The 65,385-nt window shown below is 49.4% G+C and overlaps 4 protein-coding genes across 8 annotated transcripts; 1 reads left to right on the top strand and 3 right to left on the bottom strand.

Annotated features, from left to right (window-relative positions):
- The first annotated feature begins 34,596 nt into the window (after positions 1-34,596).
- Positions 34,597-38,350, top strand: LAMTOR4 (late endosomal/lysosomal adaptor, MAPK and MTOR activator 4). 2 transcript variants are annotated; one of them, XM_075564970.1, is made up of 4 exons: positions 34,597-34,688; positions 35,232-35,312; positions 37,564-37,681; positions 37,980-38,350. In XM_075564970.1, exons 1-4 carry the CDS (start codon positions 34,686-34,688, stop codon positions 38,075-38,077), a joined length of 300 nt encoding a protein of 99 aa, XP_075421085.1. In that variant the 5' UTR covers positions 34,597-34,685; the 3' UTR covers positions 38,078-38,350. The 2 variants fall into 2 exon arrangements, with proteins under 2 accessions (XP_075421085.1, XP_075421084.1); XM_075564969.1 differs by lacking the exon at positions 34,597-34,688 and adding an exon at positions 34,879-35,035.
- Positions 38,351-38,541: 191 nt separating this feature from the next.
- On the bottom strand, positions 38,542-42,995 carry TRAPPC14 (trafficking protein particle complex subunit 14). The gene is made up of 11 exons (XM_075564968.1): positions 42,345-42,995; positions 42,008-42,103; positions 41,768-41,897; positions 41,518-41,604; positions 41,228-41,348; positions 40,995-41,142; positions 40,773-40,855; positions 40,501-40,664; positions 39,871-40,025; positions 39,297-39,490; positions 38,542-39,211 (listed from the first exon to the last, which is right to left on the bottom strand). The coding sequence occupies exons 1-11, from the start codon at positions 42,756-42,758 to the stop codon at positions 39,058-39,060; spliced, it is 1,746 nt and encodes a 581-aa protein (XP_075421083.1). The 5' UTR covers positions 42,759-42,995; the 3' UTR covers positions 38,542-39,057.
- A 4,778-nt stretch (positions 42,996-47,773) lies between these two features.
- GAL3ST4 (galactose-3-O-sulfotransferase 4) lies at positions 47,774-54,499 on the bottom strand. 4 transcript variants are annotated; one of them, XM_075564964.1, is made up of 5 exons: positions 54,365-54,499; positions 53,335-53,506; positions 52,843-53,152; positions 52,346-52,655; positions 47,774-49,454 (listed from the first exon to the last, which is right to left on the bottom strand). In XM_075564964.1, exons 3-5 carry the CDS (start codon positions 52,989-52,991, stop codon positions 48,423-48,425), a joined length of 1,491 nt encoding a protein of 496 aa, XP_075421079.1. In that variant the 5' UTR covers positions 52,992-53,152; positions 53,335-53,506; positions 54,365-54,499; the 3' UTR covers positions 47,774-48,422. The 4 variants fall into 4 exon arrangements, with proteins under 4 accessions (XP_075421079.1, XP_075421082.1, XP_075421080.1 ...); XM_075564967.1 differs by having other exon boundaries at positions 52,843-52,950; XM_075564965.1 differs by having other exon boundaries at positions 54,274-54,489.
- Positions 54,500-55,394: 895 nt separating this feature from the next.
- On the bottom strand, positions 55,395-61,776 carry GPC2 (glypican 2). The gene is made up of 10 exons (XM_075528535.1): positions 61,449-61,776; positions 60,631-60,789; positions 60,028-60,350; positions 59,195-59,275; positions 58,251-58,413; positions 57,697-57,827; positions 57,232-57,381; positions 57,009-57,148; positions 56,745-56,920; positions 55,395-55,902 (listed from the first exon to the last, which is right to left on the bottom strand). The coding sequence occupies exons 1-10, from the start codon at positions 61,612-61,614 to the stop codon at positions 55,655-55,657; spliced, it is 1,737 nt and encodes a 578-aa protein (XP_075384650.1). The 5' UTR covers positions 61,615-61,776; the 3' UTR covers positions 55,395-55,654.
- Between the last annotated feature and the right edge of the window lie 3,609 nt (positions 61,777-65,385).

The following is a 65,385-nucleotide window of genomic DNA, read 5'->3' as shown; positions in this document are numbered from 1 at the left end:
ATCATGTTCCTCTCCCTCATATGATCTTGTCTTTTTTTATCTCCCTGAAAAACCTCTTGTCCTGTACGCCTCATCTTTTCTTCCAGCACACTTCTGTGACCAATATAACCCATATATGTCCTTTCTCCGGTGCCCTTCATGTATATGACACACAAGTCTTCATCACACTGGATCTCCTGGATTCCAGACATCTTCTTTACCTCCATTCTGTAGCACAAGTCCAATTTCTCCTTGGTGATCAGGGTCAATCACACTACTCAGTACAGTGCCACCCTTTCCGGCCCTTTTGCTCCAAAGGCATGAGAAGCCCCAAGTGGCCAGGGGGCATTCTCAGCTGCCAGTTCAGTGGAATCCGTGCTGTGTTTCCAGGTGGGAGAGTTCCTTCTTTCAGAACCAGGACCTCCAGGCCTGAAACGCATAGGGTTGTTGGGGCGGGAAGCAAAAATGCTGCAAGTGGATCATTAGGAGTAATAGTGAGAGGTGCCACTTCTCCTTCCACCCCTTGGTTCCTGGACCCATGAATCCTGGCTATTGGAGACCCAGCACCCTATATAGACCTTCATTCCTAAGGGGGTCATCTTTAAGACAATTATACTAGGGGGTGTGACTTAAGACACATCCTTTGTTTCCTTGGGGGTATGGTTGGCAAAAGACAAGGCCCATCTCCACCAAAGTGATCCTGGTGTGTCTAAGAGCCATTTGACACACAGAGAAATCGTAGGACCCGTTGGAAGAGCATACCTTGGATCTCTGGGTGAAGTGGGGGAAGCCATGGAGACTAGATGCACCAGAGACTGTGGCATGGGGACTCAGAGGAACAGCACTGAGACTATGGGGTATCTTCTTCTCATCTGGCTCTCGACTATGAAACGGTGAGACAGAGCTACAGACAGCAAAATCCGTGTAATGTGTCCATAAGCCTTACTTCAGTGCAAGAAAAGACCTGAAGCCTTTTCAACGATTTAAAAGTTGTGTGTGCAGCATGTGAAGACAATTCTGATAAAAATATTTTGTGTGTGAATAGGGGTTGGCCCAATTGTTTCGAAGGTGGGGGCAGGGAGGCAATGGGAGACATGGCATTAAAGGATAAACCCCAAATCAAACCAAACCGACTACAACGAAGTTAATACCGACTCACGAGGACCCCGTAGGACAGAGGAGAAATGTCCCTTTGGAGTTCTAACATTGTAAGTACAGGAGCAGAGAGCTTCACGACCACAGAGTTGAGGCCAACTCATAGCAACCGTATAGGACAGGGTAAAAGTGCCCCTGTGAATTTTCAAGACCTTATTTCTTGTACGGGAGTAGAAAGCACCGTCTTTCTCCCGTGAAGCCGCTGGTAGTTTCAACTTGCTGCCTTTGTAGACTGACCACCAGGGCAAGTTCATCCCATGGGTCAGGAAGTCATAAACTCCTGTAAAACCTATTGTTTATGGCAGGTCATCTCCCAAGAAGTAAGGCTACCCAGGATAATGTGATGAGCTTATAGGAGTTTTGGAGGAATTAGAACACCTGTCAATCAAAGGCTTTGATGCCACAAAGAACAGGTGATGCTCTTGCTTGGGGGTTAACACGTCCAGGACTCTCCAGCTCAAACTTTGTGCTTCCTAAATCCCAGAGCACATCCCTGTATCTTCCCGTTATTGGGAGAGTCCATGCAAAGGCTTGGCTTACAGTTGCCATCTTTGAAGACTGGCTCGTGCAAAATTTTGTCCCTGCCACTGAGCGTTATTGTTTGTCCAAGAAAATTCCTCTTCAGAATCTCTTTGTGCTTAACAACACACCAGGATATCCAAGAACTTCAGAGAACCTTCAGTTCAATGTGAAGATTGTATTTTTCCCTCCAACACCTTTCCCTCCTTCAGCCAGTGGATCAGGGGGTAATGGCCTCCTTTAAGGTCTGTTATTTATTTAAAACCATATCATTGGCGCTTCATCCACATAGTTTCATACAATTCAATAGTTCAACCATACCAAGAACCATCATTACTAACATCAGTCTTAGGACAGTTTCTTCTTCCTGGCATTCACTGTCATTAGTGTAATGATTTTTACAATGATGGCATATGTGCACAGCAAAAGCTTCTCCAATCCCACAACTTCTGCATGTGTAATTCAATGCCATTGATTGTACTGCTCATGTTGTACAACAATTATTGATATCCTTTCCCAAATTATTCCATTGCCATCAACATAAACTAGATGCCCCCTAGGCAAAAACTCTTCTACTTTCACCCATGGTAACTATTGGCCAACTTTGGTTGCTTCTTTTTGTTCTTCTGGGTTTTTTTTGAGTCGTTTTCTTGATACAATATTCATATATCATGCCCTTCCATAGTTAAATTGATTTTTAAAAGAGTTGCACATACACCATCACTATCAGTTCTGTGCTCTCTCCCTCTTCCTACATTCATTGTTTGCTCCCCAGTTCCCCTCCCTTCCGCACCCCCATCCCTGATGCACCAGGGCATGGCACTAGGCACTGTCTCTGTGCGTCTACTCCTGTGCTTCAGAAAATGAAGCAGAAAGAAAATTAATATTACTAATAATATAAAGATACAAGTAAAAGTAAGGAGTAAAAAAGAAAAGGCCACCAATAATATTTTGAAAGTCAGAAAAGAAATTTCTATCATGGAGCAAGTGAGCAATATTTAAGCCTAGACCAAATTCAGATTGGGTCAAGAGAAAGGTCAACTAACCGAGTATCATAATATAGTGTGGTTCGATCCACCGTAAACAAACTTACAATAGTCCCTGTCTGCTAGTAGAGCTGTTCGAATCCCTGGCCTACGGCTAGAAGGGATCTGTCCGAGGTCTAACCTGACAAGATAATCTGCAGGTGGATCATGGGCTCCCACGGTCCTCCCTCCCCTTCTACAAATCAGCTGCTCACAATTTAACCTCTGATACTTTCCACTTCACATTTGGATTCTGGTAAGGTCATCTCTGGGTCACACCGGCTGGTTTGTTTCTTCAATATGGGCTTCGTAGAGGTCTACCTTAGATGGCTGTTTGTTTGACTGCAAGCCTTTAAAACCCCAGACACTATTCGAATTGATAGCTGGGCACCATCTGCTTTAATCTGCACACTTTGCTGTAGCACCCAAGGCCTATTATTTATGGCAGATGTGCCCACAAGAAGTCAGGGCTAGCCAAGATGATGTGGTGTGTTTTCACAAACTATGCAAAGGTAGAAAAGCATGCAAATGAGTTTCTTTTGATACGACAATGCACTCCAGTATTCTGTAGATTATTGAGATGATACCCAAGCGATCATCTCTACCTCCATCTGGTGGCGCTGTAGGACAAGGTTTAGGCTGCTAACCGCTCAAAACAAACCACCAGTCGCTCTACTGGAGAAAGCTGAGGCTGTCTGCTCCCAAGATTTGCAGTCTCAGAAACCCTGGATCAGGTCTGAGTCGCCTGGCTGTCAGTGGGCTTATCATGTCATTATAGAGGAAGCCATTACACCAGCGGTTCTCAACCTGGGGGTCGCGGCCCCTTTGGGGGGATCGACTGACCCTTTCGTAGGCATCACCCGATTCATGACAGTAGCAAAATGACAGTGATGAAGTAGCAACGAAAATAATTTTATGGTTGTGGGGGGTTACCACCACACGAGGAACTGCATGTATTAAAGGGTTGCGGCATGAGGAAGATTGAGAACCCCTGCATTACACCATCTGAAGTATATTATGTAAAATATCTAGTGCAGGGTCTCTAGTGCAAAGGACCCTGCCTTGATGAAGGGCCGGTGGAAGAGTTTGGATGACAAGTCGATACTCAAATTGATAGATAAGATAAAGTAGCACAACGAACCATGAAGTTGTGTGAAATAAACTGACCCTGTAGTTTGTTGTTGAATTCCACATTTCCAAGCAAGTGCTCAACAAACGCAAAGAGAGTAGATCTAGGGAAGCAGGAGCTCTGGGTGGCACAGTGGTTAGGCACTGGCCTGCAAACCGCAAGGTCTTCAGTTCAAAACCATCAGTTGCTCCTTGGAGAAAGAGAGGGCTTTCTAGCCCCGTAAAGAGTGACAGTCTCCAAAACTCACAGGGGCAGTTGTACCCTGTCCTATGGGATTGCTATGTGTCAGAAATTACCCAATGGGAGTGAGTGAGGGGGTGAGACAGTGAGAGAGAGTGAGAGAGTGAGAGAGTGTGAGAGTGAGTGAGTGAGTGTGAGAGGGAGTGAAGAAGATTAGATGTAGTGAAATGAACAGGGCTGGTAAAGACTCATTATGCAGAGAAAGTACGCCGCCCACTCACTTGGCTTTACCTCTGCATTAGCTCACCATTGCTCATGATGCCTAACTTGAGATTTTGCAAAACGGAAAACGTGAAGGGAGACAAGCGGAAATGAAAGGAAGAAAAACATAGAAGTACGTTGATTGCACCAATTGTTGAATTTGCTGCATGCAGCCACCATTATGCTATTGCACAAACGGAGGGTGGGGGAGCTAATGTATTCTATTGAATTATGTCAGAGAGCTAGAACAACACCCCTGACACCTACAGATCACGAGAAGCAGGCATAGGATGGTGGATCCTGCACTCTTAGTTCTCTCCTGTCGGGTTTCTCCTGTGGCAACTCCCAATAGTGCTGGGTAGGTTGCTCATGTTGCAGGTAGGGCAGGCGTGACTGAAAGAAGTAATGTTCTCTGCATTGAGAAAGCAGTTTTAAAGCGTAGGAAAGACAATGGTCACTCATAAGGCGGAAGGCTCTGAGTCAACATTGTAGTTTCTTTATATACGTACATGCTTTTAAGTTGCTCCGAGTACAGTATTTTAATGTAGATATTGTGCTGTATGCTAATCTCTGGTAACATTTCTCAGATTGAGGTCAAGGCTATCAAATGTTGAAGTCATTGCTATACTGTGTGCAGAATTTACAATTCTATTGTATTGTTCCTTTAGGTACTGCCAAATACAGAGGTGCTAGAGCAGGCTGCTCTGTCACATAAGCCATTTAACTGATCAACTTTATATGAAATAACATGTAATATCGTGATATCACATTCTAAAATGGAATACTTTATGTGTAGTAATAAAGCAACATACACCAAGTGCTTGTTAAGCTGCCTTTTACTACAGTTACGTAACAGGGCAGGGCATTTCGGGACTTGCAGAGCCTAGGCAAGAATCAGGGGTTCGCCTTTCTCCACCACCTGTGAGTGCGGTTGCCTTCTTGTTGAGAAATGTCTTCCCACAACACTCTCAGGATCAAGAGATGTCTGACCAAAACACAAAAGCAGAGCCGCCCCACTTCCTGATGGGGTCTAAGGAAAATTGCTTGTAAGATCAGTACAACTCCAAGTAGAGACACTGGAGAAGAACTAAGCTGAGACGATAAGGACTTGCACATGGGATACCATTTGCCTAGGCTGACGAGCATTCTGTCACACTGAGCTTAAAGCTCATCGCAACCTAATCATTTAAACCTGTACTGGCAACTATCTGGTTTCTTCCTTGATTTTTGTTTTTTGTGCTTCTGCATTGAGGTTGTCAATCAATAAGTACATGAAGCCTTTGGTTTGAAAAAGAAAAAGAACCAGGCGTTGGATATCCATCCATCAGGACCTGATTATCCACCACGGCAGAAGCTCTTAGAGACTACAAGAACCTCATTCCTCCATCTAACAAATATATTGAAGTACCTACTGCCTGTGCCAGGCATCGTCCAGGCACTGAGAATACAGCAGTGATCAAAGCAAAGTCCTTGTCCTCCTTGAGCTTATATTCCAGTGGAGGAAAACCCAATAATTAGAGAAAAGTCAGTATAGAATGATGTGGTCATGATGACAAATGATAGGTAGGAAAACAGAGCAGAATCATGAGGGATGAAGAATGTAGGGGCATCAAGGACAGCTAGAGGTCTGGATGACTCATCACAAATTGCCTCTCATGATCTATTGAAGAGGTCACATCCAGGTAACCTCTTGACTAACACCACCTGTATGATAATCAGGTGCATAAGCTGTGGATATGAGACCGACCATTCTGCTGGAATAAGGAACAATCCAGATGCAAGAATAAGGGCCAATTGAAAAACAGGCCAGGGACTGGGGTGAGCCAATGGGCTCCATCACCAACCTTCTAGAAAATTCTATGTAAAACTCCCTGGTTGTCATCCGTGTCCTCAAATCATAAGGTGGCCCATCTCATGAGGGAAAAGTTGCTTATTAAATCTTTGCCCCGCTTAAAAATAAGAAGAATGTAAGGTCATAGACATTCCCACAGACAAGACAACATCTGCACAGAGACTTGAAGGAAGCCATCCAGGTGCGACGTTGGTGAAGAACATCCTAGAAGACAGTATTTGCACAGGCTGTGAGGAACGTCAGAGGCTGGAGTGACGAGAAGGGAGTATCACGGGGCTCAGCATTATCGGCCACTTTCACTCAAAGTAAGACGGGGAGCCATCATAGAGTGTTGAGCAGAGCCGAGACTTGGTTACATTTATGTATAAAAGCTTTATTCTCTGTTCTGGAGCCGCCCAGGGAGCAGGGTGGCAGACAGTTTTGGGTGGGAGCCAGAGGTTTCTCTTACAGGAGAATTAGGGTAGATTGAAGGAGGAGGAGGGAGAACAGGCCCTTGATCAGGAGGTTTAAACACTATGCGTGACTCAAAAGCGGGAACCTTGACTAGGCTCGCCCACAGACGCTTCAGTTTGGGAGTTGGCATGTGCTGGGTTGATACTGGGGAGTGGCGAGTTGGACTGAGCTGCTTGGGTTGATAGGAGCAAGTCACAGGGTGTGGGGTTTGCTAGGAGCCAGGCGGGGATAGTAAGCTGGTTATCAGGCTGGGAAGCAGGAACTTTAATAGATGTGCGTATACGGCAAAGGTTTGGATTCAAGCTGATGTTGAAGCATCACTAACTGGCCAAACCTGTTATCAGAGAAATGTAGGCTAAAGAGAGGCTTTTTCAAGACAGGGGATATTCTACTTATATGAACGTGCTCATATAAAGGAAGCGATCAGGAAAAGGGAAGATGGGGAGACGATGCACGAGAGAGGACAGTTGGTGGAGTGAAAACCGTGAGGAATCGAGAGGAGATGGGCTCTAGGACACTAAGTCGTGAGCAAAATAAGAACATGGAAAGTCGGAGGGATGGAGGAGAGGCAGGATGTATACGAACAGGTAGAAGGTGTAGATGTGGTAATGGAAGTCATGCACATTCTATTCTGATTGCTTCTTTTGTTCAGCGATGCAAGAGCGGGTGGAGCTGATAATCAGGACATGGAAAGACTTGTTGGTGTGGAGGGGAGAGAAGTTACGAAACAGTGGTCTGGTAGAGAGAGAAGAAATGGTTTAGGCAAATGAGAGGAGCCGTGCTGGGAAGCACAAAGGGCCCATTGGAGAGAAAGGAGATCAGTTACACATGTGTCTAGTTTTCTTTAACCAGGCTTATATAGTGTGGATGCAGATGGAAAACTCGGCCAGCAACAGTGGTAGCCAACTATGACTAAACACTGGCAAGCTCTAGAACAGGAATTTATAGCTGATGTCTCCGTGCAGGAACCGGGGTCCCTGTGAATGAAGTTTCTGAAACAATAGAGAAGATGCCATCGAGACAGAAGGTGGGCCTCAACCAAACAAAAACAATTACTTTCCACATGATCGCCATGACAAAAGAAAGTTTCCCAACTCCCATCTGCTATAGGAAGAAATCAAGTACCATGGGGAGCCCAAAGCACAAACAAAATCTGTCTGGGAAGAAGTACACCCAGGATGCTTCTTAGAAGCAAGGATGGCAAGATTTCTTCTCAGGTACTTTGGACGTGTTTTCAGAAGAGCCCAGTTCCTAGAGAAGGACATGATGCTTGGTAAAATTGAGGGAAGAGGAAATAAGGACGACCCTCGACAAGAGGGGTGACACCGTAGCTGCAGCAGTGGGCTCCAGCGTTGTGCGGATGGTGCAGGACCAGGCGGTGCTTTGTTCAGTTGTGCAGAGTCGCTATGACTGAGAACCTGCCCAACAGCATCTAACAGCAACCACGAGAGAGGACCTACTGGAAGCTGTAAGAACCAAAAAAGAGACTTACTTCTGCCCTATAATCTGAGTGTGAAGGTAGCTGTACTTCACATATTTCCCATATGCAGAGGAAAATGCAGGAATTAAGACGGAATACTGTCAAATGCTCACTGACAAGCTTCCAGGGTCAACAACAGCCCAACTACCGGCAAGCTTCTCAAATGATCCTGTCTCTTGATTTAGAGCAGCGGTTCTCAACCTGTGGGTCGCGACCCCTTTGGAGGTCAAACTACCCTTTCACAGGGGTCGCCCAATTCATAACAGTAGCAAAATGACAGTGATGAAGCAGCAAGGAAAATAATTTTATGGTTGGGGGTTCCCCACCACATGAGGAACTGTCATAAAGGGTAGCGGCATTTGGAAGGCTGAGAATGGCTGGTTTACAGATTTCACTTGTCTGGGTTAAGCACTGGGCTGGTAACAGAAAGGTCAGTGGTTTGAACCCATCAGCCACTCCAAGGGAGAAACGTGAGGTAGCCTGAGTCCATAATGATGTCCAGCTCAGACAGCCCTGTGGAACAGTTCCACTGAGTCCTACAGCATCTCTATCAGTTGACGTTGACTCCATTGCAGTGGGGCTTTGTGCTTTGGTTTCCCCTCTAAGGACCCCTGGTGGTGTAGTGGAAACACAGTTTAAAATTCAAACATATCTACTTCATATTTCCTCTCCTGCTTCAATGACGAGACGAGGAATTTCAAAGAACCTGGAGTGGAAGGAGAGCAGGGTACATCTTAAAGACCTCCTCCTCCCCTTCCAAAGGCCTGATTCCTAAGCTGTTGGGCGGGGGGGGGGGGCGGGAATACGGAAAGGCTGAAGTGTATACCTAATGTACATATTTCTAAGTTAGTGGTGGAAGGTGTCTGTTTCCTTCTGGTTTGGTTTAGTTCCAAAGTCTATGGCTTCCGATTGATATGACCGTTTTATCGCTATTGGGGAGGAGGGGGCACGCGGTTATACAGAACTGCTCCAGCCTGGCTCCCTTAAGCCAAGAATGCTGGTCCATTTCTTCAGGCTGGGCATGCCACCGCTTAGCCCAGGGACTTCCTGAGAAGTCATTGGTTTCTACTACTCCTCTACCATACATAGTCCTCCACTTGGGGTTCTCTTTCCTACCTTCTCCAAGGGTCACAGAGAACGGACCTAAAAGAGACCCTTGTCGACAGAGTGCTCCAGAAGACCTCTTGTCTTTGTCGTCTCTAGCTCAAAGTTGAATTTGAGTCTCTGGTTTCACAAATGCCTTCAGACTCCAGATGATACATATGGAGCTCTCTGGAGTAACCCCACTCGAACTCAGCCCGCTTGGCAGGTTGGATGAGAAGCTGGTCCTCTCTCCTTGCAGGTACCCCCAGTTTCTGTGGGTGATTCCTGGGAGCTACTGCGCTTGCATCAGACAGTATTACCCAAGCCCCTCACCTAGGAGGAAAGAGAAGGAACCTCTTTCTAAACTCTTCCTTCCCCTCCAGGCTGATGAACACCACTTCCCCTTTCCCGTCTAGCCTACCTGCTCTGGGGGCTGGTAGATACTGGCCATAGAAGTTCTGCCACAGTTTTTTAATTGGAGAATGTTGTGTCTATCTTTATTAAAAATTTTAAAATAATAATTACATGAATAAGAAGGAGTACAAGGAAGAAGAAAATGTTCTAAAATTGAGTGTGGTAATGATTGTACAACTCTTCTTTGATATGATGGAATTGAATTGTATATATGGATGAAGTGCCAATAAAACTGTTATTTTTTAAAAAGAGATCTCTTCTGTCACTATGGAAATTCCGAGGGGATGCATGACCCCAAAAGTAAAAGGTAAAATACCCCCAAATTTCCCGATGAATGGTACAGCTAGTGCTTGTGTGGTGCTGGCTACATACCAGCCAATATTTAAGAAATTGGTAAATTCTCAAAACAACTCCATGAAACTCTCCCCAAGCTTGCCATTCGTGCGGCAAAAACCAAGTTCGAGTTATTCACAGATGATGTGATTGCCTAAAATTGCAACGTGCTATTTTTGTTGCTGCTGTTGGTCACCAAGTCGGTCTGACTCTGCCACCAAAGGTCAACAGAAGGAAACACTGCCCCGTCCTTCACCGTGGTCACCACAGTTGCTAGGCTCCGGCCCGGCTCGTGGTCGTAGCAACAGTGTCAATCCTACTTGCTCAGGGTCTGACCCTCTTTTGTACAAAGCGTGATCTCCTTCCCCAGAGACTGGTCCCTCCTAATAACATGCCTGAAGGATGTGAGACGCACTCTTGCCTTTCTCGAGTCAAAGGGACATTCTGACTGCACATCTTTCAAGATATATTGGTTCATTCTTCCTGAAGTTTCTGGTGTCGGCAATATTCTTCCCCAGCACGAGGATTCGAATGCATCAGTTCTTCTCCGGCCTTCCTTATTCATGGTCCGGCTTTTGGGTGGTGTGTTTTGTCAGTGTCTAGGCGATCACATTGCTTGATTGTGTTATTTAGTTCTGTGAATGTGTTGATTTTCTTTCCACCTGTTCTAATCCTTCATCAAAAGTGATGTACTAAAACCTTACTAGTGTTATAGAGTTATCAATTTCTCTTTTTAGTTTTTTAGAGTTTATGTCTTTGGGGGCTCTTTCATCACATGCATATAGGTTTATTATTGTTGTGTCCTCCTGTATGATTGGTCCTTCTATTGCTATGTACACTCCTTCCTTTTCTTAGGCAGGATTTTGCCTTAAAATGTATTTTATCAGAAATTAATATTGCTACTCCTGCTCTCTTTTAATTGCCATGTACCTGACATATTTTTTCCAGCCTTTGATTTTATTTTACTTTTGCGTCTATAGTGGGTCACTTGTAGACAGCACATTCATGGGTCCTGTTTTCCACCCATTCTGCAATTCGGTGTCTCTTAAGTGATGTCTTTCATTCAGTTCATTATCACAGGTATGAATTTATTGCTGTCATTTTGCTGAGTAAGTTTTCTGTGGTGATGCTGGTTTCTTTGTCTCGTGTAATTTTCTGTGCTGAGTTCATTTTGTTTATGGATCTTATAATTTCCTTCCTTGCTGCTGTTTTCCTTTTTACTAAATCTTTTTTCTTTTGTTTTAGTTTTGATGCCATCATTTATTAAATTTCTTTAGGCCACCGTGTAATTTAATATTTTCTTACCAAGTTTAAAACAGTCTCCTCTATCTTAAAATTGTCTTATTTCCTCTCTATTTGGAAATTCTGTACCTAAACCATTTACTTCCTTTTCTTGCCTTGTAGTTGTCCTTGTTTACAAATTACATCTCAAATTTATTTTGCTTTGGATACTTCTGGATTGGGTTCTAAGTGATGTTGTCATTGAATTGACCTCAGGCTGTTGTCTACCATGGTTGGTTCTCTGTCTAAAGAACATCGTTAGCATATCTGGCAAAGTTGTTCTGATTTTCACAAATTTCCTTCATTTCTGTTTATCGAGAAATGTCATAATTATGCCATCATCTTTGAGGGACAATTGGGCCGGGTCTATAATTTTTGAATAGCATTTCTTTTCCTTTCAGAGTTTTATATATGCCAGACCATTTTCTTCTTGCATGTGTGATTTCTGTTGAGTAATCAGAGTTTAGTATTACCGGCTCTCCTTTGCAGTTAAGCTTTTGGATTTTTTTCTGCTGATGCACTTTTAAGATTTTTTCATCTTTAGTTTTGGAAAGTTTGATTATGGGTATGTCTTGGTGATGTTCTTTAGTAGCTGTTTTATTTTTCCTGTTTGGTGTTTGTTAACCATCTTGAACGCTTATCTTCTCCTCTTTCATACTAGGGAAGTTTTCTTCCAATAATTTTCTCTGTGCCTCCAAAGGCGAAGGGTGGCATGCATGTGGCACTTGATCCACAAATACATGCTTCCAACCTCAGGCGACGCAGGGCTACACTGGGGGTGTAGCTGGTCATCAGGTGAGTGGGAAATAAGCAGAAGATCCTACTTTTCTGGTCAGCTGCCTCCCATGCAAACAATGATGCTGTTCCTTGGTGAACAGAGAGGATGATCAAGACAGTGTCTCAATGAGAACTCTGCTGGCCAAAACACACGGCCGTTCTGAGTGGGGCCATTTGACAACCTGCCATTCTGTTCCTTTCCCTGTTCACTCTTTTTGTTCAGTTTCCTCTTCTAGTTGGTGTTTGGGCCACTTCTTTATCCTCTCCTTTGAAGCTCGGGGTTCCAGGATTACCATTCGCCTCTGCTGCCTTTGGTTTCTCATGTCTTTGCTGTGGAGGGTCTGGGCAGCTTGCGTGCCTAGTCTGCCAGCTGGTCAGAAGTGCAGCTGTGAATCTGTATGGATGCCGACAGTCACATCTTTCTCCCTCAGATGTGGGACCTTCATGGGGTCAACAGATCTTTCGATTAGAAGCAAAGCACTTGAACTACTATGCCACCTGAGCCGCTCCAAAAACGAAAACTTTATGCAAAGTGACATTGAAGAAACATTCAACAAATCAAGAGACCTATCATGTTCCTAGACAGTAAGAGACGGTATTGTAAATATGTTAATTCTCTCTAAATTAACTAACAAATTTAATTAAAGTATAAGTAAAACTACAAAGGATATATTGTGAATTTGACAACACAACAAATAGGCTCAACTGGGAAAATAAATGTACAGTAATTGCCCCCAAATAGTTAAATAATAATGAGATGTTGAAGTGAGTTCTAAGAAGTTCAATGCTAATGAAGGAAAACTTGACCACAAGATGGAAGTATTGCACAATTAGCCACGTGTGGACAGTCTGATACACAAAGGGAGGGCATTCTCACCAGTAACATGCAAGGTTTCAACTTCTTCAGATGCTCCTCAATATTTACTGTAGTCTGTTTTTTTAATTATAGTCATTCTAGTGGACATGAAGTGATGTTGTGGTTTTTGATTTATAGTTTTCTAGTGACTAATGAACACCGCTTGGATCTGCCATGCTGTGGTGGCTTATGTGTTGCTGGAAGCTATGTTGCTGGTATTTCAAACACTAGCAGCGTCACCCAATGTGAACTACTTTCAGCAGAGCTCCCAGACCAAGAACAGACTGAGACTGGACCGAAAGCTAACATCATGATAAACGGGGAAAAGGCTGAAGTAGTCAAGGATCTCATCTTGCTTGAATCCATAGTTAATCTCATGGAAACAGCCGTCAAGAGATCAAATGATACATGGCATTGGGAAAATCTGCTGCAAAAGACCTCTTTAAAGTGTTAAGGAGCCACGATGCCTCTTTGAGGACTAAGACACTGAGTACTTCAAGCATTATTGAAGGAAAATGAAGTGTGAGGAGACCTCACACTTCCTGATCTCAGAGTTCACTGTAGAGCCAAGGTAACCAAACTGACTGCTACTGGCACAATTGCAGACACACAGACCAATGGGACACAATTGAAAGCCCAGAAGTAAATCTATTCAGCTACGGACACCTGATCTTCAACAAACGTCTGAAGCCCATTCAAGGAAGAAGAGCTAGTGTCTTTAACAAATGGTCATGGTGAAACTGGATATCCATTTGCAGAAAAATTAAGCAGGATCCATACTTCACACTACACACACAAAGTAAAACTGGATGACAGACCTCAATTTTCAACCCCAAACTATATATGTGCATATAAGCTTTACTGATTTTCCCAAGGCACCTGTGTTCATTGTAGCATTCTTCACAATAGAAAAATGATGGAAACAACATACGTGCCCATCGATGGATGAATGGATAAACAAAATATAATATATACATGCAATGAAACACTATGCGATGATGGGTGTCTTATAACTTGGGTGCATCTGGAAGGCATTATGCTAAGTTAAATAAGTCAAATAGTGTACAATCCCACTTTTATTAAAAAACAACAGTCAAGACTGGGTTTATACACAGAAAGATATCTTCTTTGAAAAAAAATAAAGAAATCTTCTTTGATGGTCATCAGGGATGGGAGGGCAAGAGAAGGAGAATCCCTGACTGGACAGCAGGTATGTGTTAACTTGGTGATACACAGTGTGCAGGCAGTCAGCACAATATGACCAAGTTAAAAGAGGTACACAAGAACAAAGGGCAGCTATTGTAATGCCTACCCAGGAAGATGCGCCTTAGAACAATCAGTTGTTGTTGTTAGTGGTGCTCTAGTTGGTTCCGACCCACAGTGACCCTGTGCACAACAGAAGGAAACACTGCCTAGTTCTACACCATTCTTACACTTCTTCCCAGGCCCAAGCCCATAGTTGCAGTCATGGTGTCAATGCATCTTGTTGAGGGCCTTCCCCTTTCTCTCTGCCCCTCTACTCTACGAAACATGAGGTCCTTCTCCAGGTCCTGGCCTCTGCTCACAACACGTACAAAGAACGCGAGATCAAGTCTCACCATCTTTGCTTCGAAGGAGCACTCTGGCCATACTTCTGCCAAGACAGATTTGGCAGTCCATGGTACTTTCAATATTCTTCTCCAGGACCACAATTCAAACTTATTGATTCTTCTTTTATCTTCCTTATTCGATGTCCAAATTTCTTTTTTTCCCCCAAATTTCTTATGTATATGAAGCAATTAAAAATATCCTGGCTTGGGTCAGGTGCACCTTAGTCCTCAAAGAACAATCAGTGACATGAGGGTATATGGGCAGCGTTTGTTCTGAAGCCAAGCGGAAAAGGCAGGGAAGGGCAGGGAAACTGGAGGGAAGAAACAGGGAAGGCAGGGTAGGAATGGAGTGTGTACTGACACATTGCAGGGACGGCAACCAAGGTCATAGGGGGAAGACAACAAAACTACAAATGTTTAAAAGGGAAACTAATTTGAAGTGTAAATTTTCACCTACAACACCATTTAACCTACAAAGAGAAATTATGCGCCCGATCTGATCCACCACACCGTGGCAAAACACTAAGGGGGTGCAACAGAATAGCAAGGGAACAGAACGGCGAGGTCCCCAGAGAATCTGAAGGTGGACTTTGGGGCCAGGCCATGGTGCCCCAACAGACTGGACTGGAAACACCCCTAAAGGCAAACATACAGTCCTTGAACTAACTGCAAGCTTTTCTTTCTTGTTTTGTTTTGTTTTGTTTGTTTTTGTCATTGGTCATTGTTGTTTTGTTGTATATTGTTGCTTGGTTTTGCTGTCTTGTTTTTGTGTATGTTGTTATCTCCACAGGTCTGTCTAAATAAGATAGGCTGGATGAACAACGGGACCGACAGTTCCGGAGGGGCATGGAAGGCAGGGAGGTTGAGGGAAAGGTAGTGGTGTTAACAAACCCAGGGACAAGGGAACAACAAGTGATCCAAATCGGTGGTGAGGAGGGTGTAGGAGGCCTGGTAGGGCGTGATCAAGGGTAATGTAACCAAGAGAAATTACTAAAACCCAAATGAAGACTGAGCATGATAGTGGGACAAGAGCAAAGTCAAAGGAAATAGAGGAAAGAGCTAGGAGGCAAAGGGCATTTATAGAGGTCTAAATAAAGGCATGTACCTATGCAAATATATTTATATATGAGGATGGGGAAATAGATCTATGTGCATATATTTATAGGTTTAGTATTAAGGTAGCAGAAGGATAGTGGGTCTCCATTCAAGCACTCCCTCAATGTAAGAACACTTTCTTCTATTAAATTAGCATTCCATGACGCTCACCTTCCCTACACGATAGCTGAAGACAAAGTGAGTGCATAAGCAAATGTGGTGAAGAAAGCTGATGGAGCCTGGCTAGCAAAAGATATAGCATCTGGGGTCTTAAAGACTTGAAGGTAAACAAGTGGCCATCTAGCTCAGAAGCAATAAAGTCCACATGGAAGAAGCACATCAGCCTGTGCAAACAGGTATCAGGCATCATCAGAACAAAAAATCTTATTATAGTGAATGAGGGGGGAGTACAGAGTGGAGACCCAAAGCCCATTTTTTGGCCACTGGACATCCCCTTACAGAAGGGTCTCAAGGAGGAGACGAGCGAGTCAGGGTGCGATGTGGCAATGATGAAACATACAACTTTCCTCTAGTTCCTAAATGCTTCCTCCTCCCCCACTATCATGATCCCAATTCTACCTTACAAATCTGGCCAGACCAGAGGATGTACACTGGTTCAGATAGGAACTGAAAACACAGGGAATCCAGGGTGGATGATCCCTTCAGGACCAGTGGTGAGAGTGGTGATACTGAGAGGGTAGAGGGAGGGTGGGTTGGGAAGGGGGAACCGATTACAGGGATCTACATGTGACCTCCTCCCTGGGGGGTGGACAACAGAAAAGTGGGTGAAGGAAGATGTCGGACAGCGCAAGATATGACAAAATAATAATTTATAAATTATCAAGGGTTCATGAGGGAGGGGGTAGTGGGGAGGGAGGGGAAAAATGAGGAACTGATGCCAGGGGCTTAGGTGGAAAGCAAATGTTTTGAGAATGATGAGGGCAATGAATGTACAAATGTGCTTTACACAATTGATGTATGTATGGATTGTGATAAGAATTGTATGAGCCCCTAATAAAACTATTATAAAAAAGAGAGAAATTAATCTAGTGGCCACTAAATATTCAAATCCATGCTCAAACATTCTTAGAACACATATCTGAATGCTTGTGTAAATTGAAAGTTACAGTATCTTGCCATTCCGAGATGCAAGGAACTAAAACAGGGATAATCAACATTGGCTGTGTGTCAGAATCACCTGGGGAGCCTCTGAAACCCACACCCCAACCCCAACCCCAAGGTCTTAGCCACACTCCTGACCAATTCATTCAGACTCCCTCACTGGAAGTGGGACTTGGCCATCATCAATTTTTAAAGTTTCTTCAGAAGATGCCATTGTGCAGGCCAGCTTGAGAACCACTCATCTGAAGAAGAAGAAGAATCGCTAATATTCATCCAGTTGAGAAGTGTTCCTTGCTGTCGAGTTCATTCAAACTCAGGGGACCCCATGTGTCCAGAGCAGAATGGCTCCAAGCTGAATGTATCAAGGCTGTAAACTTTGACTCTGGAGCTGATGCCAAGAGCTCAAGTAGAAAGAGAATGTTTGGAACGGTGCTTAATACAAGTGAATGATGAATTGTCAGAAGATCTGTAAGATCTGTAAGAGCCTCCCAGTAAAATGATTAATAATAATAATAATAAAAGAGCTTGACTCTTAACCGAAGGGAAAATATATGGCTCCCTGTTTCTGTAAAAAAATAAATTAGGACCTTGGAAACTCTATGAAGTGGTTCTACTCTGTTGGAGAGGGAAAGAACAGACTAGACAGCAGTGTTGAGGTTTATTTTGGATTGGGCCTTTTGGAAGTTGATTGCCCAGCCTGTCTTCCAAGGTGCCACACCTTTTAACTAATAGCCCAGTGCCATCAAGTGTGTTCGGATTCTTCGCGACCCTCTGTGCAGCGGCAGGAAACCGGCCTGGCCCTGTGCTACCCTCACTGCTGTTCGTGTGTTTGAGCCCATGGCTGCAGCTAGTGTCGGCTCATCGTGCCGAGGGCCTTCCTCTTTTTCATTGTCCCTCTACTCTACCAAGCACGATGCCTTTCTCCAGGGGATGGCCTCTTCTGATAACATGTCCAAAGTCACATTTATGGGGCTCTTATCATATCCTAGGCACTGGGCTAAGTGTGTTGTCAACTCACAGCAACCCTATGGAGTGATGTAACATTATTCTCGTTACACATGTGGAAACAGAGATACAGAAAGATTGAAAGGTTTGACTAGGCTACCCAGAAAATAAGGACTTTTAACCATGGTACTACATACACTACACCACACTATGCCCCGGCATCTTTATATATGTATATTTTATAATAGAATATGATATCATATTTATAAAATATACAATAAAATTAAATTTTATTATATATAATAAACTATGTTTTATTGTGTATATTCACTGTTATATATAATCATGTATATATTATAATTTACACATAAAACTTATTTCTTGGGGGCTCTTACAGCTCTTCTTATCACAAGCCATCCATCCATTGTGTCAAGCACATTTGTACGTTTGTTGCCATCATCATTTTCAAAGCATTTTCTTTCTACTTGAGCCCTTGATATCAGCTCATTTCCTCCTCCCCCACCCTTCCTCTCTCATGAACCCTTGATAATTTATAGACTTATAATTTTCCCCCATGTCTTACACCGACCACTGACTCCCTTCACCCACTTTTCTATTGTCCGTCCCCATAAGAAGGGGTTATATCTAGATCATTGTGATTGATTCCCCCTTTCTCTCTCCACCTTCCCCTTTCCCTCCTGGTATCTCTATTCTCATTATTGGTCCAGATGAGTTTATCTGTCCTGGATTCCCTGTGTTGCAAGCTCTTATCTGTAGCAGTGTACATACTCTGGTCTAGTCAGATTTGTAAAGTAGAATTGAGGTCATGATAGTGGGGCATGGGTGGGTGGGGGAAGTATTAAAGAACTAAAGGGAAGTTGCATGTTTCATCGGTGCTATACTGCACCCTGACTGGCTCATCTCTTCCTTGTGACCCTTCTGTAAGGGAATGTCCAGTTTTCTACAGATGGGCTTTGTTTTTCCACTCTGTGCCACCCGACCCCATCCCGTTCACATTGATAGGATTTTTTGTTCTACGCCTTTGATGCTTGATACCTGATGCCATTGATACCTCGTGATCACACAGACTGGTGTGCTTCTCCCATGTGGGCTTTGTTGCTTCTCAGCTAGATGGTCATTTGTTTATCTTCTAGTCTTGCTATATCTTTTGATAGCCGGGCACCATCAGCTTTCTTCACCACATTTTCCTATGCACCCATTTTGTCTTCAGCGATTGTGTTGGGAAGGTGAGCACCATGGAATGCCAAGTTATTAGAACAAACTGTTCTTGTGTTGAGGGAGTAGTTGAGTCAAGATCCAATGTCCATCTGCTACCTTAATACTTAACATATAAATATATGTACACAGATCTATTTCCCTATCGTTATACATATATTTGCATATGTACATGCCTGTATTTAGACCTCTATAAATGCCCTTTGCCTCCTAGTTCTTTCCTCTATTTCCTTTTACTTTCCCCTTGTCTCACTATCATGTTCTGCCTTCATTCAGGTTTCAGTAATTCCTCACTGTTACATTGCCCTTGATTAAGCCCCACCAGGCACCCTGCGCCATCTCTCCATCAATTTTAGTTCACTTGTTGTTCCTTTGTCCCTGAATTGGTTGACACTTCCTTTCTCCCACCTCCCCCTCTCCTGTGTCCCACCAGGAACCCTCATGCGTTGTTTTCCTTATTGTTTATCCCACCTATCTTACCTAGATAGACATGCAGAGACAATAATAAGTGCAAACACAAGACAAAGCCAAACATGACAACAAAGGAAGACAAAACAAACAAAAAAGAACAACAAAAAGGAAACCAATGACAAAAAAGAAAAAACCTTTAAATAGTTCCAGGTCCGCTTTGTCTGTTTTTTAACATTTAGGGAGTCTGATGGGGTCCTGGCATCTTTTTAAATGTTCCTTCTAGGAGCCCTGATGGCATGATGGCATAGTGGTTATGCACTGAACTGCCAATCATAAAGTCAGAAGTTCGAAACCATCCAGCCGTTCTGCAGGAAAAAGATGAAGCTTTCTGCTCCCATAAAAAGTGGAAACCCACAGAGGCAGTCCTACCCTCCTAGAGGGCCACTGTGTCAGAATCAACTTGATGGCAGTGAGCTTAGTTTTTGAGAGTTAGGTAGTTATCTTAAGAACATCACCAGAACATGCAAAAAACAGTTTTCCGTGCACATTGTTTAAAAATTAAAATTGGAACCAATTTAAGTAGTACCAAATCAAAACCAAACTTACTGCCGTTGAGTCAATTCTGATCAGATTACCCTATAGGGCCGGGTTGAACTGTCCCTGTGGGTTCCTGAGACTCTCTTTACAGGAGTGGAAAGTCTCATCTTTCTTCCAAGGAGCAGCTGGTGGTTTCAAACTGCAGACCTCAAAGTCAGCAATACAACATGTAACCATGACACCATCAGCACAGTTGAACGATAAGAAATTATCAGTGCGGGGGAGGGGAGGGGGAGAGGGGAGCAGGGTGGGAGAGGGAGGGAAAAAAAGGAAAATGAGCTGATTCCAGGAACCCAAGTGGAAGGCGAATTTTGAGAATGACAAGGGCAACAAATGTACAAGGGTGCTTTACTCAATTGACGTATGTATGGATTATGATAAGAGTTATATGAGCCCCAATAAAAAGATTTATTAAATAAAAAATTTTAATTAAAAAATTATCAGCACCCCCACCCCCAAAAAAAGTTTTGAAATAATGTGTATAGCATATGTGTTTGTGTTGCTACCCAAATACAAGTTCCTGCCCTGTGCCATGTGAAGTCAATCCAGCCACACGTGTGTGAGGAAGCAGAAAAGAATGGAAACATTTATGCAGAAGCAGGAAACAGATTGCAGACTCCCTGACTGGTCCCCTCCCAAGGCTTTTATTCTTGCCATTTTAACAACCGAAGGAACACAGGGTGAGATGAAGCCAGGTTAACACGTGGTAAAACACCCAGTGCTCCAAAGACTGAAAGGACAAAAGAGATTTTCATGAAGGCAGCATCAGTTACATGCAGCCCTGGTGGCATACTGGGTGCAAGTTGGGCTCCGGTCTCCAGGATGCGCCGTCCCAAACCATCAGCTGCTCCCCAGGAGACAGACCGGGCTTGCTGCTCTCAGTCACCGTCTCAGAAACTCACTGGAGCAGGTCCACCCTGTCCTATAAGGCCACTATGAGTCGGCATCGGCTTCATGGCAATGAGTTTGTTTTTTGAGTTTGGGGGTTACACATGAGTCACAAGTTAATGTTTTCTCTCTTCCATTCTTTCTTGGTTACACTTTCTGCGTAAGGAAACTTTCTGCATAAGTAAACTGCAGCCACAAGCATTTTCCCCGAAATCACTAGGAACCACAGGGACAGCCTCCTGACCACCTGCTGTTTGTCAAAAAGCCACCGTTGCTTCTCTTACGTCACTTGGGAGGAACCTGGGGAAACTTTTGGGAAGAAAATTATGCATTTTTCTAAAGAATCCCACGTATCAGTAAATCAAAAGAGCTCACTGCCATCAAGTTGATGTCGACTCATCGTGACCCTATAGGACAGGGTAGAACTTCCTCTGTGGGTTTCTGAGACTCTAACTCCTTACAGTAGTTGAAAGCCCCTCTTCTCCCAAGGAGCAGCCGGTGGTTTCGTACCGCTGACCTTGAGGCGAGCAGCCCAGCATGGCACCACTATGCCACCAGGACTTCTCTAAGTATCAGTAAGTCTGAAACTAAACCTGCCATCCATTTGATCTGACTCATTTCAACCTTACAGGACAGGGTAGAACTGTTCCTGTGGGTTTCCAAGACGGAAACTCTTTAGGGAAGTAAAAAAGCCTCACCTTCCTCCCTTTGAGCTACTGGGGGCTTCAAACTGCTGACCTTTAGGTTAGCAACCCAACTCAAAACCTACTACCACACCAGGTCACAATTCTAAAAGATACCTGTAAATGACAGCTCGTCGGTAGCTTGGTTTTCTTACTTTTGCTTAATGTATTTCCTGATTTTCCCATTATGAGTATTTAAAAAAATAACTCTAAAGATATTATCTTATCAGCAAACTTCCTCTAGCCCTTTGCCCTCAGAATACAATTTAGTCTAGAGATCTGTACACAAAGTTCATCATACTCTTGGCTTCTCTCCTTTCTTTCCTTCTACCATTCCGACTCCAGTCGGTACTACCTAAAGAATTAGCAAATCAGGTCTCAACCTGTGTCCTTTCTTAATTATGTACCTTCTCTGCCTTTGGATCTTCAGAACTCCAAAAACTCACTGCCACCCAGTCAATGCCGACGCAGAGTGATCCTACAGAACAGGGTAGAACTGACCCACTGAGTATCCAAAACTAACTTTTTTTTTTAATTGGGGGCTCTTACAGCTCTTACCACAATCCATACATACATCCATTTTTGTCAAAACATCTTTACATATGTTGTCATCATCTTTTCCAAAACATTTTTTTTCTACTCGAACCCCTGGCATCAGCTCATTTTCCCGCTCCCTCTCCCATGCCCCCTTGATAATTTATTATTTTTTTGTTCACATTTTACATAGACTGCTGTCTCATTTCATCCACTTTTATACTGTCCAAGACTGTAACTCTTTATAAGAGTTATTATAAAGTCCCTCTTTCCCCTGAGGAGTGGTTGGAGGTCTTGAACTGCTGACCTTTCAGATCACAGCCCAACTCATAACCACTGCACCACCAAGTCTTCTAAACAAACAACCCCAAATTCATCCTGACCTGTAAAACAGTTGAAGAGCTGAATGTAACAACTGACTTAGGAGACAAGCACAAAAATAGGTGGGGGCTTTGGAAAATTCATGGAAAAATTCGATTAGATTTTAATTCCATTTTTTTCCATAAACTTTTTTGAAGTCTCTTCCATAAGAGGGTAAGTGAAAATTATTGCTATAAAATCATGGAAACCTCTATTAAACAAAAATATCAACTTTGGAAGCTAGTTTCTCAACAAATCCCCCTATCTCGGCCTATACATTTGTAAAAGCAGTATTTCCATCACCCTAACTCTCCCTCGAAGATTCACCCTGTGTCAAAACAGCGGTCTCGACATCCTTAAGGGTCTCAAGTTGGGCTCAATTTCAATGTTCTTTGAGTTTGGGGAACAGGAGGAAGTTGGAAGGGGCAAGATGGGGCTGTAGGGCAGATGGGATGAGGCTTCCAAATGAAATCGCATGGTCTAGCTCTTGCCATTCTCGAAGAACGAGCAGAGGCATTGTGACCATGGGACCGAAACGAAACTTCTCGGTACAATTTTTCTAGTCATTTCCCTGCCTATGCAGTTTTCCATTTTCTTAAGACTTTATAATAAGCTCCACCGATTACCCTGTGTCCCTGGAGAAAATCTATCAAGACTAGATTAGAGCTTACATTTCTGAGCACTCTGTTTTCACAAGACTACAGTTCGCAGTGGAAGCCCTAAATCCATTTTCAAGTCTCCACGTGAATTCAGCTTCTACTGAATTATTTCTTTTTAAGTATTAATCTAGGAGGAAAATGGAGCCTTCTACACCCATAAAGTATTAACCATTTCAGAAACCCGCAGGGGCAGTTCTACCCTGGCCAATAGGGGTGCTATGAGTCCGAATGGACCGGATAATTACAGAGAGTTTTTGTTTGTTAGTTAGTTTTTGATTTGCATTTTTAACCATTAACCTGCAGAGCGCATTCGAGAATCAATTACTGTCACTCCTCTAGTGGGTCCAGGGAGACACAGCAGAATCCTAAGCGTTGCCTGCGTTGCTCTTAAGGGAAATTGGGATGCCTGGGTCTCATGGTCACAAGGTACATCCTGGCTCCTAGGTGGAAGGGCCTTGAACTGATCTTGTAAGCGTTTCTGTTTAACATAATGTACATGTCCCAGTCATGGTCTGTCCCATTCCTGGTGCTGCATTCCCACCTGCCACTGTGATCTACTGATCTGACACCAGTCATGTTTGTATGAGTTTCTAGTCTCCTCTCATATCTTATTTAAGTCTCGATTCTTTGTAAGCCCTTGGGTGCCTGTATGACCACGTGCTATTATCGTCTTTTTCACCTGGATGATGTGTCTTCATCTGTGCCTTGTTGCTGTTGTTTTATTTTCCTGTATAAAACTTAATTCTCTCCTCGAATTGGGTTTGATATTTGGGGTCTCCTTTGTACCCTAAAACAAGACTATCCCCTTGGAATCTTAATACGCAATTGCCTCTAATGTCCAAGATGACCGGTCTGCCTTCAATCGAATTGGCCCAGCAGATCCCCTCTGATGCCACTTTTCTTTATTGGACCTCTTTTTTTAAGTGAGAGAACGTGTCTGCAGTCATCCACTGAGCACAGAACATGTTTAAAAACATGTCCTCTCCCTCCCCCACGCAGTGCCTGCTTCTGTTGTGCAGGGTCACTGTGGGCTGGAACCCACTTAACGGTACCTAACAACCACAGCAATTCTTGTCTGTCCTCTTCCTTTCACTTGCCCATGTTTGCTTTGTTTTTCTTATCTGAATAAGCAATGTATCCGATACACCAACACCTCTCCTGAATCTTCAGGAGTCTGGTCACCACATCTTACGTCACTTGCTTAACCTGTTTCTTTTGTAAGGAAATGAATCACTCCTGCCTTTGTGCTGGTGAAATAGACCCTGAGAATGCCTAGGCAAGAAAGGACATTTTACGAATTCTGAACTCAGCATGATTTTCTCCTGATTTCACTCTCCTTTTGCTCTCAACTTTCTTTTATTACTATTATTAATCATTTTCTCGGGAGCTCTTACAGATATTATAACAATCCATAATTCAATTAGATTAAACATAACTGTAAAATTGCTACCACCGTCAGTTCCAAAACATTTTCTTTCTTCTTGAACTCTTTGATATCAGCTCCCCTTTCTCCCCTCCCTTCCACACCCTGCCCCCCAGGAACCCTTATTATTATGTCTTATTTATTTTGCTGTATCTTCCACCATCCAATGTGTCTCTTAACCTGCAATTCTGTTATTCGTTCCCCTCAAGTGGGGTTATACAGTCATCATTGCTAGCAGCTCTCCCTTCTCCCACTTCCCCCCATCTCTTCCCATGCCCTCAGGGAACCATTACTCCCATTACTGTTTCTGAAGGGTTATCTATCTTGGCCTTCATCCATCAAACGATCTTAATTATACAAATAAACATATGTAGGTCTAACAAGATTAATGAGATAAAACAAAGACCCTAATAGTAAGGGGAGGAAATATTAAGATATTAGAGGATAGTTATGTGTTTCATCAGTGCTATACCACACTCTGAAAGGATCATCCCTTCTGTGTGGCCCTTATGAGGACTGTCCAATTATCTTGCAGGTGGGTTTTAGGTCTCCACTACGTCCACCACCACCTGTCTGTGACAGGTCTCTCTACCTAGGAGAGGGGCTTTCACCCTGAAAGAAACATTTTTGGGATGGTCACCAGGGTAGGAGGGGAGCGAGTTACTGGCTAGAAGGTAGATACATGTTAACTGGGCTGAGGAGGAAGGGAATAGACCCAGAGTAGGATTAGCAAAAAATTATGCAGGCAGGGGAAGGCACTGGGAGGAATGAAGGGGTTAAAGGCAACAGAAGTAAATCCTGCTATTTATTTACTCTTATCCTAATGGTGGTCTACAGGTAGATGCATGGATAGACATAAAGACTGAACCAGTATGGGCAAGAGAGTGGAGTATTCCCACTTATATATACAGGTCTCACACAATAGTCGAACGTGGCACTTACCTTCGCTGCAAACACATCCATGAATGTGGTGGAGCTAAAACAGGAACAATGATGAACACTTCGTAGGCATAACCAAGCACCCTTACAGAACGAGTGTCTGGGCCTGTGGGCTCCAAGGGCACAAAGGTCAATTGGCATAACATAGTTGCATTAGTCTGGATTGACTAGAGCAACAAAATCATGGACACTCATATGTGTATAAAAAAGAACTTTATATAAAAGAGCAATTGTCTATTGAGAAACATCCCAGTCTTTGTCCAGATCAAGTCCAGAAGTCCGATATTAGCCCATGTGTCTGAATCCAGTCCATACCGTCCTCTTCAGACTCACAAGACACATGCAATGACCCGGAATGCAGGGAGATCACAGGCCAGTGGGTGGAAAGTCTTGTGGATCCATTGGCAGTGGGAGCAGCTCAGCACTGGCATGGTTCTTCCCATGGCTCCTCCAGCTCCAGGGCTCTAGCTCCATCAGCATAGCTCCATGTGTTTTGTCAACAGGAAGATGAAGCAGAGAGTGTGGGTCTGGCCTCCAGTGAGCTATTTATTTCTGTAGCACCTCCAAATGAGGTCATCAAACTGCAGTCTGATTGACAGGCTAAGCCCCACCCCTTCAGTCTTCATAGTCTCAAAATGACACCAGATTATGTAACTACCACAGCAGTCCACAAAGAATGGTCTATAGTCTACTTTGCTACATAATGTCTGGGGTCTTAAAAGTTCATGAGCAGCCATCGAAGGTGAAATTATTGGTCTCTCCCTGTTTAGAGGAAAGAAGAGCGATGAAACTCAAAGATGCCTGGAAACAATTAGCTCAGTGGATTAATGAATGAAGCAAACATCAGGCTCCACAACCCTGAGACCAGAACTACTACCAACTGCTTTGAACAGGGTCTCATTAAAAGGGTTTAGAGAGAGGAGATGAAAAAATGTGGAACGGAACTCAAAATCATAATTAAAAAACAAACAAGGTTACTGGTTGCCGAGGTTCCTGGTTGCCAGGGACTGGTATCACCTTGATACTCGAGCCCTTTAGTTTTCCTTCAGTTCTGGAAACGAACTCATCACCATGGCTCAACTTTCAGCCAAATACTAGACAGGTCTATACGGGGATGACACACTGCGTTGGGCAAATCTGCTGGGCCGGACTTCTTTAAACTGTTGGAAGGAGGATGTCATTTTGAACACCAAGGTGCACCTGAGCGAAGCCATGGTGTTTTCCAATCTCCTCGTGTGCACGTGGAAACCAGGCAATGAATAAGGAAGGCGGCAGGAGAATGGGTGAGTTTGAACTGTGTATTGGAGAAGATGGTTGAGAGTACCCCGAGCTGCCAGAACTAACCGATCTGGAAGATGTACAGCCAGGAACGCTCCGTGGAAGTGAGAATGGCGAGACTCTGGACGTGTTATCGGGAGAGACCTCTCTCTAAAAAGGGACATCGTGCTTGGTCAAGTTAAGGGTCAGCAAAAAAGGGAGGAAAAGTCTCAGTGTGGGAGATTGACACAATGGCTGCATCACAGGGCTCAAACGTAACAACAAAGAGAGGATGATGCGGGGCCCGGCAGTGTTTTGTTCTGCTGCACATCAGGGTGCTATGAGTTGGAGCCAACTGGACGGCATCTGACAGCGACAGCAGCATAAGAGGTGCCATCACACTAGTGAGGTATACACACCTCAGTGCAATTAGCCATCTGCGCTCAGAAGGGCAGCACTTACCTCGGACAAAGTTCAGAAGGGTTACGAAGACGGAGTAAGGGCCACAGGAAGGGGTGGGGGTGGAGACAGCAATCAATGAGATGAAGCAACATATGTATGAATCATTGGATGGAAAATCGAACTGCTCTGTCAACCGTGACCCGATTCACAATACAAAGTCTGAAAAGAGAATAAGGAGGAATCAATAGAGTCAAGTCACAAGATGGTCTCTGGCGCTCCACTCAGCCGTATCTTTTAAAATTAAAATTTCGTAAGGGTGGCTTTGAACAGGGAAGAAAGGATTTACGACCGGGGATGAGAGAGAAGCTGCTGACAGTTTAGTTTGGGTCAGAAACATCTTTAAAGTGGAAATTTGGTTTCGTGAGTTGGAAATCTCTAAAATCAAAGCAAGCTATCTGCTATTCACCTGTCTCTTGACACTACATATCACTGTCTAAAGTTCTACTTGGCTTTCTTATTACGTTGCTTGGCTGTTTTCTATCCGGATCCACTAGATTCTGATCCATGAGGGGAGAGGCCTCTGTCTCTTTTGGTCCCTGATGTATCCAAAGCACTTACTTGGACTGAAAGGCCCTGAGGGTGACATGGCTATATTGTTAACTCTGCCTGGGACCTCCTTCTCTGGGCCACCAGAATAACTAGAAATGGAGCGATTTTAAAGTTATGTCTGAGGGTATCCCAGTGAGTCAGAAGCGTTTGCCCTGAGCCTCGAATGTAGACTTTGAACCTTCCCTTGGAGGGAGGTTAGTTATACATTGACCTAGAGACACACCCACCAAAGTCTGCTCTCTAAGACCTTCAGTTTTTCAGTTTGAAATTGTACCTTGTTCAACCCTGGCCTATCATAAGCATAAGACTGTCAGAATTATATTGCTTTGGGGGTGCCTCTGTATTACAAAGCACCCATTTGTCAAATGTCAGTATTTTAAATCACACCAACATTTTGGAAGCTTGCGTTGGTGACTTCTTTCTTTCTTTACTTTTTTCATCTCCTGCTACACTCAAGATATTCAGGTACCTGAGCTTCTAGAGAGTCAATCGAATAGGCTTTGTACACTCTGGGCTGTCGGGGCACCAAGGGTGTGGGCTCTGCAGCATTAGACTGGCGGACTAAGCGGCTACTGGGCCACCTCGCCTTTACTTTAGCAAGACTTTCCCCATGAAAGAACTTGCGAAGCATGGTGTGTGAGCATGCCCCCCCCAAAGAAGAACCAGTGGGAGGTGGTCTCTTAGGAGTACAGCAGAGTATCCCAGTAATGTTATTACAGGGTTATCGGGGTGTGGTCTGTACACGGTGACACTGTCAGAGCGGGTGACACCAAAATAATTGTCTAAAAATGTTGTGCCGTGTTTCAATAGAAACGCATTGTCTTTATAAAGGAACCTGTTGTTAGTTATCACAACAAAAACCTTTCTTCAGAAGCCCCGCTCACATGCATGGCAAGGTTACATATGCTATTGCTATATGCTAATTGATGCTTTGAACCTTCTGATAATGCCCTTCAGTCAAAGCGTCATTATTACCCAACTGCCCTGTGGCAACTTGACTAACAGATTGGAAGAGATCGCCATCTGCACACCCACTCCAAAGAGAGGTGACCCAAACGAATGCTCATATTAGAGAACAATATCATTAATGTCACACGCAAGTCAGATTTCGCTGAAGACCATGCAGCAGTACATTGGCAGGGCGCTGCCAGAGGTTCAGGCTGGATTCAGAAGAGGACTCATGGAACAAGGGATACCAAGGGGCTGCTATGCCAAATGGATCTGGGCTGATTGCAAAAATTACCAGAACGGTGTTTACTTGTGATTTATTGACCATGTCAGGCATTCGACTGTGTGGATCATAACGAGCTATGGATAGCCTGAAGAAGAGGAGGAATTCTTGGGGAAAGCCTTTAGAAGAATGGGAATTCCTGGGGTTTGCTACTGAGATAGACTTCAAACAACTTAGTCCACTTCTCGGGATTTGTCTCCTCCCTCTAAGAAAGAGCAAGGAACAGCAAAAGAGCAAAACCCAACTTCACTGCGATTGAGTCCATGCTGACTCGCAGCGACCACTCCCTGAGGGTTTCCGAGGCTGTAACTGTTTTCGGGAGTAAAAAGCCCAGTCTTTCTCCTACGGAGCTGCTGGTGGTTTCAAACTGTCAACCATGCAGATCACAGCCCCATATGTAACCACTATGCCATCAAGGCTCCACAGAACAGCAGGGAGGAGACGAACAGAGACCATGAAACCAAAGAGAAAGTATTGAAAATGCAGAAGGCAATCCTGGAGAGCCTGGGAGTACATGGGGGTGGGGCTGGGGAGGAGTACTCTGTCGGCTAGCAGCAGGCTGGATAGCAAGGTGGAATCCACCCACCCACTGCTGTTGAGTCGATTCCAACGCAGAGCAGCCCTACAGGACAGATGAGAACCGCCCCGCAGGAGTCCCCGGCTCTCAGCCTTTGCACAATGGAGCCGTCAAAGCCATGCACGGTGGGCGTTCTGTTACAGCAGCACTACAGAAGGAAAACCTTAGGTGAGTCCCGTGACTGGAGATGTTGTGAAATGACACAGTTCTCATGATGGCTGATTAAAGCTGGTTCTGCTACTTGCCAGCAGTGTGCCCCTGAGCACTTCTCGGCTGCTCTGGGTTTCCGCTTCCTGATTTACAAAATGGGGGCGTTACTCTAAGGTTTTTGGAGGGTTAGGTGAAGTTTTCAGATAAGTTCAAAGAAAATCATACCCGTGTCAATGCTAGTAGCGTCAATATCTATGACCAGGGAAGCCCAAACCAAACCAAACCCCCATGTGTTTCAGGACAGAACGGCTATATAGAATTTTCTTTTTTGTTTCCTTTTAAAACTCATTTTATTCGGGGCTCATACAAATCTTACCACAATCCATATATCCATCCATTGGGTCAAGCACATTTGTACATTTGTTGCCATCATCTTTCTCCAAACATTTTCTTTCTACTTGAGCCCTTGGTATCAGCTCATTTTTCCCCTCCCTCCCTCCCTCTCTCATGAACTCTTGATAATTTAGAAATTATTATTATTATGTCATGTCTTACACTGTCTGACGTCTTCCTTCACCCACTGTTCTATCGTCCGTCCCCCAGGGAGGGGGTTATATGTAGATCAGTGTGATCGGTTCTCTCTTTCTACCTTCCCCTTCCCCTCCTCGTCGCTACTCTCATTATTGGTCCTGAGGGGTTTATCTGTCCTGGATTCCCTGTGTTTGCAGCTCTTTGTGTGTGTGTGTGTGTTTCCAACTCTTATCTGTACCAGTGTACATCCTCTGGTCTAACCGGATTTGTAAAGTAGAATTGGAATTATGATAGTGAAGGACGGTTAAAGAACTAGAGGAAAGTTATATGTTTCATCCTTGCTACACTGCACCCTGACTGGCTCCTCTCCTCCCCTCGACCCTTCTGTAAGGGGATGTCCAGTTGCCTACAGATGGGCTTTGGGTCTCCACTCCGCACTCCCTCTCATTCACAATGATATGATGTTTTGTTCTTTGATGCCTGATACCTGAACCCTTCGACACCTTGTGATCACACAGGCTGGTGTGCTTTTTCCATGTGGCCTTTTTTGCTTCTCAGCTAGATTGACCACTTGTTTACCTTCAAGTCTGTAAGACCCTAGACACTATATCTTTTGATAGCCAGGCTCCATCAGCTTTCTTCAACACATTTGCTTATTCACTCGCTTTGTCTTCAGCAATTGTGTCAGAAAGGTGAGCATCATAGAATGCCAGTTTAATAGAACAAGGTGTTCTTGTGTTGAGGGAGTACTTGAGTGGAGGCCCAATGTCCATCTGCTACCTTAATACTAAACCTATAAATATATCCACGTAGATCTATTTCCCCATCCTCATATATATTTGCATATGAACATGCCTTTATTTAGACCTCTATAAATGCCCTTTGCCTCCTAGCTCTTTCTTCTATTTCCTTTTACTTTCCTCTTGTCCCACTATCACGCTCAGCCTTCATTTGGGTTTCAGTAATTCTTCTCGGTTATATTGCCCTTGATCAAGCCTGACCAGGCCTCCTACACATATAGGGTTTTCTTGACCATAATCTTTACCTAAGACCTTTACCAGGTCTTTCTCCCTCACTTCTCAATTTTTCCTGGGATGCACCTAGGAATGGAGTCGCTGGGATAGAAGAGGATCCCTGGGGACACAATAAGAAGCCCCGATGGCACCGTGGATTAGGCATTGGGCTTACTAATTGCAAGGTTGAGCGTTCAAACCATCTAGCCGCTATGCAGGAGAAAGATGAGGCTATCTGGTCTCATAAAAATTTAGTCTCCCAATCAGAAAGCATTCATGAGGGTCAGCAGACAGACGTGGGCTAGTCATAGGCCATTTCTTTCTTTCTTTTCATGTCTGTCTATATAAGATAGGCAGGATAAACAATCCCGAGGAGAAAACAATGGGACTGACCGTTCCAGGGGCACAGAGGAGAGGAGGAAGTAGGGGGAAAAGAAGGGGAGCCAACAAACCCAGAGACAAGGGAACAATCAGAGATCTGAAATCAATGGCTAGGAGAGCATGGACTGCCTGGTGGGGTTCGATTAAGTGCAATGTAGCTGAGAGGAAGTACAGAGAGTCGAATGAAGGTCGAATCTGATAGTGAAACTGGAGGAAAGTAAAAGGAAATAGAGGAAAGAACTAGGAGGCAAAGGACAGAGGTAAAACATAGGCACAGACAAATGTAAATATACTGATATGTAACAATAGAGATATAGGTCTATGTACATATATTTATAGGTGTAGTATTAAGGTAGTAGATGGACATTGGGCCTCTACTCAACTCCTCCCTCCACGCAAGAACACTTTGTTCTAATAACCTGGCATTCTGTGATGCTCACCTTTCTGACACGATCACTGAAGACAAAATGTGTGCATAAGCTAATGTGGTGAAGAAAGCTGATGATGCCCAGCTATTACAAGATAGAGCAACTTAAAGGCTTGAAGTTAAATAAGCGGCCATCTAACTAAGAAGCAAAAGGCCACATGGAAGAAGCACACCCACCTGTGTGATCACAAGGTGCTGATGGGATTCGGTACCAGGCATCAGAAGACCCAAAACAAACAACCAATTTGACGTGAAAGAGGGGGATCAAAATGGAGACCCAAAGCCCATCTGTAGACAATTGGACATCCCCTTACAGAAGGGTCACAGGAAGGAATGAGTCAGCCAGGGAACAGTATAACAGGAACAAAACACCCAACATTCCTCTAGTTCCTTGAGGCATCCTTCCCCCCACTATCATGACCCCAGTTGTACCTTACAGATCGGGTAGACCAGAGCATATACACTGGTACAGATAAGAGCTCTCAACACACAGAATCCATGACCGATAAACCCCTCGAGATAAAATAATGAGAGTATCAATACCATGAGGAAGGGGGAAAGTAGGGGTGGGGAAAGGGGGAGCTGATTGCAATAATCAACATATAAAACCCAGTCCCCACTCCCAGGGGGATGAACTACAGAATGTGGGTGAAAGGAGACAGCAGATGGTGCAAAATATGAAAATAATAATTTATAAATTTTCAAGGATTCATGAGGGTGGCGGGGAGAAGGAAAAGGAGCTGCTACCAAGGACTCTAAAAGAAAGAAAATGTTTGGGAAATGATGATGGCAACATATGTACAAATGTGCTTGTTACAATGGATGTCTGGGTTGTTATAAGAGCTGCAAGAGCCTTCAATAAAATTATTTATTAAAGGGATCATTGGGCCCCCAATAAAATTATTTATTAAGGGGATCAGGTATCAGGCACCATCAGAACAAAAAATATCTTATGGTAGTGAATGAGGAGGGGAGTGCGGAGTGGAGACCCAAAGTCCATTTGTCTGCCACTGGATATCCCCTTGCAGAGGGGTCTCAGGGAGGAGACGAGTCAGACAGGGTGCGATGTAGCAACGATGAAAAATACAACTTTCCTCCAGTTCCTAACTGCTTCCTCCCCATCCCCCACTATCATGATCCCAATTCTACCTTTCAAGTCTGGCTAGACCAGAGGATGGACACTGGTACAGATAGGAACTAGAAACACAGGAAATCCAGGGCAGATGATCCCTTCTGGACCAGTGGTGCCAGTGGTGATACTGGGAACGTAGAGGGAGGGTGAGTTGGAAAGGGGGACCCGATTACAAGGATCTACATGTGACCCCCTCCTTGGGGGACAGACAACAGAAAAGTGGGTGAAGGAAGGCATCGGACAGGTAAGATATGACAAAATAATAATTTATAAATTATCAAGGGTTCATGCGAGAGGGAGGAGTGGGGAGGGAGGGGGGAAAATGAGGAGCTGATGCCAGGGACTTAGGTGGAGAGCAAATGTTTTGAGAATGATGAAGGCAATGAATGTACAAATGTGCTTTACACAATTGATGTATGTATGGATTGTGATGAGTTGTATGAGCCCCTAGTAAAATGATTAAAAAAAACCTTTTAGTCTTGGAAACAGTATGTAGGGTCACCACATGAGAATCAGAGTAATGCCGGTGGGTTGGTTTCTTTGGGGTTGGTGGCACTGGGGTTAAAGATTTGACTGGTACAATCAAAAAGGCTTTTTCAGCCAGATAGCTGAAGCACAGGGGGTCAAAGAAGAAATGGATCTGCTCCCATAAAGAAGATCGCCTAGGAAACTCCATGGGGACGGTTGTCCTCAGTCCCTATAGACTCTATAGTATAAACCCACTATGAGTCAGAATGGGCCCAGTGACCCCCAACATGACGCCAGGGTAAACATTTTGGGGAGTCGACAAACCTTTCCCACTGCTCCTGCGCCATCTTTCGTTCTCGCCAGCAGCGGTATTTGAGGGTTCCAGTTTATTCACAGGTACTTCATTGGCTTATTTCTAGAATCATCATTATTTCGTCTCCCCAACGCTGCATCCGATGCCCCAATGTTGCAGCAGCTCTAGAAACTGTCTATTCGAGGTAAAACATGTACGTCCTAGATTTACATACATTTTTTGACTTAAAAACAAAAAAAAAACATCGCCCTGGAACGGATAAAGGTTTTGGATCTCCTTCCTACCTGGCCCTGCACAGCGCGGCGCTTAACCCGCTGCGCCACCAGGGCCATCGGCGCTCTCTCGGTCGGCTGGGGTGACGGGCGCGGTCGGGGACGCCACTTTGGGAGCAAAGTCCTGCCTAGAACAGGCTTAGCAGTAGCCTTTTGAGCAGGTTTCTCAAGCATTCTCTCCTATTATTCCTAAAGGGGACTCGATTTTAACACTGGCAAAGCGGGACACCATTGATAAAACTCACATCCTGGCGAAATAGCCACATGGCAGCCGAAAACCGTGTACCCTAGCTTGTCGTGCATTCTTTCCAAAAATGGGGACTTCTTAAAAACGCCGCGGGACAAATTGCTTAAAAGCGGGCCGTGTGGTCACCTTCCGGAGCGTCTCCTCTCGGTCACGGGCACCAGCAGCTCGCTCGCGCGCAAGCGCGGCTCCTCGCCCCGCCCCTTCCAAGAGCTCACGCTCCGAGGACCAATCAGCGCGCGCCTCGGCGAAACGATGCTTCTCATTGGCAGACTCAGTCTGGTGATGTCGCCAATCCGCATGCTGGGGGGGCGGGCCTGAAGGCCGGCGGCACACCCTCGGGACCGCCCCTGAAGCACGTGACTTGGGGCGCTCGTCGGACACGGTCGTGGGGAGACCCCCCAGCGCCTAAAGCTTGCGATGGTGAGTAAGGACGCATGCGCGGGGATACTCGCTAGGGGGTTCTCCAGTCCTGGTCCCTAACCTTCCTCGTTGTCTCTTCCTGGACCCGCATACCACTCCCCGCCCCCCACCCCGGACCGAGATGGAACGGATATAGGGGTGGTGGCAACAAGAGGGCTAAGGAGAGAGGACAGGATGGGGGGCCGGGGGTGGACCAGGCGGGGAAGGGGCGGGGCACGAGCGGAGTTGAAGGAGGGTCCCAAGTGAGGGGCCAATGCGGCTGCGGAGGTGTCTGGGCAACAAAGGTGGGGTGTGGGACGCCGTGGGAGCCCACCGGCCGCGAGTGAGGATTGATGGAGGCTCCGAAGGCAAGGGGAAGCAGCGTTGGAGGCTACGTCGAGGGAAGAGGGTTTGGAGCGGCTCTGGGAGTGGGATGGGGGTGGGGGTGGGGTGAGAGAAGGCCTAGATTCCATCATCCAGCAAGGGACTTGGGCTTGCAGGTTACAGTTATCGGGGTGTCTCCATCTTGCCATGCTTCTTACTAATTGATCCTTTGTCCACTAGACTTCTGCGCTGACCCAGGGGCTGGAGCGAATCCCAGACCAGCTGGGCTACTTGGTGCTGAGCGAGGGCGCGGTGCTGGCGGTGCGTTCTGGGGTTGGGGAGGGGATCCTGCCAGAACACAAGGCCCATAGCCTCTCCCACAACTTCCTATTCTGCCCCAATTTGGGCTATTCTTTGGCATTACCTAGTAGTATACCTGGCATGTAAGAGGGCTTCAGTAATCAATTAATTAAAGTTTCCAATTTCTCTCGGATAAAAGAGACTTACTACTATTAGAGTCCTGGTGTCACGATGGGTTATGAATCGGGCTGCCAACCGCAGGGTCAACAGTGGTACTCCACTAGCTCTTCTATTGTGAGGCTTTCTGCCCCTGTTAAGATTGATAGCCTCAGAAACCCAAAGGGGCTGTTCTTCCCAGCCCTATGGGGTTGCTGAGTTGGAATCAACTTCATGGTTCGGGTTTCTTTGGGTACTGATTCTATTCACCACAGATTTGTTGATAACACATTACCAGAGTCTTTGATTTGGTATTGATTGAAAAAATTTTGTATTTTGTCCCATAGTACAATGTAGAGTTAAAGTACCGCACGTTCTCAATCACTTGAGAGACAGGCTTAAAAGGTTGAAAAGGTGAAAGCCATAGGAGTGATTGTAAGGTGTTATGGCTTTCTTGGAGGTAGAAACGGAGCTGAGCTGCCACGGTTGGGTGATTATGAACAGAAAGGGATGCTTGAGGGGCTGGGACACGGACATGGACACATTTGAGGGCGCGTGACACTAGGAGGATTTTTTTTAATCATTTTATTAGGAGGTCATACAACTCATCACAATCCATACATCCATCAGTTGTGTAAAGCACATTTGTATATTCATTGCCCTCATCATTCTCAAAACATTTGCTCTAGGAGGAAGATATTGTAAGGGAAGGATTAGGGCTTCCAAAGCCAAGTTCACATATTTGGGCCCGATCTTGAAGACGTGAGGGAACTATTGAAGGCTACTGAACAGGAACATGACCATATGAAATGGCTTAGCAAGATTGTTAGCAGCGTGAATATGGCCGGGAGGGCGCCGATTTAGAAGGCAGAGCAGCTCGTGCAGTCGGCTAGACTGAGTGAGGGGTGGTGGCAACAAGGAGCGGGAGAAGAGAGTTCGTAAAGGCATGGCTGCGATAAGAAACTTCTCTATCCAGTGGGAACTCACGACTAGAATGAAGGTGCCTTCATAGCAGTTCAAAACTGCTGGCTGCTCCTCGGGAGAAAGACGGGACTTTCTACTCCGGTAAACCGTTACCGTCTCGGGAACCCACGGGCAGTTCTACCCTGTCCTCTGGGGTGGCTGGGAGTCGGCACGGACACTATGGCAGGGAGTTTCGTTTTCGGTTTTTAACAAACAGGAAACCAAGAAGGGAAGTTGATGTTGGGGAAGGAGGGGGAATCCAGTGCTGTGGCTTTAACATTGAGTTAGATGTGGAATAATAGTTCATATCACTGGTAGGCACTGTTCTAAGCATCTTGTCAATATGATCTCATTTATTCCTCACAATAAGCTTATAAGGTACTGTTTATAGCGCCATGAGTTAAGTGTTGAGTTGCTAACTGCAACATTGGCTGTTCAAACCCACCAGCCACTCCAAGGGAGAACGATGAAGCTCTCTGCTCCCGTAAAGATAGGGTCTCAGCAGAAACTCCAAGGAGCAGTTCTACTCTGTCCTGTAGAGGCTGCTCTTGGTGAGAGCCAACTTGGGTTTGGTTTGAGGAGTTAGTTTTATATTATCCCCAATTTCCACAGATGAGGAAAGTGAGGTCCAGAATGTCCAAGGGAGCAAATCACACTGAACTTATCCCAGTGGCGGGTCCTCCTCATCTAGGAGGTGGGACCAGGAAGTTGAGAGTCATCAGAAAAGGGAAGCCCGGGTCACAGCACCGTCCCCAAGGGCTGGGTGGTAAGGAAGGGCTCAACTCACTACAGAGCATTTAATGATTCCGTGGTCATTTTCAGGGATGGGTATTGGTTTCAGGGGCTTTATCAGATTGGTAAGCAGAGGGAACAAAGTCAAGTCTCAAGGAGTTAGGAAAAAATCGCCCATAAACTGTGGGTGGGGTGGGATGGGGAGGTCCAGTAATAATAACAGCAGGATGAGAACTCAAGCAGCACAGGAAACTAAACATCAAAGGAAGGGTTTAGGTTTGCCTTCCCAAAACTGAGCTAACCTGGGGGTTTGGGAAAATGAAGAGGGAGAGGCCGGAAGTACAAGACAAGTGGGCTGTGCTGGGAATTCCGTCCCAATTCTCTTCCCTATTTCTGCCCTCCTCCTTCCCTCTGTCTGCAGTCGTCTGGGGACCTAGAGAACGACGAGCAAGCAGCCAGCGCCATCTCTGAACTGGTCAGCACCGCGTGTGGTTTCCGACTGCACCACGGCATGAACGTGCCCTTTAAACGCCTGTCTGGTGAGCCCCAGGCCCTTCCCTGGGTGGTCATGGGGGGAGCAGGGGCTTCTCCATCTACTGTCCATCTCAGAGCCCTCCCTGCCTCTTCCCTCTGGGACCCCTCCCCAGGCACCTACCTCTTCTCTCCCTCCTGGATGAGAATCAAGTGGGAAGATGATTTTGTGGGAGCCTCCTTTGTGCCTTGACCTAGGGAAAGCCCTTGGCTTTTAATACCAGCCAGTAGCCCCCATGGTGGCCAGCGCACCACTAACTCTCTGCTCCCTCCCCTCTCCCTGGACGGGGGAGCTCTCCTCTCCAGTGGTCTTTGGCGAACACACTCTGCTGGTGACTGTGTCAGGACAGAGGGTGTTTGTGGTGAAGAGGCAGAACCGAGGCCGGGAGCCCATTGACATCTGAGCCTGCCGTGGAGGCTTTTGTGAGACGTGCAGTGGGTCCGTGAGCCATGAGGGAGGAGGGATGCTCGCTGCCCGCTGCCTCCTCCTCAGCCTTCGGCTACAACCAAGGCCCCCTTCCGCTCGCCCACCTCCTCACCTACCTGGAAGGGCAAAGGCTTGGGGACTTTGTGCAATGTTACCGAGGGAGGAGGTCCAAGGGACTGCCCTCTTGCTTCATCCTTTCCTTTCACCCCCCTTATTAAATATTAATAAACCTGGCCTGGGGTTCCCTGGTCTCCTGGGTATGTGTGTGAGTTTGCATGTGGGGTTTATGCCTGTTTGTGGGGGTGGGGGGCATGGAGTTCATGCCACTGGTCTGTCTTCTAGCTTCTAGGGACAAAGCCGTGTACCCAGAGGGCTAGGGCAGGGATGATCCTGGGCCTCTGCCCCCTCCATCAACACACAAACAAGTCGTTCTTCCTCCTGGACAGGCATTGAATAGTCTTTAATTCCATTGGAAGCAGTAGAAGGAGAATAATTTACAGGACAAGACCAAAAAAAATGTAAAACACACACAACATAAAGTGCTTCAGGCTGCAAACGTAAACATGAGGGGTAGATGGAGGTGGCTAGCTGTCTCCCCGGCCCCCAAGAGGGAACGTTCAGAGGCAGGGAAACACAACGCAAGAGAATGAGGAAAACACTTTGTAAACTTCGAAGGGCCCAAGGGGGCAAGGGAGCTCTTGGAGCCTTTGCCCTGGCCTAGGAGTGGGACCAGCCACCCCCACATAAATTGTTCGGGGGAGCAGGGGGAATACTGTTGACATGTGCTGCAGCCATACCCACCCAATTCACAGCTTCTCATCAGCAGACACTGACAGACAGACAGGCCTGTGGGGCCTCTTCACCCTCCGGGGGAGGTAGCAGTCTGGGAGGGAGGGGAAGATCCCTTCTGCGGTTTCTGGTTCTAGGAGTGGAGGGAGGCAGGGAGCAGGCCCCGTGCTACTTGACGGGCTCCACCACCAAGACCTTGCACTCGCGTTTGGCGATCTTGTCCAGAGAGAGCACGGCCTTCTCTGGGGGCAGGTAGAGGGGACGGCCCACAGGTGAGGCCACAGGGGGCGTGATGGCCCTGCGTTCCATTACACTGCCAGATCTGAAAGAGGGGGTGGGCTGCAGTCAGAGGCCTGGGGAGCCCCGCTCCAGCCTCTCCCAGGCCACCCCACCTCCCCATTCCATACCTCATGAGGTGGCTGCGGGAGGGCTGTTGGTGGGAGAAGGACTGGGAGCGGCCCAGGCTGGCCTGGTGTCTCTCCACCAGGTCCCGCACCGCAGGGCTGCTGGGGCTGCTCTTTCGAGAGAGGGGCCGGGCCTCAGGCGGAGGGTGAGAGACGCTGGCCGTGAACTGCAGCTTCAGTTTCATGTGTTGGCTCAGCTGAGGGTGGCAGACACAGATGAACCAGCCAGCTTGGCTTCCAGGGCCCCCATCGAACGATTCGATGCTGCTGACCCAGAGCGGCCCAACAGGGCAGGGTAGAACTGCCCCATGAATTTATATGACTGGCTGTTTCCAGGAATCGAAAGCCCCATCTTTCTCCCAGGCAGTGGCCGCTGGTTTCCTACGGTGGATCTTGCAGCTGGCAGCCCAGCGTGGAACCACTATACCCCCAGGGCCCATCCCCACGGGACAGGCCTACCTCAGACCTGAAGTTCCCCTTTCTCTGCCGGGCTTTTTAGGGCCTCTCCCCCTCCAACATCTCACCCACGGAAGCTAAGGGTTCTGATTTTTCATGTGCCACCATCTGCCCCACCTACCTCGAAGAGCCCGGTCCTGAGAGCCTGGAAGGCCACGCGGAAGGTGAGGGCACTGCCCTTCCGGGAAAAGCCAAGGTTGTTGAGGGGCGTGTGGCAGACGATGGAGTCCAGGGCGGCCTGCATGGCCCGGCGTTCCTCCAAACACAGCTGCTTCCCTGAGGGGACGGAAACGGTGCGGACACCGGGTGTACCGCACGCCGGTCACCAGGTGACCACCGACTAAGACTAAAACGCTTGCCTTTTGCCACAGCGGCTAGCTGAACAAGAGCAACTCTGTGAGTGGAGGTCCATGCCGACCACTTACTGGCATACCACTCCCGGGGGCATTCCGTTCCCCATCTGGAGAGATGAAAAATCTGAGGCCCAGAGCAGTGACATCACTTGCCCTCAGTCACGCAGCTCGTAAACAGGAGAAATGGGACTCGGGGAGCCCAGTGCTAACCCTTAAACTTGCCCAGCCCGCTGCCTCTGAAGACCCTGTGTGACAGCAGAGAGCACCCAGGTCAAGCTGAAGCAGCAGGCCTCCCAACACTCACTGGCAGGCCGACCCCAGGCCTATGGGAGCTGTCTTCACTGCCCTGGGATTTCCTCCTCCCGACCCTGGGCCCCAGCCCCAGGTGGCTGACCCACCGGCCTGAGCGTGCTCGGGGGTCCACACGAGCCTCACAGCAAGGAAGTCCTGGAGATTGTTGAGCAGCGTGTAGGTGACCGTGAACCGCTCGTAGGTCCGGATGGGAGACTCACAAGAAGCGGTCATCACAAAGCACGGGCGGTCCAGGCGGATACTGGGCAGGCTGGAAGCAGGAAGGAGGCAGCGTTGTGGGTCAAAGTCAAGGAACAAAAACATGAGCAGGGTAGTGTACCCAGCAGGGGTGGGGTGGGGTGGGGGTCCAGGCCCTCACCGGTAATGGGTGTAGATACTCTGGGTAAAGGGCAGCTTCGGGGTGGACCACTGCACCACAGAGATCAGGGGTACTTCCAGGCCCTGCGAGGGTTGCAAAGAGAACCATCCCCCCGTGTAAGATGTCCCAGATGAGATCTTTTGTCCACAACCCCACCTCTTCCTCCTGACCCGCTGGGACTTCTCCTTTACCGGTGGACAAACACCAGCCTTTTCTCCTCACCTCCTTGGCTCCAGGAGGAGGCTGCTCACCCCCTCTCAGCTGAAACAGGAAGTTGTGTTCCTCCAGGGCACTCAGCGGGCAGGGGAAGCAGCCAGAGGTGCCAGGGAGCCGGCAAAAGGAGCCCATGGAAACCTCTCCAGCCTGGTGACTAGTTCAGGAGAGAGGAGGTCAGAGCATGGTGACCTCGCCGTGCCAGAGCTCCCAGCCTCCCCACGGGGCTCCCAGAGCCTCACCAGACGTTGTCCACCAGCAGCACAGAGCCGTCGGGCATGACAGGTAGGTAACTGGCATTGAAGTTCGGGAGGATTCGGATATCCCGGATGGAGATTTCCTCCTGGGAGGAGCTGTTCAGCACTGTGGGGAGGGTAACCAGGTCGGTTAGGAAATATCTAGATTCCCGAGACCCCAAAAGTAACCTCCCGTGATCCCCAAAATAGATCTATCCCCCACCAGCCAGCCCAAAGTAACTGCCCAATCACGGCCCTGATTGCACCCCAAGGATCCAGCGGGCCCATCTGCTCACCCTTGAGCACAGTCAGGTGTTTGCCAGCCACAGTGAACTGCCGGCATTTCAGAATGGGCGGGGGCAGCAGAGTCAGCAGGGTGCTCACTGCAGGGCGGGAGAGGAAGAGAAGAGAGGCTGGGCCCAAGCCAGTTCCAATCTCCCTCTTCTCCTCAGATCAGACACTTTCCCTGCAGCACCCCTCCATTGTGTCCCCCACTCCCACATTTCCAGACTCTAGCCTTTCCCCATTCTGCATTCTCCTCCCCACCTTGGGCCTTGAAAGCACTCTGCTCGCCCCGGAAGGTCTCCCCAGGAGAGCGCGTCTGCAGCAAGCGCAGGTAGCCTTGATCTCTGACCTCGGGTGCCTCGACCTCCCGCTTCCACACGGTCACTACGATCTGGGCACGGGGGACACAGGGCCACAACAGTCAAGAGGCGAGAGAGACAGTAGCGGGACCTAAGATCAGAGTGTAAATGAGGTCAACAGCCTGGCCCTTGCCACACTTACCTTGGCCTTGGGTGTCCCTGGGGGCAGTCTGTCCAGTGAAACAGTGAGTGGGAAGATGACCTCATCCGTGGAGACTATTGGTTCCTCCATAGGCAGCTAGGGTTTGGTAAAGGGGGTGAACAGGTCACGGTCACAGGCAGTTCAAAGAGGCAGCCTACCTTGAAGCCCTTTAAGATCCGCAGCGCAGGGCTCTTACCCTCCCCTCTTCTCACCTCACCCATCATTCGCCTTGTCCCGTCCCCGTCCCCGTCCCCACCCCCCAGTGTCTATCTCCCAAGTCTTGGAGCCCAGCACCGTGCCCCTCCACCTGGTGCCGTTTAATCCCCAAGCTCCTCACCGTGGTCGCTCCCCCTGAGGTAGCAGGGCCCGGGCCGTGGGTCAGAAGGGGGCTGCAGCCTCGGAACAAGCCCCCACCTCCTGGGTCCCCAACCCCTCCTGGGGGTTCGGGATCCGAGTCGCCAGTGCCACCGACCCCGGGAGGCCCGCCGCCGGCGCTGACCGAGGCCAGGGCAGCTAAGGTGGTGGCCAGTTCTGCCCAGGCCCCTCGGGAGCCCAAGCCCACGCCGCCCCCGGCACCGGACCCCGCGCCGCCCCGGCAGCGCAGCACCAGCAGAAAGCGGACAGTCTCCCCCAGGTACAGATGGTTCCGCCGGGGCAGCGCCCGGTACCGGCCCGGGTCCCCCGCCAGCTCGGCGCGAGGCGGCAACGGCACCGCGGGAAAATACATCGAGTAGTCGCACTGAGACTCCATGGGGCAACGAGGGCCGGCGCCCCGGCGGGGGGCGAGGGGGGCTGGGTCCGGAGGCCAGCTCCGGCGGGCCCGCGGAGGGCGAGGGGGTCCCGCTAGGGCGGGTCCGAGGACCCCGGCACCCGGGGGGTGCTGCGCGAGGCCGGGGCGGCCCGAGAGCCCAGCCGGGTCCGGGAACCGGGTCCACCAACCCGGAACCGAGAGCCGGCGGGACCGTAACCAGGCTGCTGGACAGAATGACTGGAGAGAGACCGGAAGCGGAAGCGGAGGGGCGTGACCGCTGGGTCCCCGGAATCTGCGGTTGATTGGCCGGCGGGGGAGAGGGGCGGGGCTGCTGCGAGAATGGAAGGCAAGAGAGCCGGGGTCCCGGAGCCGCCCCGCAGTGAACGGAGTTGGCGGTACGGAACGCCTGGTCCCCAGAGCTGCTTTTTCAAAATCACAGTTATTTCATTGTCATTTAGGTGGCGGTGATGAGGTGCCTTGGAGTCGATTCCGACTCATAGCGACCCTTTGCCCAGCACAGGAAAACCCTGCGGGGTCCTGCGCCTCCTCACAATTGTTCTTAGGTTTGAGCCCATGGTTGCCGCCAGGTGTCAATCCGCCTTGTCCAGGGCCTTCCTCTTTTTCACTGTCCCCTGCTTTCCCAAGCATGATGCCTTTCTCCAGGACTGGTCTCTCCTGACAGCATGTCCAAAGTGCAGGAGATGAAGTCTCTCCATCCTGGCCCCTCAGGAGCATTGTGGCGATACTTGGTCCAACGCAGATGGACTCTTGTTTTGGCAGTCCGTGTTACTCTCTGTATTCGTTGTCAGCAGCACAATTGGATGCATCGCTTAGGTGAGGGTTTGCATTTCAGATCATCAACTTTGTCTTCAACAGTTGTAATGACTCATCCCCTCAATAGTTTACCCTTCACCTGCTCCAGGGTTTCTTCTCTCTACTGTTTAACATTCCACCCAACTGAACCCTCATCCAGTCATCAACAGTCTAGCCCATGATTTTATCTCCCACTGCCCTCCCACACATCTGCCCTTGTTGGCAATCTCCAAAGTCTGTTCTCTTTGGTATGAAAGTCTTTCTCTTGTTTGCTTTCCCCCTTATAACCAAAAAACCCACTGCCAGACTCAGGGACTCTATAGGGCAGAGGAGAACTGCCCCAGTGAGCTTCTGAACCTGTCATTCTTTACAGGAGTAGAAAACCTCTTTCGCCCACAGAGCAGCTAGTGGTTTCAAACCACTGACCTTATGGTTAGCAGCTCAACACGTAACCATGACACCACCAGGGCTCCGGCTCCCTTGTAACAGAGGTCTCATACAATATTTGTCCTTTTGTGATTGGGTAATTTCACTCAGCACGTCCATCTGTGCCCTCAGTGCTTTGTCTTTTCAGCATTGTTTTTGAGCATTGCGGTGTTCCATTGTGTGTATGTCCCCGAGTTTCTTTATCCATTCTGTTTCCGACAGGCATTTAGGTTGTTCCAATCTTCTTGTCATTGTGGACAGCAATACAGTGAACACAGGTGTGCATGTGTCTGTTCATGCTATAATTCTCTGTCAGTCTGGGTAGACTAGGAAAACAAATGAATAGACACTCAGGTGTATAAGAAAGGGCTTTATCTACAAGAGCAGTTGTATATTGAGAAAACATCCCAGCCCAGTCCAGATCAAGTCCGTACATCTGATATTAACCCATTTGTCCGATACCAATCTATAAAGTCCTATTCAGACTCATGTAACATATGCAATGACGCCGAGTGCAGGAAGATCACAGGCCAGTGGGTGGAAAGCCTTGTGGATCCAGTGTCGGTGTAAGCATCACAGTGCTGGCAGGGGTCTTCACGTGGCTCCTCCAGGTTCAGGGCACTAGCTTAGCTCGGTGTGTCTTTTCTGCAGCAATGTCTCTTGGGGAGTGAGCATGTGTCCCAGCTCCAGTGAGCAATTTATCTCCTTAGCACCTCTAAATGAGGTCACCAAGCTGCGACCTGATGGACAGGCTAAACTCCACCCCTTCACTCGTAAGTCTCAGATTGACGACAGACGGTGTTAGGAGCACACTCTTCTTTAGGATATATATCCAGCAGAGGTTTTGCTGAATCACATGGAATTTTTAATTCACAGTTGGTTGAGAGAGCGTCCTGTTGCTTTCCACAGAGGCTGTGCATATTTGCAGCTCCACCAGCAGTGTGTGAGGACACTAATCTCTCTGCAGCCTCCCCAGCATTTGTTCTTTTCTATTGTTTGGTTGTTCTTTATTTTAACCCGGCTGTCACATTGATGTAGGCTGGTATCTCACCATTGCTCTGATTTGCATCTCCCGGAAGGCTAGTGAGAGTGACATTGCTTCCCACATCTCTTTGCCTGGTACATGGCATCTTTAGTGCACTCTCTGTTTATGTCCTTTGCCCATTTTTAAGTTTGGTTATTTGTCTTTTTCTTCACAATGTGTTGCAGTTTTGTTTTTTTTTTATTAGAGATTTTAGAGATTAGTCCTTTGCCTATTGTGTCATTGTTAAAAAGATATGTTCCTAAACAAATGTGGTGAAGAAAGCTGATGGTGCCCGGCTATCAAAAGATATAGCATCTAGGGTCTTAAAGGCTTGAAGATAATCAAGCAGACATATAGCTGAGAAGCAACAAAGCCCACATGGAAGAAGCACACCAGCCTGTGTGATCATGAGGTGTCGATGTAATGAGGTATCAGGCATCAAAGACCCAGAACAAAATATCGTATCGATGTGAATGATGGGGAGGGCAGAGTGGAGAGGCAAAGCCCATCTGTAAACAATTGGACATCCCCTCATAGAAGGGTCACAAGGAAGAGACAAGCCAGTCAGGGTGCAGCATAGCACTGACAAAACACACAGCTTTCCTCTAGCTCTTTAATGCTTCCTCCCTGCCCACTATCATGACCCCAATTCTACCTTACAAAGCCAGCCAAACCAGAGAATTTGTACTGGTACAGATCAGAGCTGGAAACACATGGAATCCAGGACAGATAAACCTTTCAGGACCAATAATGAGAGTCCTCAGAAGGGGAAGGGGAAGGTGGGGGGAGAAAGGAGGAACCGATAACAATGATCTACATATAACCCCCTTATATGTATGAAGGGAGACATCAGTCAGTGTAAGATATGAAAATAATAACAAAAAAATAATTTGTAAATTATCAAGGATTAATGGAGGAGGGAGGGGAAAAATGAGGAGCTGATACCAAGGGCTCAAGTAGAAAGAAAGTGTTTGGAGAATGATGATGGCAACAAATGTACAAATGTGCTTGACACAATGTATGTATTTATGTATTGTGATAAGTGCTGCATGAACCCCCCAATAAAATGATTTTTGAAAGGGAGGGGAAGGTGGGGGAGAAAGGGGGAACCAATCACTGTGATCAGTATATGAGTACCCACCAACCCCAGGGGGACAAGCAACAGAAAAATGAGTAAAGGGAGACATGGGTCAGTGTAAGACATGAAAAAATAATAATTTATAAATTATAAAGTGTTCATGAGGGATAGGGTGGAGGAGGAAGTGGGGAAATGAGAAGCTGAAAGCAAGGGCTCAAGTAGAAAGAAAATGTTTTGAAAATGATGCCTACATATGTACAAATGTGCTTGACACAATGGATGGATGGATTCTGATAAGAGCTATAGAGCCGCCAATAAAATGAATATATATACATATATATATATATCCCACTCTGTGGGTTCTCTTTTTGTTTGATGAAGTCTTTTGATGCACCTAAGTGTATTGTTTTTAGTCGGTCCCAGTCATTCATGTCTTTAAGTGACATTTAGGCTGTATGTTTCCTTTGGTATATTTGATAGTGTGTCTGCAACCCAGGCTGCTTTTAACTCTGGCAAAGTGGAAGTGGTTGCCATCAAGGACTCCTTCACTGACCTCAACTGTCCGCTTTACGTCACATGTTCCAGTACGACTCCACCCATGGCAAGTCCAGTGGTACGGTCGGAGCTAGGAATAGGAAACTTGCCGACCTGTCTTCCAGAAGTGAGATCCTGCTGCCATCAAATGGGATGATGCTGGTACCGAGTATGTTGTATAGTGCGTTGGGGTCTTCACCACCTTTGAGATGGCTGGGGCTCACTTCGTTTCTACTCCTTCAGACAATGCCCCCATGGTTGTGATGGGCGTAAGTGAGAAGTCTGGCGACTCTGGTCTGGTGCCTCCTGCACCACCAGTGAGGTGGCCTTCCTGGCCTTGGTCACCCATGGTAACTTTGGCACCATGGAGAGTCTGATGGCCACAGTCCATGCCATCACTACCCCTAAGGAATGGTGGGTGACCCTTATGGGAACCTGGTGTGATGGCCGAGGGGCTGCCCAGAACATCATCTTGGCATACATGGGTGCTGCCAAGCCTGTGGACAAGGTGGAATGAGACCATTGGCATGGCCTTCCATGTTCCCACCCCCAACATGTGGATGCTGAATCTGACCTGCCCCCTGGAGAAAGTTGCCAGAGAGGGTGACATCAAGAAAATGTCCCTAAAATGAATCATGGGCTACATTGGATCCCAGGTTGTCTCCCGATTTTAACAATGACACCCATTCTTCCAGGTGGCATTGCCCTCGATGGCTACTTTATCATGCTGATTTCCTGGTATGACAATGGCTTTGGCCACAATCCACCTTGTGATCCACAGAGCCTCTAAGGGATAAGAGCCCCTGGGACTACCAGCTCCAGCAACAAAGGAAGAAAGAGGCCTTCAACTGTTGGGGAGTCCTAGCCACATCTCCATCTCCTAACACGGAAAAATCCCCCATCCTTGACACTGTGAAGGAAGCAGAGGAGGGGCTTAGAAGCCAACCTTGTTGTGCATCATCAATGATGTACACAATACCCACCCAACACCCCCCCCCCACCAAGAAATTTAGGAGAGTCACGACTTCTTAGCGAAAGAAGGTGGTTCCATATTAAAAGAATTCCCACCAGCCTCACTTTTCCCCAGGAAGATTCTCCAACTCGCCTCCTCTGTCCTACATAAATCAAGCAGATGTTTCAAATGATTTATTCATTCGACAGACATTTCATAGTTAAATAAACATAGCCCAATAACAGATACTTTATAGAGAAATGGACTTATGATTCCAGCTCACCATCCCCCAAACTTTCTCTGGCTCACGCCATCTTTTGCCACTCTCTCATTCTCTGTCATTGAGTCGATGCCAACTCATAGCGACCCTATATATAGTATAGGGGTAGCACTGCCCCTGTGAGTTTCCAAGGCTGTAACTTTATGAGAGTAGACAGCCCCATCTCTTCTCCCATGGAGCGGCTGGTGTTTCGAACTGCTGACCTTGCAGACCACAGCCCAACATGCAATCCCTACACCACCAGGGCTCCTCTAGGTGGCTTTTAAAAGTGCTACACAGACCTGCCAGGGGGCTGGGAAAGGGCAAATGAGCTAAGGAAGAAGAAGAGCTGCCGGGAACGGAAGGATTTCCAAAGCAAAGGCCAGAGACAAGGCCTAATGCAGGATGGACCTCCTTTCGTCACCTAGCAGGTAGGCATCCCTTCTGAGGGATGCAGAAAATCCTATCTGAGTGCCCCAAGACATCACCAGTCCTCAGCGGCGTCTACAGCGCTGCTGCTCTTCTTGTTTAGTAGCTCTAACATCACTGCGCTTCAGCCTGCCTCTGCAGCCTGATGTCTACGGGGAAAGCAGCCTGGAAGCCTGGACGGGCAGTGAGACTGTCGGGGGGAACTGCTTGGCATCCAGCTTGTCCTTGTACTGTAGCTCAGGGGTCACCAGTCGCTCACACTCCTCCTGGTCTTCGGGGCTCAGTCCACTGCGAAGTACATAACCCAAAACCTTAGCTGACCCAAACTGGAAAGGACGGAACCGATGGTCAGTGATATACTTGGGGTCGAGAGCCTCGCCCCCCAGCAAACAATGCTTAGCCAGGGCCTCTCGCCGAGCCCGGAGCTCAGCCACGGCGCTCTCCAGCCGGCTCTGGCCATATCGCTCGATGCGTGTCCATAGACTGCGGTTGAAATGGTCATAGAGAGCCCAGTCCAGATTGTTCCAGGCGCGGGCTCGTGCAGCCAGCTGCTGTTCCTCATCAGTCACCCTCCCTTCCCTGAGAGCACTGAGGGCCCGCTCACCTCCAGCCTGTGCATTGTGCATGAAGCCCACCACCTCATCTAGACCCCAGCACAGGGCATCTGCCAGCAGGACCAGCGACTCATCAAAGTACTCTGCCACCAAAACCAGGTCAAAGACAGAGTCTAGCCAGGCCAGACCCCACTGGATTAAAGAGGAAGACCTCTGATCTAAAGAGACAGGGCTGGATGCCTGGCGATGACCATTGGCCACCGTGGGAACAGGATGGAAGAAGGCATTGGGCTCCAGGGTGTGGGCTGGAGGGTTAGCACCGGCAGGCGGGACATGCCACTGTAGAGCATTGGGATCTCTGAGAAGATGGAAATTCCTTCTCGCGGTCTTCATATCTGGGGGGAAGGGGAGGCCAAAGTCAAACCACAGCAAGTTCCGGGCATAGTGGTCCCCGCGAGCTCCCAGTCGGTAGAAGGCTCGAGGATTGGCTAAAAAGGCCGCCAAGGAGGGGGCCTTGCGGAAGGCTGAGGAGGTGGATTTATAGTAGGAGAAGGCAGAGTGGGCCAGAGTTGCTGGGTCTCGGACAATGGAGAAGAAGAAGCTGTCAGAAGGCATGACCCGAAGGACCTGCAGAGACGAGAGAGCAGACAAAAGGAGGATAACTGGGCCACAGAGACACAAACTACGCCAAACTGCCCCCTCCCCTCTACCCCAAACCCCAGGTTTATCAAACCTCCTTCTGACAGTTCTGCCGAGACACCTCCCGACCCCCACCCCCATCCAAAAGCTGTCCCTCACTGTCTGCATGGTCTTGGACACATTTATTGATGATCTTTGAGGCACCATTTGCTTATCTGCAAAATGGGGCTAAGCATACCTTCCTCTCCGGGTGGTTGTGAAGGTTATGTGGGATAAAGGAGGGAGAGGAGCGTGGAGCATCATTTTCTCCAAGAACCCATTCATCTCCTGGGGCCTTTTTGTCTGCCTGGGACAGGAAAACTTCTAGGGACCAGACTTTGTGGTCACTTCTCCAACCTATGAACTGCCTACTTGGAATCTCTCCACCTCAGGCCTCTTCAAATCAATAAACAATATAAAATCATTAAGCCTGACATTTAAGTTATGGCTACTGTGGAGTTTGGCAGTTCCTCAAAACAACAACAACAACAACAACAACAAAAAGGAGTCCCTGGGAGCAAGGGGGGAGGAGAAGGGATTAATCTCAGGTAGATGGTCCAGATGGAAGGGTAGGGCAGTACTGAGGCTCCTGGGCATCGTGGAGAACAAGAGACATCGTAGGAATGGGACTGGGGAGCCCTGGCCTCTGGGTGGGCTATGTATGGTAGCCACATCTCAGCAAGAAGGAAGAGGGCAATTGAATCACTACTCAAGGTGGCTCTACATCAGAACATCTCTCCTCGGCTTGCCTCCCGAGGAGCGTCTGCCTCTGAAAACGGAATGTGTCCTTGAACCTCCCCTCTTCGTGAAAACCCTGGCCCGGCACTGCCAGTGCAAGGGGTCCAGCAGGGCACAGCCCATGAACGATTTGTCTCTGCAGGCATCGTGCAGGGCACTGGTGCAGAGGATGGTATTTGGGCATCCAATGGACCCGGACTACCAACCCAACTTTGCCATTTATTAACTGTGTCCTTGGAGACAGGTTGCTGAACTTCTCCGAGCCTTCAGCTCTCCATGGCTACGTGTAGGCTGACGCTTACCTTGAAGAAGGTGCAAGTACACGGATCATGGTCAGCATCCAAGGACTAGTGGTAACAACGAAGGTCAGTATCCCGACCTCCGGAGCAACCGGCTTCCAAGCGCATTCTCATCACGTCACTCTCCACTGTGGCCCCTCACTGCCCCTCCGACCACACTCACGCCCCGTGGTCTACCATCGAAGCCTTTGATTACTTGCAGCTCTGGCTCCAAAGGAGGAGTTTTGCCGCTCCAGCTAAACTTGTTCTACCACCTGCACACGCCTTCCCTCCCTTATCCACACATGCCCTGCCATGATCTTGCTGCTACTTTGCCAGCTTTTCTCCTGACTGCAACATTCTGTCTTTAAAACCCACCTTTTGCAAGGACCCCCAGAGGCTCCTAAGAAGACAGACCTATCTACCCATGTACTTCTGGAACCTCATCCTCCCGACGCTTCAGCTCCCAAGAACCCTCTGGGACGCAGTTCTACTGTGACACACGCGGGGTGGCTATGAACTGGAATTAAGTCAGCAGCAACCAGGTCAACGGGAAAGATAACGAAGCCGTAAGCTAATCCTTGAATCGCTATTGAAGATGAAGACGCCCTCAGAGCAGCTTGACATGCATTGGATGGTGAGGCTGAAGTGGAACCACCTGTCCAGAAAGCCACACCTGTACTGAATGCTCTCCCTTCGATGCCAAACGCACGCACAGCACTCACGAACACACATACACACACACACACACAGCTACGCAGTACTCGGAAAGAGCTTTGACTTTGGCGTAGATAATCTGGATTCAAGTGGTAGCTCTGCCACTTTTCAATCTGATCACTCACCAAATCACTTCTCAGAAGCTCAATCACCTCATCTGGCAAAGAGAGACAGTTAAAACATGCCTTCCTTATAAGGTGACCGTCAGATTAATACCCAGCCCTCAGTAAGCATTCAATAAAGGCTAGTTCCTACCTTGTGAGTCTTCACCTGCAGGGTGATTGACTGTCTTTTCTGTAAAAGCTTGCAGGTGTGTGTGTGTGTGTGTGTGTGCGCGCGCGCACGCACACACACACGCGTATGCATCCATTCATATACATTCATTTCCCCCAATAGAACTGAGATTCCTGGGAGTGTCAGCAGTGACTAAGGACCCAGCTACTAACTAGAAGATCAGTGGTCCGAACCCACCAGGTGCTCTGTGGGAGAAAGATGTGCCCGTCTGGTTCCTCAAAGATCCCAAGCCTTGGAAAGCCTAGGCAGCAGTCTCACTCTGCCTTCTATGGGGCTGTCAGCTGGAATCTGCTCCATGACAATAGTTTGGGGTTTTGTTGGGGCTTTTTTTTTGTCTTGGAGCTGGGACGGAGGAGAGCCAGGCCCGGGTCTCTTCCAAAATCATTTGCAGAACCCGGCCTAGGGTTTAGCAACTACAACGGAGATGGTGAGAAGAATGGGAGAAAGGCCAAGCAAGGTGCCTGACGATGACAGTGGAAGGGTCCAAAAAAAGCGAGGGGTCCCTGGGTAGAGAGTTCGGCGGTTAAAGTGGGCAGGGGAAACAGTGGCACCAGGCTGGTACTCTGGTCTTGGCAAGGGACAAGAGGTTAGCTCCAAAAGGAAGTGAGCAGGAACTTGGATCCCAGGGTCTACTGGGAAAGGGATCCTCAAAGACCGGGGACAGTAAATCCCACCTGAGTAGCCCTAGGACCAACCCTATGAGGAGGTGAGGACTGGACAGCCCCCAGGTCTCTACCCGCCTCCCCACCGTGCCCTTGACCATAAGCCCGAGCCCAGCTCTTTCCAGTCCTGCCTCTCCCCTATGCCTCTCACCTCTTTCAGGTTGAACCTCATGTGGTGACAGAGAATGTGGAAGGGGAACTGGGTGCCTCCATCCTGGGGGTGGTAATTTTTGACCCGGGAGGCCTGGAAAGGCTTCGGGTAGCCGAACTGGTAGCGGGCAGGGAGGGCGAAACGCAGCCCATGCCGGTCCCCATAGCGATGAAGCAGGTTCAACACGGAGCTGCTCCCTGACTTATGTGTCTTCAGGAACACCAATCGCTGCCTGGGGGAGCAGGATGGTGGACTTGGGGGCCTCGACAAGGTCCAGGGCTGTCGAAGCTGGAGCCCAACTCCAGGTAGCCTGTAGAGCGAAGGGAGGGGGAAGCATCCTGTTGCTCACCAGCAAGTGTGTGAGTACCTGGTGCAGACAGGACAGAGGGTTTAACACCTCCCAGCCTGGCCCCTCTGAGTCTCTAAGGGTCCTCGAATCCCACCACCAGATAGGGCAATGGGCCATCCAGGGAAAGTAGAACAAGGTGGAAACTCACCTTCTCTGGAAGGGGCCCCCCCAGAGCTGCAGGGCGAATCCGATGGTCATGAAGACTCCCAGAGCCACACCCAGGCTCCGAGGCCCCCAGAGCCAGAATCGCATTGTTCTGGTGGGAGAAAGGGGCCCCATGTGGCCCACTCGATGCATGAGAGGAGCGGGCAAGACGGGGGACCAAGGCAGAGAGAGCCTGGGGTAGCCGGCTAGCCGCTGAAGGCACCGACTGGAGATGGGGGGTCATTCCCCAGGCCTGCTTGCCTCCTGGGTTGCGTCTGCCCCCTGAGTTGGCAGATTTTTGCCTCCGTCAGCGTCTAGAAGAGAAACGAGGGGGAGGGAGCGGCGCCCAAAGAGATGGGTAAGAGCCCTCTCTTCCCCAAGCAGCTGAGGCTGAATTCAAGGAGGGGTGCTGGCTCCCCAGGCCCCCCCCCCCAGCCTACTCCCTGTGCACTCTGCCTCTGTCTCCCCTCTCCAACTCAAATCACCAATCTCTCACCTCCAGTTCCTCCTCCGGAGCCTCTGGGATTTAGGCGGGAAGGGGAGAAAGAGCCCTGATCACACCTAAAAGGGCCAGCGTGCTAGCTGAGATTCCGCCCAGGACAGTGTCATGGGGCAGCTGTGGTCACCAGGCACTGCCAGGCTTGTAGTGCTTTCCCAAGCACCTTAACCTGTGACCAAACCAGAAATGAGGATCCTTACTCAGAGGCTGGCCAGAGAAGCCACCCGCAATGAGGATGGGACACGGGGTGGCTGTGAATCAGAATGGATTCAAAAGCAGTGGGTTTGGGGTTGGATGGGGAACAGCGGGGAGGGGGCTGGGAGGGGGCGGGGGTTACTAGGGAAGAGGGAAAGTAAGGGGGTCTTTCTAACAAAGAAGATCAGCTATCTCCTTGCAAACTCAGACAGCCTCCCACAACCTCATCCCCGTCCCCCTCCAGCTAAGGGCTCCCAGCACAAGAAAACCTCAGTGTGTGGCAGAGGTTGGAGGAGACCTGGGGGTCTCTTAGAGAGCTCCGGTCCCTGGTCCAGGGACAACCACACCGCCACCCCATCCCACTCTGCAGCCCCAGCAGAGGCGGCAGAAGAGACTGGGAGGGAGGCGCTGGGGAAAAAGAGACGTGTCTGGGACACAAAGGCACGGACCCAGAAAGGAAAACACTGAACTCTGGAGTTTGTTCCTCTCCAGGCCCGAGCTTGCCCACCAGCAAGGAATCGAGTCCCGCCCCTTCGGGTTGCACCCCACAATTACTGGCCCGGCCCCTCCAAGACCGGGCAGTCTCCTTCCCTTCTTCGATGCCCCAGACACAGCGAGCCCACAGTAGCTACCCGGCAGCCGGCCCTACCCCCACTCCCCATCCCCTCCCAGGCAAGACGCCCTGATTTTTCCATTTCCCTCTATCCAGCCCTATCTCCTCCCACTCCAGCCCGCGGTCACCTCCAGCTTTGGCGGCTGCTCAGCCTGTTGCCAGTCCCCGGGGGACCCCCTCCATAAATTCGAGGGTCTCTGGGCTTCAGCACCCACTCACCAGGCCACGTGGGGAGCGGCAGGGGAATCGGGGTCGGGCCTGCCGCCCACCACAGCCTGGGCCTGGCTCCTCCTCGCTTGCTCGCTCGGCTTAACTTTCCCCACAAACTTTCTCTGTGCAGGCTCCTCCCCTGCCTTTGTGCCTCCAGTCCCAACAGCGGCTTCCTCGGCTTGGACCGCTCTCTCCCTCTCCCTCCCCCGGGCTCCTTTCCTCCTCCTTGGGGGCTCCTCAGTCTACCCTGGGAGGATACCGTCCACCCTCCTTATGCACCTAGGACTCAATGATAGCTTTTTCTCTCAACTTCTGTTCTCTCAACAGAACAGAAGATGCATTCAGGTGACAGAGGAGACAGTGGCGGACAGGAGATAAAAGCCGACATTGTCAGAAACCTAACAGGTCCCCAGAGAGCCATAGGCACGGAGAGCAAGGGTTCCTCTCCCTCCCACCCCCAGCCATAGAAGGTAGGGGCCCGTCAGTGTGTGGGCATCTTCTGGTCATCCTTGGATGGCCCCCTTTGAAGGACAAGGTGCTTCCTCCCGTAGGCTCACAAACCGCCCCATCTGACAGGGGACAACACTGAGGAGGCCCGGAGGGTGGCCACAGGCAATCCCAGGGGTGTTCAGGCAGCAGCCAGGGAGGGCTGCCAGGCACAGAGTGTGGCACGCAGAGTCCAATAAATTAAGCATTTATTTTCAGAGTAAACACTGAGTCAAAAACACTGGAACATGACACGGAGAAAGTCGGTCAGGAGGAATGGGGATGGTAGACAGAGGTCATGGGATGGATCTCTTCGTTTCTTCTTTTTTCCTGTATGTTAATCTAAGAAATCGATACTGAAAACAGTCAACACATCCAGACCCCCACGTCCTGACTACACACACACACACACACACACACACACACACACACACACACACCCTCCCCTGCACCCCACCAACACCCAGCTTTTGTCCATTTCTGAGCCCAGGTACCCCCACCCCATGTGATTTCTACCCCTCCCCGACTTCCACCACCCCCAACCTGAACGCTAAAAAAAATCTTCCCCTTCTCCCTTGTTAGAGGCAGACCCCAGCCCCAGGCTTAGGAGCTTGGAGACCACACCTCCTCTCCTAAATAAATACCCATGAGCGGTCACCAAAAGACAGGGAAAATGTGACCACCACCTTTTCAAAGCCCACCAACAAGAATCTCCTGGATCTGGGTCCCTTCAACTCCTCCCCAGTCCCAGCTGAGGTGGGAGGAAGGGAAAGGGCCAAGAACCCTTCTGGTGCTAGGGTGCCCCCTGCCCTGTTACCGAGGTCCAAGCAGGGCCAGGACTGGGAGGAAAAGGATGAGGATAGGATGGGTGTGAAAAGCAGCAGGCGGCCCCCCACCCCTACTCCTGCCCTGGTTGTAGCGGGAACCACCGCCTCCTTTGCCCCCAGGGCTGTCTCTTCTGGGAGGGCGAGGGGGCCTTGCTGGAGGGGCCACAGCTGCTGTCCCAGCCATCCAGTCATCGGCGTAGTGCTGCCCTCCTCCGGAGCCGCTGGCGTCCTCATCTGCAGGAAAGGGGCACAGATGGACACCAAACAGGCAGGGCAGGAAAGAGACATGGGGAGACAGGCGAGAACAGGGGAGAGAGGGTCAGACAGAGAGAGGCAGGGAGGCAGGTAGAGGGGGACAGGGACACAACGGAGCAGGAGAGGGTGAGAGAGAATGGGAGACATCAGACAGACATGGGGATGACAAACAGGGACAGGGACAGAGAGAGAGACAGATGGACAGATGGGATGAGAGGAGAAACAGGAAGTCAGAACAGGCAGCAGCAGAGAGCAGCCGTGTGTGTGTGTGTGTGTGTGTGTGTGTGTGTGTGTGTGTTGGGGGGGGTGACAAGAGAGGTGGAAGGAAAGAGTGGAAATATGAATGGCGTCTGTGCCTTCTCTATCTGGCAAACTCCACATATTCTCTCCCATAGACAAACACACACACACACACACACACACACACACACACACTCCTCACCTCCCCCTGGCTGCCTGCCCTCGCCACCCTCCCACGCACGGCCTTTTTGGTCCAAATGAAGCAGCTTCCCACTGTTCTCAGAGAATGGTTTTGCGGCTACCCCCCTGGGTGGTGAACTCAAGGGTGGAGACCCTCTTGCTGGCCACTCACTCTCCTACTCTTGAGGTAGGCGCTCAATACCCGCTACTTGGAGGACCGGTGAGCAAAGGGATGACTGACTGCTATTCCCGGGGGGAGGGGGGGGTTCTGAGCGGCACTGCATGCCCCACAGGGGAGGGACTCAAGAGGCTGGAGAGATGCGTCTGGGGGTAGAGCTGAGCATCCCAGGGCAGGAGGGGTGACCAATGCTGAGAGGGCCAGGGGCACCCCAGCATCTCACCCATGTCCTGCAGGTCCAGGTCATGTCCTAGAGCGGCCGCCCTCATCCTGGCCGTGGCTGCTCGGAGCTGCAGCCGCCTCCTGCGGGTTGGGAGGTCGGGCCCAGAGATGTCCACCTCTAGCTCCGGATTGCTGACCTGCTCGGCTAGGGAGCTCCCGACCACGGGAGGCAAGTACCTGTAAGCAGTACAGGCCTGAGGCTCCCATGGGGCCCTCGGGGGTCCATCCCCTGCCTGTCCACCCACCAAGGCCACTCGGCTCTCACCGGCCCCGCCCCGCTCCGGTCCAGCAGGGTGTCGCCTCCTGAGAGATGTCCGCTGCCATGCGGGGGTCCCCGCACACTGACAGGGGTAGCCCGGCCCAGAAGCCCCTCACCCGGCCGAGGCGCTCACGGAGTTCCCACACCTGAGTATGAAAGAGGGGTGAGCTGGAGGTGATGGCCTGAGTTCCCAAGGCCCAAGTCCACCGGACTGGCGGCCCTCACTCACCAGCCGTGGTAGATTAGTGCCCGCTGCTGTGGTAGGTCGCTCCTCCTCCACTCCTGCCGATGTCCAGAGCCGGCCTGTCTCCTCCCAGGGAGCCGGGGCTCTGCGGGTGCGGGCTGGTGCTGGGTGGGGTCCCCCACACCCCTGGAACACCTGGGGCACATGGAAGAAGAGATCTCCTTTTGTGGCTGATCTCTGCCCCATCTGCCTCTCATTTGGGCTGAACCCACACATTTTCCTCATCATCTTGGGGCAAACCCCCCACATTTGATCTCCTCTCTAATACCACCAGGCTCCCTGAGCACCCCCAAATTATCTCAAAATGCTCAGTCTCCCCTGAAAATACTGTACAGTTTCTCTGACACCCACATGGTCCCTCCACCCCAGGCTGTGCCCCCACCCTTCCCTGCTACCTGAGCTGATGATGCCTCTGCTCCCCGCCCCCAAGGCTGAGCCCCTGCCCCGTACCTGGGACGACACCCCCACACTGTTTTCCTGCAGAAACATCAGAGCCTCAGAGATCTTCACACCAATGGACTCAGCCGCCAACTCAAAGGAAAAGGGTCCCTGGAGTCTCTCGGCCAGGAGAAGGAGGGCATCTTGTGGGAGGCAAACAGGGGAGAGAGACATGAGGGGGCAGCCAGACACACAAGGGTCTCTCACCTGGGTCGCAGAGGAAGCAGCAAGGTATTGGGTGGAGGGAACCTCAGAAAAATGCTCCCCTCCTCCCCAGCCCCTTGACAAATCTGTCTTTGGACTCCCTCCTGCCCCACCCCCACTACCGATCAAAACCTCCAACCCATGGCCCTTGCGTGGACCCCCAGTGCACAGCAACCCCATAGGACAGAGTAGAACTGTCTCTGTGGGTGTTGTAGTAGAAAGTCTTCTCTTGCTCCCACGGACCAGCTAGTGGTTTTGAACTGCTGATCGGGTGGTTAGCAGCCCAAAGCATAACCCAGTGCTCCTTCCCACCACAGCCAGCCCTCGATTTACTCCCTCTCAGGCTTTCCTGATCCCCTCACCCAAGTAGCCCCCCCAGTCAGGTTCCAGTCCCCCGCTGCTGAGACAACCACGGGCCACATTGAGGCAGAAGCCCCGGCAGGGTGGAAGCGACGGGACCCCCCGGCAAAGAGGACAGCCAGTCAGACGCATGACAGCCCGGCTGCAGCCTTCAGACATCGACACCTGGGAACAGAGAGGATGGTGGCATCAGCCACAAACACCACAGCTGCCCGCAGGCAAGCTTGATGCTGGGCACAGAACGCCCTGGCTCCCTCAGGCTCCCAGTTTATGTGGTCTGGTAGACAGGAGCCTCTGGGTGAGTGACCTGTGGGGCAGCAGGTTTGACCAGACTGCACAGCTCTGATTACTGAGGTTGGGAGGGGGCGGCTCTAGGAGCCAGATCATCGAGACTGCTTCTTAGGCGGTATGGAGCTAGAGAGGCAGTGGGGTGGGGATGGAGGGCAGTTCTGAGCAATGGTTCAAGGGCAGGAATGAGCCTATCATGGTCCCGGAGGGGGACTGCAGTGAGGCAGCCTGGCCGGCAGGAGGGAAAAGCTTGCGTAGGAAACAGGATGGCTGGGAGGCTATGGAGAAGCTCGCAGAGGAGGGCATGGCCTTGAGGACCAAGCAACGAATCTGGTCTTCAGGGAAGGGGGTGGGCATTGAGGGCCCCTCACCAGGGCAGTGGCGGGGGGCGTGTAGAACCCAGGGGGTCAGTACTCCAAGCATAGACGCCCCTAGACGCTGGCGTGGGAGGCGGGGTATAAGTCATCAGAGAGCGGGTCAGAGATCATGGATCATGACCCAAAGGGCACTTCACTCTAACCTTCTTTCTTTCCTAGATGACCCTGGGACACCAAGGCCTGGAGGCTTCTCCTGCCAGCTGGCGCCTACCTCTTCCTCCTGGGGCCTTTCCCGCTTCTACCTCCCCCTCCCTGGCCCCATCTATGTGCAGAGCCCCAACCTTCAGTGCGGTGCTGACGACGTCTCTTCCAGTCGCCAGGCCCTGGATAAGGGCACGGGCAGCCACCAGAGCACGGGTTATCTGGAGAAGACAAGGGCAGAAATGACAGGGGAGTTGTGAGCCAGTCATGACTTGGGGGACAGCAGACTGCACCAAGGGATGAGCAGGCTGGGTGAGGGTTGCAGGGTTGGGGGGTTGGGAGGCAGGTTAGGGAAGTCAGGTGGTATAGGGAGGCAGGTTGGAGAGTCTCACAGGAATTATAGTCTAGAAGGTTCAGAAGGAACCAAATTTGGGGAGAGATGGATAAGGATAAAAACTTGGAGACCTGGGTGGGAGGGCTGCATCTACCACCACTCTCCATGAGACCTTAACCTCTGGGGGGGGGCCTCGATTTTCTCAACAGAAAATCAGGACACCACTATCTGGCCTGAAGAGTTAAGGTGGCAATGATAAGAGATCACATCAGTGAAACATCTCTCAAACAGTAAATGCCAAAGTGATCTTTGGGTGAGCCAGAAGAGGCCAGAACATTGGCAACAGGGTGGGGTGGGGTGGGGGGATTGGCGTCAAGATGCTTGAGGGTCAAGGGCTGGTGAGTGGAGCAGCAGGTGTATATGAAAGCAGGGCAGCCAATGTGGGTGGGAGGCACTCAATGGAAAGCAAAAGGATCACTGGGTAAGTGGGAGGGGGGCGGGAATGGGCTCAGGATGGGCATCACCTGGTCAGAGGTAGCTGCAGTGCAGACTGCAGGTGGGTCACCAGCTCAGGTGTGACTGACGCACAAAGGAGGAGGGGTCAGAGGCAGCTGAAGCTCAGGCCTTGGGGCCCCTCACCTGCAGGCGGAGGCGGCGGGGCGAGTCCCCGAAGGGCTGCAGAGAGCCATCAGCAGCGGAGGCGAGACGAGTGAGGCAGAGCAAGTAGTCAGGGGGGAAGCTGTACTGAGGGTGCAGCAGAGGGAATGCTCTCTCCAGGAGCTGTGCCCAGAAATCAGCCAGCGTGTCATCTAACCCCCCACTCGTCCCCCCATAGTGGCCCCGCAGTCGAGAGAACAGGCCACTGAAAATGGGGGCGTGCTGGGCATATAGGCGGCCGTAGGAGCGGGAGAAGAGCTGGGCCAGGGAGCGCTCAGATGCGGAGAGCAGCTCCCGGAAGAACTCTGTGGTAAATGCAAAGAAGGGGTGTGAGGTAGGGATGAGGCCAGAGAAGGGGGTGGGGGAGAGAAAAGACAGGTGAATTAGAAACGGAGCAACTTGCAGAGACCTGGCCAGACTAGGAATGAGGGGGTAGGGCCCTGGAGAGAGACTGGGGGTGGGGTGAACCAGGGCTGGGGAGAGGCAGGGTGCCTTCGGGATGGAACACGGAGTGGAATAGGATGCTTGCTGGGGTCATGAGCACAGAAAGGTATGAGGCCAGGTTTGAGGATCCCAGGTCCTCACCATCAAATTTTCTATGCCGGGCAGCCAGCGTGTGGACCAGGAAGGACCCACTCTCCTCCACCAGGCCTCGGAAGGTGTCCTCAGCCTCCCTGGTCAGCCTCTGCTCTGTCTCACTGGAACAGCAGGTGTACTCCTGGGGACAGACCCGGAGGTGCTCACCTGGGCAGAGGAGACACAGAGGAATGGCTGGGAAGTGACATTGTGAAATGTCTCCTTCTCCCACCTATCTCTGGGAGCTCTCCCCATCCCTTCCACCTGTCTTGTTTCAGCTATTGTCTGTGCCCTCATCCCTCCCTGACCCTATTCTCTCCTCATTCCCCCCTCCCCCTCCCAAATTCATCTCAGTTCACCCTGGGATCATCTATTTAACATTGCCCTGAGCACCAAGGGAGTCTTCTCAGGTAACCCTCTCCAACACCGGGCCCCTAGGGGCTTACAAGACCTATTCTAGGGGGATGAAGAATGGGTTTGTAGTGATGGGGTTGTGCGAAGAGCAAAAAAGTATTATCACAGACAGGCCTCATGAAGACAGAGCGGGGAACTCTGCAGACTGGGGTGGGGTTGTTGCAGACTACTAGAAAGGGGCTTTTTTTGTGGGGTGGGAGGGTGGAGTAAAGCTATTATGTGAACGGAAGGGCTGTGGTGATCTTGGTAATGAAGTTACAGGAGGTAGAGAGATCACTATCGGATGAGAAGACTTAACGGTTTTTCTGAAAGGCAAGAGAGTTATTGTGAGATGGTCAGGACCCGCCCCTGCCAAAACTCCCCCCCCCCAACCCGCCCCCATCCTCCAATTTTCTAGTCTTCTTTCTCCTCACCTGAGATCAGAGCGGGAGGGAGTAAGCTTAAGCTATATCCCCGAGCCCCAAGCACCTGCCGGGTCTCAGCGCAACTCCGCGTGACCTTTGCCTCACTCCCGGGTCCCGGACCAGGACCGGGACACAGAAGCAGCAGCAGAAGCAGGAGAGGTCGCAGCGCAGACATCGCTGCAGCCGTCCTGGGATGGGAAAGTGCGTCCAAAGAAGGAGAGAAGAGACGCTCGAATTCGAGAACCTGGTTCTCGACCGCGGGACTGCACCGCGGTGCAGAAAAAGAGCGCGACCCCCCAAAACGGAACACAGTGCACGAAAGATGGACCAGGCGGCATCTGCGGAGACAATGGGAGCGGGGAGCCGGACAGGGGGCGGGGCTTGAGGCGTGGCCCCGCCAATGATGGCAAAGAACTGCCCTCGGGGGCGGGGTCAATGGAGAAATTCAGCCAATGTAGCGGGGAAGTTGGCAGGGAGGCGGGACAAAGTCGAAGCAAGGAGGTAAGCGAGGTAGGAGGCGTGGTTTTTCTCAGGGGCGTGGCGCTCTGGAGCGAAAGGCGTGGCCAGGGGGGAGACCAACCAGATTGAAGGAGTTTCTAATTGCCTCGGCCGGAATCCAGCCAATGGAGCGCGGAACTGCCGTCCGAAGGGGCGGGACGGGGTGGAGCTGGGGGGGCGGGAAGGAGGAGGAGGAGGGAAAGCAAGGAGGCGGGGCGTAGCCGAGCCCACGTGACCAGCTGCACGCCGCCGAGCTCGTGGCTACACGAGGCTGAGAGAGCGGCGTGACTGGAAGGTGGGGAGCACCGGCTTCGGGACTCCCAAGCCTCGCGACATTTCCTAGGCTCCGCGAGGCTGAAAAGTCGTTGGGTTTGCGTCAGCGTCTAGGACGCCTCGCGCCTTCCCGCGCTTTTCGGTAGCCGTCCCTGCTCTCACAGGCGCTGCGGGTGCTTGTACCGGAGTGGCGGGCCACCGTCACCGGACAAACCCGAGGCGGTGACCCTTCTTCATCGTGGCGTACCCAGACGTCGAAGTCCCAACTTCAGACAGTGAGGCCCCTCGTTCACCCGAGACACTCCCCCCCCCCCCATATTCCCTGCCCGATAACTAGCACCCCCGTCCGCGCCTCAGGGCCTGGTCACCTGCGCCGGGACCCTGAGCTGCAGTCTCAGGAGTCGGATAGATTCTCTTCTCAGCAGTTAGCAGGCTCTGCATCCGTCCCCCGCACCCCCCAAATAAAGTACCCCAAGATCTTTCCCAGACGGATAGTTCTAGAGAAACCTGGAACTCTGCAAGCTTTCCTTGGCTCTTAACAGTGGCGCCTCTGCCACCCCCCAGGAGTCGAGGGCCCCCCATTCACTTCCCTGTGACGAGGCCCCCCCTCCCCACCCCCCCATTCACTTCCCTGTGGAGTCCGACCGAAAGAGTGAGGGTCGGGTTTGGTTTTGTGTGTAAGCCAAGGGCCCTTCTGAAGCCTTTGGTGTGCGTGCGGTCTGCTTTAAGCATCCTTGGAGATGGTCAACAGGGGGTGGGGGGAGGCTGTGAGGAGGGGTGTCTTTAGGAGCCTTGGTAGCGCTGTGGGTTTGGCGCTGGGTTGCGAACTACCAGATCGGTGGTTCGAACCCCTCAGGCCCTCCCTGCAGAAGTGGCTGTGGGTTTGGTATTTCTGGAGCGGGAGATCCCTTTAATACCATTGCTGCTTCGGGATTTCGGGGTGGTGGCGTTATTCCTAGTGCTATCTCGGGGAGTTCCAGAGCCAAAACGTTCCAGAAAGTTGGCCGGGCCAGGATGGGCACATGGCTCGTGGGAGGAGCCCGTGCCTGTCTTTCTTTGCTTTTTTCTTTCTTCTCTCAGCTGGTTAGCCATGCCGACTCGGCGCCCCTCCGACTCCTCCTGGAGACCCCACAGCGCCGCCTCTCCGTGCAGCAGGTCCTTCACTCCACGAAAAAGGAGCCAGAGGGCCATGTCTACGTCATCTAGCGTCTCTCAAAGTCTGCCTGGCGATGAGACCGCCTGGGCCAAGACTTTAGAGGAGTGAGTGGAGTGTGTGAGAAATTGTTACACAGCCTGGCTGCCGTTTGAGTCATCGAGTCACGGGGGGGGGGGGGAGGGGGGCTTGCCCCTCTCTTGCCCCTCGCTTGCCCCTCTCCCATTACCCTGTATTGATAGGATGAGTGAAGTCCAGGCTACTCTGTAAGCACCCAAGTTGCACGATACTGCTTCCCAACAGGGGTTTTCTCCAGCTCCCTTTGCAGTGTTTTGACTGACCCATCTGTTGTGTCGTGGGTTACTACGGGTGGGCTGCAAACCGCAGGGTTAGCAGTTTAAAACCACCAGCTGGACTCTGCAGGAAAAAGATGAGGCCTTTTTTACTCCCGGAAAGAGTTAACACCAAAACCTATAGGAGCAGTTCTAGCCATTCTGTGGGATCACTATGAGTCAGAATTGAGTCAGTGGCAGTGAGTTTGTTTTTGTAATCTATACCTGTTGTGAATCCATCCAACTTAACCAAACCTTTCTTTTGAGCATGTGTGTGCTCATCTTGTACCTTCACTGCCGGGGGGTGGGGTGCGGGGTGGGGGTGAGGGCACGAGGAGAAGTTCTTTTGTTTTGTTTTGTCCCATAAAAGATAAGAGCAGAGAAGGAGGAAGCAATTTCTAAAAGTTCATGGAGAAAATTCTGTGGCCTTTCCCCTTTTTTTCCGCGAACTTTTGGAAGGCCCCCACATGTATACCGTTTCTAGTTGGTAACCAGTGGTTCTCATATTTAGAGAGTTTATAAAGGGTTCTGTATGTCCTTCCCCACTATTCATAATTTTATGCTCCCAAGAGTCCCATTTATAGATCTTCTCTTGGTTTTTATCCGTTGTGGGAAAGGTTACCGCAGAAGATCTGCTTTGTCCCCCGGTCATTTTAATTGGCCTGCTCTGAATCATTTGTTTCAGAGGTACTGTTGGGAACCAGATTACATCAGTGTTACACACTTCATTCAAATCAATAAGACAGTGTGGTTATGTTCCAAGGGTAAAATGTAATTCTAGACACACATTAATCACTTCTATCTATATCTATGTCTCCCTATGTACGGCAGGCAGGACAAACAATCCTGAGGAGAAAACAACAGGACCAGTAGTTTTAGGGAGACATGGGAGAGGAAGGGGTGGAGAGCTAAAAAATTCAGGGATAAGGGAACAACAAAAGATCTAAAATAGATGTTGATGAAGGCGTATAATGCCTCGTGAGGTTTGTTCAAGTGCAATGTATCCCACAAGAATTACTGAGAGCCGAATGGAGGGTGAACAAAATAGTGGAATAGGACTTAGGTGAAAGGAAATACAGGAAAGGAGTAGGAGGCAAAATCTACAGAGGTATAGCTATAGGTGTGTATCTATATATCAATATGTTAATTTATAATGAAAGGGATAAAGGCCAATGTACATATATTTATATGTTAAGTATTAAGATAGACATACTTTGAGCCTCTACTCAAGGTCTCCCTTAACACAAGAACACTTTGTTCAAATAACATTGCACTCTTTCATATTCACCTTCCCAATACGATCACTGAAGACAAAATGGGTGCATGATTAAATGTGAAGAAAGCAGATAGTGCCCGGCTATCAAAAGTTGTAGCATCTGGGGTCTTAAAGGGTTGAAGTTAAACAAGCAGTCATCTAGTTAAACAAGCAAATAAGCCCACATGGACGAAGCACACCAGCCTGTGTGATCATGAGGTGTCGACTGGAGCAGGTATCAAAAGATCCCAAACAATTTTATCGATGTGAAAGAGAGGGGTTAGAGTGGAGACCCAAAAGCCATCTGTAGACAATTGGATATCCCCCACAGAGGGGTTACAAGGAAGGGACGATTCAACCAGGGTGTAATACAGCACCTAGGAAACACATCATTCCTCTAGTTCCTGAATGATTCCAACACCCCCCTCGCCCCCA

This window comes from Tenrec ecaudatus, chromosome 12 (genome assembly GCF_050624435.1).
Source record: "Tenrec ecaudatus isolate mTenEca1 chromosome 12, mTenEca1.hap1, whole genome shotgun sequence".
Taxonomy (NCBI): Eukaryota; Metazoa; Chordata; class Mammalia; order Afrosoricida; family Tenrecidae; genus Tenrec; species Tenrec ecaudatus.
Note: the sequence above shows the minus strand (reverse complement) of the source record. Positions and strands in the feature narration are given on the sequence as shown.

Coding starts and splice junctions, on each gene's coding strand:
- GAL3ST4 (XM_075564964.1), bottom strand. CDS start 52,991: ATGCATCGAGTGGGCCACATGGGGCCCCTTTCTCCCACCAGAACAATG. Junction 52,656..52,842: donor GGGGGCCCCTTCCAGAGAAG/GTGAGTTTCCAC, acceptor TTCGCTCTACAG/GCTACCTGGAGTTGGGCTCC. Junction 49,455..52,345: donor TGAGGTTCAACCTGAAAGAG/GTGAGAGGCATA, acceptor TCGTCTCTGCAG/GTCCTTCGGGTCATGCCTTC.
- LAMTOR4 (XM_075564969.1), top strand. Junction 35,313..37,563: donor GCGAGGGCGCGGTGCTGGCG/GTGCGTTCTGGG, acceptor CTCTGTCTGCAG/TCGTCTGGGGACCTAGAGAA. Junction 37,682..37,979: donor GCCCTTTAAACGCCTGTCTG/GTGAGCCCCAGG, acceptor TCTCCTCTCCAG/TGGTCTTTGGCGAACACACT.
- TRAPPC14 (XM_075564968.1), bottom strand. CDS start 42,758: ATGGAGTCTCAGTGCGACTACTCGATGTATTTTCCCGCGGTGCCGTTG. Junction 40,856..40,994: donor CTCCTCCTGGAGCCAAGGAG/GTGAGGAGAAAA, acceptor CAACCCTCGCAG/GGCCTGGAAGTACCCCTGAT. Junction 40,026..40,500: donor CCCCGAGCACGCTCAGGCCG/GTGGGTCAGCCA, acceptor CCGTCCCCTCAG/GGAAGCAGCTGTGTTTGGAG.
- GPC2 (XM_075528535.1), bottom strand. CDS start 61,614: ATGTCTGCGCTGCGACCTCTCCTGCTTCTGCTGCTGCTTCTGTGTCCC. Junction 60,351..60,630: donor CCGGCATAGAAAATTTGATG/GTGAGGACCTGG, acceptor CATTTACCACAG/AGTTCTTCCGGGAGCTGCTC. Junction 57,149..57,231: donor GCACTAATCTACCACGGCTG/GTGAGTGAGGGC, acceptor TTTCATACTCAG/GTGTGGGAACTCCGTGAGCG.